Raw genomic sequence first — 60948 nt, forward strand, 5'->3', positions numbered from 1 at the left:
TGCTGGTACCCCACCTTTTGGACGCTAAGGTTCAGAGTGGGGGTTTATACCATGACACCATCCCTGACAGGCGTTTGTCTAACTTGCTTTAAAAATCTCCAATAATAGAGATTCTACAACCTTCCTAGGCAATTTATTCCAGTGCTTATCTATCCTGACAGCTAAGAAGTTTTTCCTAATGTCCAATCTAACCTCCAGCTCATTGATTCCCCAAGGTTAAAGAGATTTTTTTTTCCTCCTACCTCCTTGTAACAACCTTTTGTGTACTTAAAAACTGTTATGTCCTCCTTCTGTCTTCTCTTCTCCAGACTAAACAAACCCAATTTTTAAAATGTTCCCTCCTAGGTCATGTTTTCTAAACCTTTAATCATTTTTGTTGCTCTTTTCTGGACTTTCTCCAATTTGTTCACATCTTTCCTAAAATGTGGCGTCCAGAACTTCACACAATACTCCAGCTGAGACCTAATCAGCACAGAGTAGAGTGGAAGAATTACGTCTTGTGTCTTGCTTACAACACTCCTGCTAATATATCCCAGAATGATGTTTGCTTTTTTGAAACAGTGTTACATGTTGACTCATATTTAGCTAGTGATCCACTATGACCCCAAATCCGTTTCTGCAGTACTCCCTCCTAGGCAGTCATTTCCCATTTTGTATGTGTGTAACTGATTGTTCCTTCTTACGTAGAGTACTTCACATTTGTCCTTATTGAATTTCATCCTGTTTATTTCAGACCATTTCTCCAGTTAGTTCAGATCATTTTGAGTTTAAATTCTATCCTCCAGAGAACCTGCAACCCCCCTGTCCCCAGCTTGGTATTGTGCGCAAACTTTATAAGTGTACTCTCTACGCCATTAGCTAAATCATTGATGAATCAGCAAATGAAAGTCCATGGAGTCCAATATTAACTCAAAGCCAATTCAGAACTATGTAAGATTTTTTTCCCCTTGTTTTCCTGATTCTTCCCCTCAGGTAGTCTCTCAGAGCTTCGGAAAATACAAAAAGGACATCTGTCTACAGTATGTGGATGTGACCGACACCTTGGCACCCCAATATTCACTACTGCCATGTAATTAGGATATGTTTTGTACAAAGTATGCTTTGTGCAGGTATCATTCTAAAAGTCTTGATCTGCTAGACATTAATATGTTGTTGGATTGTACGTGCTATCATCGTATGTGAAGTTATTAAGTTTGGCTATGTATGTGTTACTGAAACATGTGAGGTTGAAAACACCCACAAGCAGCCTTTCAGGTACAACAGTAAAAGGGAAAACAGTTATGAGTAAATGCGCAAAAGGACTATCGAGGAACTATGTACAACAGAAACCTCTCAGAGACAGCACTACACAATGGGAACTGTTTGACCCACGTCACAGCAAAAGAGCTTTCCAACAAGTGGGGAGAAGATATAAAAGGGGGGAAACGACATCATGAGGAGACCTCATTCTCCCAACAACAACAAACTTGGAAACACCTGAGGAATAAAGACTGAACAAGACGGAACAGGGGGAAGTGATGGTCATAGGCTAAAAGGAATTTCTAGCCTGTGAATGAAAACCTGGGAAACCCAAGCTGTGAAGCCAAGGCAGTTTGTGCCTTAAGAATCTGCCAGCCTGTTTATCACTCAGGATGAGAATTTGCTAATTCATATCCTATCTATCTGGTATGTTAAACTCAGTTTGCAGTTTTGTTTAATTACTAGGTAATCATTTATAATCACTTAACATCTATCAGTCTGTAGTTAATAAACTTATTTTATATTTTAATCCAAACCAGTGTGTGTTGGACTAAGGTGTCTGGGGAAAATCTCAGCTTGGTTACCACAAGTGTGCACGGTCTTCTTTACATTGAGGGAGAGGCAGACTGAGTGTTAAACTCATATACTGGTCAGATTTAACCAGGGCAGTACAGTAGTGCTCTGGGGTCCTAGGCTGGTGGTTAGAGAGCCTGCATGTGACCGCAGCTGGGTGTGTTCCTACCTGTGTGAATGCTGGTGACACTGCAAGCCTGGAGGGCTTTGCAGCTTGTCACAAGAGCACAGTGTGAGAGGGAGCCCAGGCTGCTGGGTCAGCGGTATCCCAGTTCCTGGTGGCACGCCAGGACCTTGCCGAGTCTCTCTCTGGTAATGCACTTAACGGAAAAACGAGATTATGGTCTAACATAAATAACTGTTTGTCTCAACTTTAATTTTGTTTAAACAGAAAAAAGCCAGAAACTGAAAATTATGAGTGGAGAGTTAGTTTTGTTTGGTGTCACTACCTAAATATTATTAAATACCATTTTAAAATAATAATGTATTCTGCTAGTGGCTTCATATTAAAGAAGCATAGGTAGCTTCTATTCTAGAGTTTGTGCCTGAGAAATACGGATTTATAATGGCAAATCTTAAACATCCATCAAGTTACCGTGGGTAGCTTCTGTTCCAGAAAGGACCAACTAACCAACAGCTGAATGGCTCATTTGCTGCAAATCTTCTCTTGAACAGCTGCCACTAGAAATATCTCCAATTGTCCACTTGATAAAGTACATTACATTGAAAGCACCGCTGATCCAAGATAATAATAATGCAAACTAAGAGGTAAAAATCCTTAAAATCATCAATTCCCTTCAAATATTCACACCACTTACCTTTCCTTTGAACTACACAGCAGTGCTAACTGTTTAGCCTCTTTCTTATTACTGTTGGGTTTCTCTTCCCCTACGTTCTTGCTGAAGAGCAAACTTGAGTTCTTCTGACCTTTGTGTGACAAGAAATCTATTCTTGCAGCAAGCAGTTTCCGACTTCACTCACAAAAAGACAAAACTAATCAAGCGCAGTATTGCTTCACAAAGCTCACTTTCTGTCATTATCTTGGCTATTATGCAAGGATACCAACAAAGCATCTGAATTAATTCACAACTCAACCTTGTGGATGGATTACACAGAGCTGAGACAATTTACACTCTTTAATGAACCTCTATATTTAATAGCTGGCCTTCTGCTCTCTCTCTATATATACACACACACATATATACCTGTGGGTCTAGAAGGTACTGAACAGCTGGACATGACTGCAGATTCCTTATATGAAGATTAGGTCATAAATTATGTACGTCTCAAATGTGAACTTATAAAAGGCCTTTATACCTGTCAAATATGGAAAAAAATTGACGCATCATTAAAGATGAAAGACAAGTTTTACTTATACTATTACAGCAGCATCTTCAACCTAATCGTGGAGCAGGCTGCATTTCTGATATAAAATCTGATTTTCACCGAAGAGCAACTGCAGAGGTGAGCCAGGAGCAAATTATTCCACAATTTTTAAAAAAGTTGCTGTTATCTTTTAAAGTTTGTCAGAATTTTTCATTCCGTTGTTTTCAAAACAGCTCAATGACTTACAATCATTACTAGGAATTAAAGCAAACAAAATAAAGAGAACACAGCCAACACCAGGAAAGTGTAAAAGTCGATATCGTGGTTATGGATATGTGGTTAACTGTTTTTGAGGCTTAAAAAAATTTATTAGGCACATATACGAGCAAAAGCCAATACCAAAGATGATGCTCTGCACAAGCCCCCATCAGATGCACAAGCGGCATCCTGGTGAGAAACCTAGTAAACTAAATAGCTACCTCTTGCACTATCCACACTAGGTAATTCACCACCCCACTCCACCCTGAGTTTTTGCAGAATATCAAGCATCTCCCTCCCTCATTCATCAATTGCTGAAAAGGGGGCGGAATCACTACTCCCCTATTCCTTTAATAGGGTTTGCCTAGACTTTAACTTTCAGTCATGTTTTAACACATGGTAACTGACGATTAATGTGTTAGAACAAGATTGAAACTGGACTGCACCATCATTCTTTCCTCCCACTAGTTTTCCCAATACCTCTATCATCAAACAGAAGAGTGAATGCAAATGGGAGAACAGAAGAGGGTGTCCAGCATGTAGTCAGTGAGAGCTCCCAGTGTACCTAAAGCATATTCAAAGAAAATCAAAAGGAGAGATCTTCTACTCTGACAAATACCCATTCTGTCATTAAGTGTATCACCTTCCTGCTTGGCATTTCACTCCATTTGAGCCCTGTTTTCATAAGGATCTCTAGTACACCTTTCATATTAGATTCATTACCTGTAAATGTGACCCACAATACACCTCATATGCTTTTATAAAGGAGTTAGTATATTCTCAGTGTTAAATAATGAATAGTCAAGTATTTACAGTATTTTAAAAGAGAAACATTTCCAAGCACGGGACTCATAAATGTGTGTGCTTAAGGGAGAATTGTACCGTGTCATCCCTGAAGGAGGTGCTGACTATCACCACCAGTTATGGACCCAACACCTCAGCAGCAAAGGCAGACTGGTGAAAGTAAAGGATGATTTCAGCATCCCAACTACTCTACTGGGTAAATGGCCTCAGTTTTTGCCTGGTCTGAGATACAATGACCATTTCAGGGCAAGATACTTCATAAATCATTTGAGAAAGGTAATTCTAGACACCAATGGAAATCTGAGCATGTGATTTATTTCAGTTGAGAGTCACAAGATATCAGATTTTGGAAATTACATTTGGATTACACTTTAGCTCTTCTCCAACTCAACTGCTGTCTGACTGTAGCAGCTGTTCTCTAGAGAGCTATTGGAGCTAGTACAAATCAGTGTTACCAGTGATTCACAAATGGTGATCTGAAAAACTGCTTCTTTCATAGGAATGATGCATTTGTCAGGCCTCTGGAAGAAGCATTTTCTGCTAGCCACATGTCTATCTTTGGGAGTTTCCACTTTTCAAAGATTCTGATTGACTAAATTCCAAAATCCAATAACCTCCCCATAATTTTCATGTCTGTTAGATGTTTCTTTAGTGAAAATTTGACGCTAAACAAATTTACAGAAAGTATCAAAACTGAAGTAGTAGCCAGCGCTTAATAGGATTGACCTGAACTGCAAAGCACTGGGGATATAAATCAACTAAAGCAAATTTTTTTTGTTTAAACTGGTTCTCAATAAAATTAAATATAGGTTTGTTTTTTAAAAAAATAAATCAATTTGCAATTAAATTTGAAATTGTGACAATTTATTTTAAGGCCTACCTTTACTACAATCTAAAAACATTTAAATTACATTAAAAAAATCAAGCAGTACATGTTTGCTGTCCAGTTTTAAAAGAAAGTCAAACCACTGAACTGGTGGAAGTCACTTGCTAAGCAGCTAGAACCAAAGTTTGTTGAAGTGCTAATTGAGCTTTTGACAGCAGTAGCCTCTTCTGTAGGTGCAGAGAAAGTATTTTCTTCATTTCAGTTTATTTAACGAGTTCATTTTTAAGAAAACAATTGTGAGTTAAAAAAGAAGGAAAACTTGTTTTCCTAACAATCAATGAACAACTAGTTGAGAAAGGATGATACCTACTTCTTCTAAAACCTTGAAGGACATGGTGAGCAGAAACAATCAATCAGTTTAATTAACTACAGATACTTCCTTCATTTAAAAAAAAATCAGTTTTAAACGCAAAACATTTGATATAATTTTTCCTTACATATCCAGCACAAGGTAGTTTTATTCAACCATTCAAAAATGCTGGTTTTGCACAATTTTAATTTAAATTTCAGTCCAAATAGAGAAAGATACAAGTCACAGGTAAAAAAATAACAACCACAAAGCAAATGAGAAATGCATCATTCACCATTTTCTAACACACTCTAATATTTAAAATAAGAATATGAATAATTGTAAGTTAAGTCATATAACTGTTTCAATAAATGCATACAGACATAGTGCATACTCCTGGTTACCAAAAAGAAATACTAAATTTAGTGAAAGGGTTATATTTAGTTGGGAATTAATGTTCTAAAAATTATCAACTAAAGATAACTAAGTACATATGCAGAACACTTGAAATTTAAATCAAAGTTTTGTGATTGCTAATTTAAATCATGATTAATATCAGTGATAACTTTGATTTAAATTAATGCACCTTGCTGCAAAGTGGCTTAGCACTTGATTACACTTAAAAGGGCGTGCCACTATAGCTATACCAGAGGAGCTATAATGGTAAATTCTCCTAATGGAGACAGCTTCTACCAGCAATAGTTTCTGTGTGTGTATAGTTTCAACCAGTTCCCCAAACAGAATAAGCTATACCAACAAATGAACTTTTCTGCAGGTATAACTGCATCTACACTAGGGCTTTTACTGCCACAGCTATGTTCATTAGGGATGTGATTTTATTCCCTCTCCCCCAGCACCCACACACACTAAACTGAAGTAGCTATACTGGTAAAACTTTCTAGCATAGACCAGGCCTTAGAGAAGCTAGAGCAGGGGTCAGCAACCTTTCAGAAGTAGGGTGCCGAGTCTTCATTTATTCACTCTAATTTAAGGTTTAGCGTGCCAGTAATACATTTTAATGTTTTTAGAAGGCCTCTTTCTATAAGTCTATAATATATAAGTAAACTATTGTTGTATGTAAAGCAAATAAGGTTAATATGTTTAAGAAGCTTCAATTAAATTAAAATGCAGAGCCCCCAGGACAGGCGGCCAGGACCCAGGCAGTGTGAGTGCCACTGAAAATCAGCTCACACGCCATAGGTTGCCTATCCCTGAACTAGAGCAATGTGTGCTGCAGACAACAAGGGAAGATTTGATGCTGATAAAATGTAAACTGTTACACAAAGGGAGAGGAAATAAAGCAACAAAGACACAAAATGGAAGGCCATAACTAAGTGGCAGTCACATTAAAACAACTTTATTTTAACTCTTTTTCCCCACATCACTAAGCACTACAGTAGCCACAGAAGAAATGTGGTCTTGTTTTTAGAGGCTGTAGTGATAGGTGGTCAAAGAAAACACTATCTGGTACACAGTAAGAACCCTGCTACTATCAGCCGCAATATTGTAATGCTGCATTTCAATGGAGCAGGGGTCCCCAATGCGGTGCCTGTGGGTGCCATGGCACCGTGTACTGGTCGGCGGACAAGCATCCGCTGAAATGCTGCCGAGAAGCAGCGTTATCTGGATGATGATGCTTGTCGGCGGCATTTCGGCGGCGACATCTGTTGACGTTACTGCTTGTCAGCGGCATTTCGGTTGATGCTCGTCCGCCGCCACAGTCCTCTGTGGCTCATCGTCTGGCACCCACCAGATGAAAAAGGTTGGGGACCACTCATATGGAGGATTAATCTCTGATCACAAAAATACAGGATTCTAAATTCATACTATAATTAAGCATTTTTGGGGTGAGAGATAAGCAAAAGAGTTATCAAAATGATCGAATTTTAGACTGAAGTTTCCTTTATTCTAATATGTTTTTAGCACTTATCAAATGTTAATATGAAACAACTATGTATTTCAGTTTCTCAAAAACTTTTTAAAAAGTCAATATTTATATTTCCACCACAATTCCCTTTCCCAGCAAAGTCCAAAAGGCACTGTGAATACCTGGCTCCTGTTGACATAAGAGATTCTTATTTCCACATTGAAGAGTACCTAAATTTACCCAATAAAGTTTTTTGAAATTATTAGACTTATAGGAATTAAATCAAACATTTTCTCCATTAAACTTCATCAGACAGTTGTAGCAGCTCAGAAACAAAAAACAGCTTTGTGCATGCAATCTGCAGCAGCCGAGGACTCAAATACCTCTCAGACTTTGCTGAAAGAGGAAGAAATACCTTTTTGGGAGATCAAATTAACATTCATCCAAAATACAGAAAAAGTAGTAATACTGTCCCCATTTAAGATATCAGTATTCTGCATCATGCAAGGGCAAAAACATCCATCGGGAAAGTAGTAGTAGTACTTTCAGGATGAATAAGGTTTTCTAGACACTGGTTTTGAATGAGCGATCAAAATGGACAAAAATTCTGAGTCCCAGCAATCTGAATCCAGGTATGATTTTTCTTCCAGAGGGAGGAGGAAGAGGGAAATAGGTCATCTGCATGCATTAAAACCCAGACATATCTATTGATGTGTGTGCTTGTAGCATCACATGCTAGACTGTGAGACTCAGTGTGCCAGGGTGGATAAAAATCAATGACTTTTTTTTATTTAAATCAGATTTTTTTGATAAAATGCTTTTTGAGGAGAAATCCCTATCTAAAGATAGTTTTAATTAAGATACATCATAGCTCAAAGATATCTCACCATGGAATAGAGCTTATAAATTCCAGTTCTATAGTATGAGACAATATATTCATATAAATGTTTAAGAAAAGTTTTGTGAACTATTGGAACTTTGTTTATGGATTAGGGACCCAATCTTATGGGGTTCCAGGGGCTTCTGTATAGATTATTCCAGTTAATCTTTCTATCTATCCAATGGGACTCAGCGCTCAGTCTAGAAGATACCATCAGAGATGCTTAATTTTTCAGTTCTCAAACTGTGGATTTGTGTCTCCAGAGATAACATGCTTGTTAACAGCAAAAATGTTTTAAATAAAATAAATAATAGAGGTGAGAAATAGCAAACCTCCACCCTATTGTTCCTCTGCAAATTTGTGTACACAAGGTCAATTTCTTACCTCTCTCTAAAAGTGCAAAGTTTCAAAATGTTCAATGAATAGAAGATTGTTGGGGGCGGAATAGATCTGGACAAGGAGAAGAAGTCTGGAGATAAATGTGAGACGGGAGGGACAGGCAATAGAAACAAAAGTGAAACTGTTTGAGCAGCATATTCCAGAAGTCTTGAGGTCTTTCTGAGTGTAGACTTCATTGATTTGAAATCTACCATACCATTCTCTCACTAGAAGGGAAAACCTATAATGGCAGCAGGCTGTAAAGAAAAACAAACCAACCCAGTTTGGGAATATTTTAATGAAGTTCCTTTACCTATGGGAAAGAGGCACGTGTGCAAAATGCAAACAGTGCAACAAAGAAATGCAAAGCCTGGCTGCCCGAATGAAATATCATGAGAAGTGTTCCTTCTCAGGAGTCAAGTATTAGAGGGGTAGCCATGTTTGTTGCTTTTTACAGATCCAGACTAAGTCTATAAAGGTGCCACAGGACTCTAACAGATGTCTTGGAACATAAGCTTTCATGGGTGAATACCCACTTTATCAAAGTGGGTATTCACCCATGAAAGCTTATGCTCTAACACATCTGTTAGTCCAGTGGTCCCCAACCTTTTTTTGGCCAGTAGCACATTCATGCTTTCAGAAGAGTGTGGTGGGCGCCAACAATTTTTTTAAGGCTTATTTTGTATGTGTACATTAAATAATACAAAAAACATAATATTTAATATTACATAATATATTAACCTAGAGAAGAGAGAGAAGCCGTGAGTACAGAGAACACAGGCGCCCGCATTCCCGGAGTACTCTGTCCCCAGCAGGCACGGGGCCCCGGCTTCTCTCCCCTGCGGGGCACTAGGCGGGCCTGGTGCCTGCCGGGGACCGAGACCACCGGCACCCGCAGCCTGCAGTTCTCTGTCCCCGGCAGATGCAGGGCCACGGCTTTTCTCCAGCTTAAGCCACAGCCCCATGCCTGCCAGGGACCAAGAACACCGGCGCCTGCAGCCCTGGAGTTCTCTGTCCCCGGCACGGCATGGCACTCACAGGCACCACATTGGCGACCACTGTGTTAGTCTATAAGGTGCCACAGGACTCTTTGTTGCTTCTCAGGAGGAAGCTGTGTTGAAGATGATGAAAGGAACATGTCTGAACATGCAGGATCTTCAGGTTGATAAACTTATTTCATACTACTTTCTTAAGGATTGCCTGTCTTCCTTCTAGACTATTCTTGAATTCTCATGTTTGAGCAAAAAATACAGTTGCTACTCTATGGTACCATCATTGTAGATGCAGTTGTGATAAAAGAAATAAATAGTTGAAACAGACAGATCTTCCTTTTACAATTTCACCTTTGAAGTATTACTGAGTGTCAGTGACTGCAATAAGTAATACTAAATGAGCAGTATGGTAATAATTAAATAACTGTATTGACTTTTTTGTTTAGGAGAATCCATCCTCAACATACAGGATTCTGAAGACTTTCCACCTTCAAGATCACCATCATTTTCTTTAGTTTCAGAGTTATCTGCCAATGATAGTGTTTCAGTCACATCATATGTGTCACACAGCAACAGTATATCACCGGTAGCAAAAAAGAAAAAAAACTACATCATCCAGATACAACCATAGATAAGTTTGTGATAAGAACCAGCAGATTACAAAAATTGATGAAAAAATAGATGAAAAAATTGCCCCGTTTGTTTATGCAACAAACTCTCCTTTCCGTATGATTGAACCATGTTAATCAAGTGTGGGTTCTCAGTCATTAAGACCAGGATACAGTTCACCTAACAGCACAGATGTAGCAGGCAAATTGCTGGATAAAGTGTATGAAAGTGAAATTGAGCAGTGTGCAAAAGGTCTAGAGGGTAAAATTGTTAACCTAAGTTTTGATGGGTGGAGCAATGTCCACAAGGATCCTGTTGCATGTGCTTCTGTGACAACTGAAGAAGGGAATGTCTTCCTTACAGAAACAATTGATACATCAGAAAATGAACACACAGCAGAATACTTACAAGAAGTAGCAGTAAAAGCTATAACAAACTGTGAAAAAAAAAAATCAAATGTCTAGTACGCAGGTTGATCACAGATAATGCTGCAAATGTATTCCAGATGAGAAGAAATTTAGAAGAGAGTCCCAAGCTAACAACATATAGCTACAGTGCTCATTTGATGCACCGTCTAGCCAAAGACTTAAGTGTTCCAGAAATAAAGGCTAATGTTGAAATTGCAAAATAATTCCGCAACAACCACTTCGCAGCAGCTGCTCTGAAAAAAGTGGGAGGAATCACGCTAACTCTGCCACAAGACGTGCAACGGAACTCAGCAGTGGACTGTTTTGAGCACTAGATCAAGAACTGACTTAATCTGATGACAGTTTGTGAATAAAATCATGAAAAAAAATAGATGGCACTGTAACAGCCAAAGGTCTTAAGAGAAGTGTTAAACACATGCAGAATACTCTGAAAACTATTTCTGTAGCCTTGAAAAAAATGCAGGGAAATAGCTGTTTTATTGCTGATGCTGTTGAAATTTGGAAGGAACTGAGTGAAATGTTAAAGAGAAATATGCAATGACAGAGTCAAATTACAAACATTAAAAAAACAAATGGGATAAGCACTGTCTCCAGCTCACTTTCTTGCCAATATTCTCAATACTTGGTACCAGAGTCTCAATACTTGGTACCTTAACTGCAGAAGAAGAGGAGTTGGCTATAACATCCAGCAATCATCCCTCCATAACGCCAACTACAATAAACTTCAGAGCTAAGGGTGAACCATTCAAGAAATGTGTGTTTGCTGATAGTGTTTTAAAGAAAGTCACTGTAGTGAACTGGAGGAAGTCACTTCAGCACTTGTATTCAGAGACTGTTGAAGTGATAATCTCACTTTTAACAGCAGTGGCTTCTTCTGCTGGTGTAGAAATAATATTTTCTTCCTTTCAACTAATTCATTCCAAACTGAGAAATCATTTGGGACCTGAAAAAGGAGATTATGAACAAATAGGAAAATGAAGGTGAAGACAACTGAGTTAGCTACAAAAGCCAATATTTTAAGTTTCTCATGTTGACTTGGCTAACAGTCGATTTAACTTTTTTTTAAAAAATATTTCATTTAACTATTTTAGTTAAAAAATTTTTTAACAGAAACAAACCTGATTTTAAAAAACTTGAACGTTTAACTAAATTCAAAAATTCATGCACTTGTTGTGTTAAAGTATTATATATTTGCTGTTGAAGAAAAAAATCCAGAATATATAACATTAAATTGTTTTATTTAACTAAAACAACAAATGTGTCTGGTGACCTCCTCCTCCTCCTAATACGGCATGGCAAGAAAAATATTAATGATTAACCTGTTGAACTGGAGATAGTTCACCTGCCAATGACTTCATAAATATTTGCTTCAATTATCTTTGGTAAATGCAATAACCAATCATTCCTTTTCTTGTATAGCTACAAAACGAATCTGAAAAGTTTCCAAAATAAATCGCTTTTAAAATGAATAGTGTGTACCTTCTAAAAATGAAACCTACATCTAGTTCTGAGTTATGAAGAATACATATTAAGGTTATAACAATCAACAAGAATGCACTCTGATGTAGAAATCCATGTGTTCCTAATTTAAATAATGATTGAATCCACACTGCAATGTCCCCAGCCACCTTTAAAAGAACATTAATGAAACCAGAGGCAAGCATAGTATCCTAAACTGCTTTTAACACAACTAAAAACAAAAGCTGATAGATTTAAGTTTATGTTGTCCTTTAACCAGTAACCAAGGGCATGAATCAAAGTCACAGGTGTCACAGTCCTGAAATACCCAAACCATTTCAGACTCTGTGAACAAAACCAATGGAAACAACGTAATGAAATGTGTGTATGTGCATGTGCACGCACCTTCTGCCCCCTGCCAGGCCCCGCCCCCAAGACATGGAAAGCCAAAAAGGACACAGCTCCTATTGCTCTGAATTTAACAGGCCAAGCCATCAGTTGCCATGACAGCACCACAAGGTGACTGGAGACATCCAGAGCAGGAAATTGTCAGGACACAGCTGATTTTCGTTATTGTAAACGCACACACAGAAGCTGTAACATACACCAAAGACAGAAACTCACGGAGACATAAAATACGCAATGTGCCGTTCACCTCACCCTGCCTGAGCGTTATACTGCCTCAGCCCTCACGCACGGACCCCGCCCGGGCCCTCGCGTCTCCCAGGCCGGACACTGACCGACCCGCTCTTATAGCCCGACGGGGTGTGGGGCGAACAGACCGGGCACCGACACGGCTCCCGGCTCCGCTCGGCTCCCTCAGACCCAGCTTCGCACCCCCCCCCCCGTACCGTAAAGCCGCTGTCTTCTGTCGCTAGGCTCAAGGTCTCGCTCTCGCCACGCCTATCTACAGCGCATGCCCCACGCTCCCAGGTCCCAATGACGCAAGCGCGTCGCTCTCCCTTACGTCACCGCGCGTGCGTAGTACCACCTAGTCTAATGCCCGTTGCATCGTCACATGCAGACTAGTACTGCGCATGTACCGATGGTTAGAGACCATCATCGCGCATGCGCGATAAAGAGGGCGGAGGACACAGAACGTTTCAGATTACCCGGAAGCTGACGAGAACTCAGTCTGCGCATGCTCTGTTGCCTGAGCTGTGGGGAGGGTGGTGTTCCGTCCCCTCGTAGTTCTCGCAGCAACAAACTCCGCTCATCGCGTCCCCATTGCCCCAGGCCTGGCGAATCCCCTTTGCGAACGCCATGACCGGCCTGTTGCTATGGCAACTCCCGGCTCCCCGGAGGCTGCAGAGTTGCTCTCACAGCCGGCCCTGGCTCGCTCGCTGTCGATTGGCTCCGCGTCGGTAACGGCGGCCTCCACCTGGCCTCTCCCCTGCTCAGGCAGGCCCAGCCCCGCTCCATCCTCGAGTCAGACCCACAGGCCTGCGCCGAGGGTACACAGCGGAGCAGGACTAACCGCCTTTCCCGCCAGATTCCACCATCGCTGTGCAAACCTCCCCGAACGCTACGGCCCAATCTCTGCTGCAGATTTGCTCCCATCCTCCACTTGGAAAAGGTGATTTCATTCCCCACCACGTACCTAGTGCAAACTCCCAGCTGCATCCCCACCACACTTTTCTCCCACGTTGTAGCATGAATGCCTCTCACACAGCGCCCTCCACCATCATGACACTACCATACTCCCCCCCCCCACTTTGTTCACACCACAATATCCCCAACACATCCCTTCCAACACTGCCGTTTCTCCCACGTACGCCGTATGTCTCCCCAAAATGCCCTCTCCCTTCTGTCACACACAGCCACACTATGGCCTTCGTGTTAACCCCAAGCATTTAAAAAAATGAATCAGTTCCTCTCAATACTGGCATTAACTTAAAAATCATGTTTTTTTGTTTAAGAACATAAAGAATGGGCATACTGGGTCAGACCAAGGGGCCATCCAGCCGCTGACAAACAGGCTAGGGACACCATTCCTTACCCATCCTGGCTAATAGACATTAATGGACTTAACCTCCATGAATTTATCTTGTTCTCTTTTAAACCCTGTTATAGTCCTAGCATTCATAACCTCCTCAGGCCAGGAGTTCCACAGGCTGACTGTGTGCTGTGTGAAGAACTTCATTTGTTTTAAACCTGCTGCCCATTAATTTCATTTGGTGGCCCCTAGTTCTTATATTACGGGAACAAGTAATTAACTTTTCTTTATTCACTTTCTCCACACAACTCATGATTTTATATACCTCTATCACACCCCCCCCCCCTTAGTCTCTTTTCCAAGCTGAAAAGTCCTAGCCTCTTCACTCGCTCCTCATATGGGACCCGTTCCAAACCCCTATTTTAAATTTCTGCCTTTAATTTGCCTTTTGGGTTCTGAACGTTTACAGTGCACTTGCTTCATGTTTTCAAGCCTTTTTCCACACGTGCTAGGGCTGGATACTTGATTTCTTTTATTCCAAGACCCGCAGGGGGTGGGAAGAGAACCACCCTCCACTATCTCAAGACTCAAAATAAAATTATGAGTTGGCAACACTCACCCCAATCCCATTTTCCTACACCCCACCAGTCTCATAATCATTGTACAAACTAAACAAATATATATATTTAATACAGGGAACTGTTTCCATAAGCTTATTTTACTGTAATCAACACACATGACCCTGATTCTAACCTGCACTCAAGCTTTACACCACTGTGAATGCAAGGTGACCCATGTCCACCAGATCTAGAGCTGGTGTGATGATTTAGGGTATCTAGCTGTACAACTTATGGGTGTTACTGAGATGATGTACTATAAAGTTGCTGTATTTTTGAATGCTGTGTGAATATGAATCCCATCCTAGCTGCCATGGGTGGTGTCACATCCTCCTAGAACAGATACAACAGGGAATAGTTAGAATTCAACAACTCTATTCTGGTGCAGATCCCTTGGAATAGTAGGTGAGCTAAAGCTTAAGAAAAAGCAGTTTTACCCTACCTCCTTTGCAGAGAAGGAGAAAAGTAGGAGTAGAAGAAATTTACCAGGAGTACAGGTGACCAGTTGGGGTAAAATAAGGAACCACACAGGGGGAACTTAGAACTGGAGAGGGGAAGGGGATGGACTGGCCTAGGGCCAAGAAGTTGGGCTGGAGGACATGGTTTCACTTTTCAGCAGACAAATAGTGCCCTGCAACAGGACTTGGACCCCAGGCCAAAGAATGCCCTGCACTGGTGAGGAAACAGAAGCAGGGGAAATAGGCTACAGGGTTTACTATTTTGTTTGATCTGTACTCTCTTGTGATTTATATGATTAAATAAAAGAACAATTGTTTGAGACTCTGGGAAAAGAGTCAGATATGTTACATGCTAACAATTACGAGCCTTGTGAGAGAGTTAAAATGTAAACTAGCAGCTCACACCTTAGAGTGGAGTTCTGGGAGAGGGTGTTTAAGCTTCTGAGGTATCTTGGGGTTCAGCACTGGTACTGGAGGCCAAAGGGGTTCCATTTCCATGAAAGAGTAGCAGGGTGCCCCGGAAATGTGCCAGAGAATGACAAAGGGAGGAAACAGTAGTGCAGCCTGCTGAGACCCAAAAAAGCTTTTACCTGGAGACCCACAGTGAGCAAACACAAGGGGCTGCTTGGCTAGGATTTGTGACACAAAGAGACTACTGCACATGTACAAAGGTTGTTTGATGGCTCAGAGCCATGGTAGCACTTCTACACCACTCTCCCTTCAAGCTGTTGGTGTAGAGAGTATGGCCAAAACTTAACCCTTATAAAGTTTTTCCTAATATCTTACATAAATATCCTTTACTGGATATTAAGCCCAGCATTTAGCATATTTGCTAACAGCATTTAGCATACACCCCTATCCCGCTATAACGCTGTCTTCGGGAGCCAAAAAAATCTTACTGCGTTATAGGTGAAACCGCCTTATATTGAACTTGCTTTGATCTGTCGGAGTGCTGCTTTACCGTGTTATAGCCGAATTTGTGTTTTATCCGGGTAAAGATGTATTTGAAGTCTCATCAGGTCTCCTCTCTCCCAATTTTTCTTTTCTCAAGACTAAACAGGCCTAGTTTTTTAAACCTTTCCTCATTGGTCAGGGTTTCTAACCTTTTATCATTTTCGTTGCTCTCTTCTGGACTCTCTCCATCCTAACTGAAGGAAAAAGGCATACACATGCCTAAGGTAATAAACCACGTTATCATATTGTTACCCTGGCCCTTCTACAACTCCTCCAAATTGTTTGTTACTCAGACTCATATCACATCTAAGCTTAAATTGTAAACTATTTCAAGTACTGACTTTGATTTCTATGACTAACACACTTTTCAAAAGTTACAATAAATATCTCCTGTAATTTTGTCTGCTCATCAATGTTTCCCTTTCATCTGTTACCTCAATAAAGATTTCCTGTGAATTTCTGCCAAGGAATTACTTATTCTAGTATCTTTGATTGTTTAAACTTTTTTTTCCTCCAAATCAGTTTTATTTCTCTTAAACTGTCTGAGTCAGGAGTCATAATTATAGTTGCTTTAATCTACTTAAACAGCAGCAGTTATAAATCTAGAAATCCTTACATAGGCGGTGTAGTGGAATGTGGATGTGGGCTATTTAATGGAAGGAAGTCTATCACTTGGAAAATATTCCTCCAGAAATACATCACAAAGATGGAGGCCTTGGCTTACATGGAAGACATTCAGAAATTCTCTCACCTTAGATCTAGCACTGATACAGCTACACTCGGAGTAAACCAATAGCATGAGAATTGCTAAAAATTCTGTAGAAAAGGCTACACAGTCCTTGCCAGGGGGCACTGGAAAAAGGGAATGCCTTGTGCTGCTGCAATTATTGTGACAGCTCTTAGTGGGTGGGTCAGGAAGAGTGAAGTAATGCAGAAGAGCCTCTTTCTTGCCCTGCTGGCTGGAAGCTATTTCTAAAGTAGAAGATTATATGGAAGAGTGGCAGGAATGCCCAAGAGCTGGTGGTGTGTGAAAGGAGGGAAGCTAGTTAGGGCAAAATTAAACTTAAATTGTGGGTTAGAGCCAGGGAAATAAAGCATCTTAAAAAAAGCAGATTTGACCCATTTTCTTTCCCTGTTCTCACTACTGATGTTCCTAAAGGGAGCTGCGCTGCTCCAGAGGACTAATATATTTCTAAGAAGGAACAAGGATTGACCATAGGGAAACCACTTGTGAAGGGACAGACACAGCTCACTCAGGAGGAACAGTCCCCCTAAAATAAAACCACACCCATTCCGGCTATCATTTATTTGTGAGAAATGTAGTTTTGTGATACAGAAAGGATGATGGTCTAAATTATTTGGGAGTTTGAGGGGGCTACTTCCTAGGAAAACTATCACTTTATTAAAGTATAGTAAATAGCATGGCTACTATCTAGGGCAAACAAAATTTAAAAACTGCTTTTGACTATAAAACAGAGGCAAGGAGGCCTATAACACCATTTATATAACTGTGATCAAAGCCTTGTACAAACATTGACTGTTTAATATATCCTTATTACATTATTCTGAAGAGGCGTTAGGTCCATTTTAATAATCGAGAAACGGGCAAAAAGCCACAGAGAAAGTGAATGGTAGAGCAAGAATTCAAACTCAGGAATTCTCGACTCCCAGCCCCGCGCTCATGCCACCCTTTGATAGCCAAGCTGCAATGGAACTCAGAAGAAATTATGTCCTACATCAACTGCGTTAATGGCATAATATGCAGATCATATTTATTAACTTGGGAGTGTTGACAGGAAACGTACAATGGATAAAAACATTAGGTACTTTATTCTTTTTCTAACTTTAAAACATTAGTATAGAGTAGCTTAAGGCATACATGCAGGCTTTCCACTACCAATCTGTCCTGGGTGATGTTTCAACATGACAACTGAATGGCAAAGTTCTGAGAGAGAAGATGACTTTTCTGTTTGGGGAGATTGGAGGCATGTCAAATTCTGCATATATCAGCTGGAGATCTATAATCCAGTTCCAATTGTTTCAAGTTAAGGCAATGTGATACAGATGACAGTAAAGATACCAATCACATTTTGTGAAGATAAATATTCTGTGATTTTACTACTAGTACCCCCCGCCCCCAACTTGAGTCAGGATCAAAGCAGATACATATCCTAGTTTTCTGAATGAACACTAGCTTCAAACAGTTTTATTCCACTACAGGAAGCAAGAAAGCTTTCCCAAACACATCTGACTTGAGCAGAGATTATTTTGGCAGCTGCCTTGAACTAAGTGATAATTGTGACTGGATGCCAGAGCTAACCAGACAGTTTTTTCTATATTCCCAACATACCAGGGATAAATGTTTAGTAATTGGCAGACTGGCCCACATGAATCACTCACTCTTTCTTGGAGCACAATTAGCTGTGAAAACAGATCTTGGAAAAAAACATTTTGCAAAGGGATTAAGGAGGGTAGGAAATTCAGGTGATTAGCAATGTCTGCCTTTGATACAAACATCCTGCTCTTCTGCTGTCCCTTTGAACTAACTTTGATATACAATAATTAGGAGTGGCTCAGCCCCTGAGGAGAGGTAGCTGCTGCCGCCCTACCTCCTTGCTCATTTTAGTGAATCCTTGTTTTGAACTATTGATCAAACAGATTTGAAGAGATTTGTTGAAGTCTGTGTGGGCTGAAGAGAAAGGAAATGAGGAGAGGAGGGGATGGAAAGGACAGCAAACTTGGCTATAAATACCCCAGGAAGGACAGAGCTCCTCTCCACAGATTTTTCTCTTAGGTTAGAGATGTAAAATATAAGAAAAGGACTTTTATTCAAGATTTTTTCTTTTAAAAAGATTCACAAATATCCCATATTTGCTGAATCTGTGTTGTTTTCAAGCTTTGCACATCTTAGATAACGGGTAAGCGCTGTAGAACTCACAGGGGGAAACACAGATCAACCTGCCTGAAGAATGGTGGCAGTCTTGCTGCTGGGGCTCAGCTGCGTCTGTTCCCCATTGGTAGCCCTGGTCCTAGACTACAACAGCATCAAGAGTTCAGCTGAAGTGCAGGGCACCAGAAAGGTGAGAGCACTGGGGGTCAGTTGGGGACCTGAATTGAATTTTCAAGGGTTAAACAATCTCAGAATATTAGTAATATTTTGCTAAAATCTTATGACTGATATCAGTTTTTAAATAGAAGGGTTACAACTACTTGGAGTAGTGCTTGGCCCAGAAAGTATTAGAATTGTTAAGAGGAAACAAAAAATACTTATGTTCCTGACCCCAACAGACCCAGCTATGTGATAACTGGAGTTGGATCAACCATCCTAGCAGATAGAATTTTAATACTGTCATAGCTGTTGTGCATTTCTAAATTGGAAACATTTAAAAAATGTAATGACATCAAGAAATCACTCTATTAAAATATAAATGAAGTCAGAGCAAGTGGCCTGTCAGCACTAATCAGCTCTTCAGCAGAGTACTATGCTCTAACGCACTGAGTGCAAGACGGGGTGAGCAAAGGGTGCTAGAGTTCTAATCTTGATTTGAGAAGTGATTTGCTGTGTAACATTAGGCTAGTTTAACTACTGGCATGTATAACAAACAAATGTGCACAAGCTGCTGCTTTAAAAACATGTCAGTTTTGTTAACGAGCTGTTACTTGCTGAAGATCACAACTGTGCTGGGCCCAATACAGGATAGAGAGGTGTAGACCTTGTCCTCCAGAGCTCCCAATCAAATGGAAGATCACAGACCAGACCCAAGAAAGATTATTCCAAAAACAACATGTTGGACTGATCAATGAAGGGGACAGCAGTTTTTTGTTTGTTTGTTTTTTTGGTGTGTGAGCAATGTGTATTCTATTCTAAATATTGCTGATTTACAGCATTTTCCCTCTCTGAGGAAAATTATTTTTTCTTTGTAGAGTTCACAGTGCACAACAGACCAGGACTGTAATGCTAGCAAATTTTGCCTCAAGCCTGAAGATGAAGTACCCTTCTGTGCTACCTGTCGTGGGTTACGAAGAAGATGCAAGCGTAATGCTATGTGCTGCCCAGGGACTATTTGTCTAAATGGTAAGCTATAATCATCTGGTGTCTGTGATATTTAAAGGTTGGTAGAAATTAGAACTATATGTTTATAATCTATATAGTCTAAACACAAAAGTGGTTGGTGCCTGTTTTAAATTTTCTTCTGGTTTTCCCTTACCTCCTGCTAATGTTGAGATCATCGAGCTCTCCAGCATTTCTTTAAAACAAGCAACTATCTTTACCATGAGGCATCTGTAAAATAAAGTAATAAAAGTCCTATACATGCATCTGAACACATTTAGAATAGGGCAATTGATAGTAATGAGTTACAACTGGTAGTTAGGAACTGCATACAACTCATAAAAGAAGCTAAAGGTATCAATGGGGGGGAAAAAAATATCTGTGGCCAGTAGGGCTAAGGACAATCAGAAGGAGTTATTTAAATATATCAGGAACAAATTAAATCTGAACAATTTCATAGGTCTGAAATTAGATAAGGATTGTAAAGATATAAATTACGATACGGAAAAAGGCAAAAGTATTCAATAATAATTCTGTGTTTGGAAAGTACGACAGAATTTCAGTTAAACGCCTCAGGAATGGAGGTTGTTCATAACTCTGAACAAAACATTATGGTTGTTCTTTCAAACGTTTACAACTGAACATTGACTTCATACAGTTTTGAAACTTTACTACACATAAGAAAAATGCTTCTTTTAACCATCTTAATTAAAATTAAACAAGCACAGAAACAGTTTCCTTACCTTGTCAAATCTTGTTTAAACTCTCCCTTTATTTTTCTAATAGTTTATATTTAACACAGTACTGTATCTGTGTGTTTTGGGTTTTTTATGGTCTCTGCTACTGCCTGATTGTGTAATTCCAGTTCCAAATTAGGTGTGTGGTTGACCAGGAAGTTTGTAACACTGGGGTTTGTACCTCTGAAGTTCTACTGTAGTACAAGGATGTTTTAATGTATTACAATGATAAGATGACGTGTTAACATTCTTGCTATTCCACCAATAAGTAGGAACAGCAACTATTATATATTTTTAAAATCATCAGGCCTGGATAACCTGCATCCAAGATTAGAGAATTGCCAGAGTTCTCTGAATCGTTAATATTGATTTAACAAATCTTGGAATACTGGAAAGTTCCAGAGGACTTGAAAATATGCTCATGTTGTACCAACGTTTAGAAAGGGTAACTGGGATTATCAGGAATAACTATAGGACAGTTAGTCTGACATTAATCCCAGGAAAAGTAATGGAAAGGATTGTATGGGATCCAATCAGTAAAGAATTAAAGGATGGTGGCATAATTGGTCATGATCATCAAGGTATTATGGAAAACAGATCTTAAAAAAAATAGAGTGTGTCTGAAATGACAAGTTGGGTTAATAAAATACATCATATCAACACAACTATCTTTAATTGCTGTAATGTGTTTGAGTCCCATGTGACACTGATTAAAAAGTTTAACACTGTAAAAAAAATCAATATGGGCCATATTAAATAGATTAGAAACTGGATTAGCTGACACTAACTAAAGAGGGAATCCTCCTCCTAAGGGGGGAGGGAGTTTCTAGTGGGAGTCTCACTGGGATCTGTTCTCACCAAATGCTATTCAATATCTGTATCAATGATCTGGAAAAAAATGTTAAATCAGTGCTGGTAAAGTTTGCAGATGACACGAATTGATGGAGTGATAAAGATGGGAACAGCTCAGTTATATAGATCAACATGAATCACTTGGTAGGGTGGGCTCACTTGAACAATGTGTGTTTTAACAGTGTCAAATGCAAGGTCACAAACATGTAGGAACAAAGAACGTAGGGTCACACTTATAAGATGGGAGACAGTATTCTGAAAGGCAGTGATACCAAAAAGGAGTTGGGAGGAACGGAAAATGCCTTGATCATGGCCTACAACTCCTACAAAGAGACTTCTGACAGTGGACAGCTGACTCTTTAATCTAGCAGAAAAAGGCATGACAAAATTCAATGGTTGGAAACTGAAGCTAGGTAAATTCAGAGTAAAAATAAGGTGCACATTTTTAAAATTAGGCTCATTAACCATTAGAATAACTGACTTAGGGACATGGTGGATTCTCCATCACTTAAAGTCTTTAAATCAAGACAGGATGCCTTTCTAAAAGATCTGCTATAGCTCAGTGGCTTTCAATCTTTCAAGATAACTGTGCCCCTTTCGGGAATCAGATTTGTCTTGCGTACCCCCAAGATGCACTTAAAAACTACTTGCTTACAAAATCAGACACAAAAAATACAAAAAAGTCTCACAGCATGCTATTACTGAAAAACTGCTTACTTTCTTATTTATACCATATTATAAAATAAATCAACTGGAATATAAATATTGTACTTACATTTCAATGTATAATATAGAGAGCAGTATAATCAAGTCACTGTTTATATGAAATTTTAGTTTGTACTGACTTTGCTAGTGCTTTTTATGTAACCTGTTATAAAACTAGTCAAATATCTAGATGAGTTTATGTACCCCTAGAAAACCTCTGTGTACCCTCAGAGGTATGCTTACCCCTGGTTGAGAACCACTGCTATATCTCAAACAGAGTTTATAGGTTTAATGCAGAAGTTACTGGGTAAGAATCTATGGTCTGTTATGCAAAAGCTCAGACTAAGGTGATCATAATGATCCCTTTTATCCTTAAAATCTACGCAGGTATGAACCTATAAAAGTATGATGTATGAGGGAGGGAGACAAGGCAATTGGATCCATTTTCACATCTGGAATAAAAGATCATTTGTTGTCTCAAAGCAGTTATGTCGGCATTCTTCCCCCTGCGCGCTTCTGTCCAAAATTACAACCTTCCACCTTTATACCAGATGTTTGCAGCCAGACTGAAGTAGTTACCCCAACAGAAGGAAGGAGGACTGATGAACAGGACGGTTCTGATTCAAAAGGGACAACTCAACACCAGATCCAAGAAAAGAACTCTAAAAAAGGACTTGTCAAATCTCCAAGCAATAAAGGTAAAATGGGCCTAAAAGCAGAGAAATACCAGTAATTATATTTAATCTTGGAGGAGAAATATATTCCAGATTGGAAAAGTAAAATTATATGGAGGCATGTGTATGTAACCTTCCATTAGGAAAAGGAGGAGACCCCTAGCATTCTATTACATAAAGAAAATAAACAGATTGGGACCAATGTGCTTTAAAATTATGCACTGAGGAGAACCGCATTATTTCCTACATGGAAGTTATAATAATGCCAATCACAGAATTACGTGTTTTGAATATTAAATTGTCAGGAATTATGTTAAGACAAATGCAGAGAACAATAATCCCCATAAAATCTTTTCTGTAAAAATATAAACTGTTACTTACCAGGTTTGAATACAGTATTGTAGCCTCATCAGTCCCAGGATATTTGAGACACAAGGTGGGTGAGGTAACCTCTTTTATATTCAAGCTCTGTGGAAGCTCAAAAGCTTGTCTCCCTCACCAACAGAGGTTGGTCCAATAAAAGATATTACCTCACCCACCTCGTCTCTTTACTCACTAGGAATATTTTGATTAGATTCTGGACCCTGCTCTGGTGATGCAAAACTTGATTAAGCCAGCCTTTTGGCTGTTATCAGGAAAAGCAGCTCTCTGCCACCGTGCCCTCGGCATAGGGAGCACAGCTTGAGTGTCTTTATTCCAAGGCTATTCCCGGCTTCCAAGCACCTTTTGAGCTAGGGACAGCCAGGTTTAAATTATTGCAGCCTTTGGCCTCCCAAACAGTTCTAGAATCCAGGCGTCACAAAACTGAAGTACAACTATCTTGGTGTCCCTCCCCATCCCTGGCTGCACTAAGTGCAGCGTGGAATCTGGATCTACTTAGCAATTTACACTGTGCTCGTCAGAAATCACTTTTCATAAAAGTCACAAACCAATTTTGCTAGTTAATGGCTAGCAAACTAGCAAAGGAGTGGGAAGAGGTCAGGCTTTGTTAAAAACATTCAGCAATGTGCTGTTCTCCATTTATTTAAATTGTGAGTGCTAGTGCTTGCTCAGAAATAAATATTGTTAGATTAGTTTCTTATTTGTCAATTTTCTAACACAGATTACTTGCAGGATGAAAGTTCATGTTAGGATACCACTATTTGGGGTTGTCTTCACATTGTATCTAGTGCAAACAAAATGCAAACAACTGTAAGAGAGCACATTGTTTGCATTTAATAATAGATAATTCCTAGCTCTTATGTAGTGCTTTTCATCAGATTTCAAAGCGCTTAATAAAGGTCAGTATCAGTATCCCAATTTTACAGGTAACATAATATGAAACTCTCTAAATGGAAGGAACTAAATATGTAACAAGTCAGGGAATACAAAAATTAAGATTCATAAAACAACATTAACCTAGGGAAACTGACATGATTAGAAAAAGGACCAAACAGAACCAAAGCAGCAGAGGGCAATAAGGTCTCAAGAGCTCAGTAATTCAAAAAGCTCAAAAGAACTATTACTATTATTATTTGTAATATATTAGCATATGCTAGGTCTGAAATTGTAAACACTTATGCATGTACTTAAATGATTGTAGGAATGGGGTCACAGAGAGGAAATAATCTCTTTCTCAAGGAACTTACAATTTAAGAGAAAATCACAAGCAGGCATATGCAAAGAGAGGACTTAGGAAAGGGAGGATGAGGTGACTCAAATACATTCTTGCCGTTGTAAGTGAGACATGAGAATTAATTCTTCCACTCTAATTAGGTATCAACTGGAGTATTATGTCCAGTTCTGGGCACCACATTTCAAAAAAGATGTGCACAAATTGGAGACACTCCAGAGAAAAGCAGCAAAAACGGTTAAAGGTCTAGAAAACATCACTATAAGGGAAGTCTAAAAAACTGGGTTTGCTTAGTTTGGAGAAGAGAAGACAGAGGGGGGACAGGATAACAGTTTTCAAGTACATAAAAAGGTTGTTACAAGGAAGATGGAGAAAAATTATTCTCCTTAACCTCTGAGGCTAGGACAAGAAGCAATGGGCTTAAATTGCAGCAAGGGAAGTTTAGATTGGACATGAGGAAAAACTTCCTGTTGGGGTGGTTAAGCACTGGAATAAATTGTCTAGGGAGGTTGTGCAATCTCCAACATTAGAGATTTTTAAGAGCAGGTTAGACAAACACCTGTCAGGGATGGTCTAGATAATACTTAGTCCTGCTATGAGTGCAGGGGACTGGACTAAATGACCTCTCAAGGTCCCTTCCAGTCCTATGATTCTATAGACAGGATATGTGTACAATCTATAGACAATGCAGCTTTTTCTTAAAACTGGCCCAACCAACCAATCTGTAGTAGTAGTGTAGCTGCCATTATCAGTTAGTAATGTTCCATAGGCACCACACTAGCTGCTAACTTCTTTGGTGAATAAAGCAGATAGATTTCAAAATGGTAAAACTGGGAGGGAGTAGGAGCCCAAAGATCTTTTTCATTTGGAAAAATAATCCTCATATGAAGGAAGATTCTTGCAAGCCTTGTCCACAGTTATGACTGATGTTTAACCATTAGCATGCCTGCTGATTTTTAAGCCAGAAGATCAGCTAGAGGTCTTTGCAGGGGAGAAGAGGGTTTTCCACAATGGGGCAGATCAGGACTGGTCTGAAGTGAGTCCCACCCCTCTGCTAGCAATCCTCAATTTTGTGGTCAGCAACTTTCCTCTGAGCTGTTGACTCAGTGCCTACCACTCAAGCCAAGAACCTCAAAGACATGGAGTATGTTATACATTTTATTCTGCTTACTGCAGGTCGAGAGGGAGAAAGCTGCCTTCGCACATCAGATTGTGCCTTTGGGCTTTGCTGCGCTCGCCATTTCTGGACCAAAATCTGTAAGCCAGTTCTCCGTGAAGGACTGGTCTGTTCCCGCCGGGGACACAAAGATATTGCTCAAGGTCCAGAAATTTTCCAACGCTGTGATTGTGGCCCTGGTTTGTCTTGCCGACCACCGCTCACTGGGCTGCCACAACGATCTCGCTTAAACATCTGCCAAAGAAGCTAAAGAGCCAATAAACACTGGATCCAGAGGGAGAACAAGGGATTTGCTGTCTACTCCAGAGTTAATTTATGTAAGATTCTATAAAACTATTCCTAACCTTCCACAGGCCAACAGAGCCCTGCACTGGAGGAAACAACCAGCTCAAAGTGAGATCTGGGCACTGGGCAACCTTAGATACACATTTCGTTCATATGGGCTCTGTTGTATCCTTGTGGGCTGCACTAAGTAGCCATCAGATGCTTACAAAAATCATTTATAGACTCAGACTCCAGGACTGGAAGGGACCTCGAGAGGTCATCGAGTCCAGTCCCCTGCCCTCATGGCAGGACCAAATATTGTCTAGACCATCCCTAATAGATATTTATCTAACCTACTCTTAAATATCTCCAGAGATGGAGATTCCACAACTTCCCTAGGCAATCTATTCCAGTGTTTAACTACCCTGACAGTTAGGAACTTTTTCCTAATGTCCAACCTAAATCTCCCTTGCTGCAGTTTAAGCCCATTGCTTCTTGTTCTATCATTGGAGGCTAAGGTGAACAAGTTTTCTCCCTCCTCCTGATGACACCCTTTTAGATACCTGAAAACTGCTATCATGTCCCCTCTCAGTCTTCTCTTTTCCAAACTAAACAATCCCAATTCCTTCAGCCTTCCTTCATAGGTCATGTTCTCAAGACCTTTAATCATTCTTGTTGCTCTTCTCTGGACCCTCTCCAATTTCTCCACATCTTTCTTGAAATGCGGTGTCCAGAACTGGACACAATACTCCAGCTGAGGCCTGACCAGTGCAGAGTAAAGCGGAAGAATGACTTCTCGTGTCTTGTTTACAATACACCTGTTAATGCATCCCAGAATCACGTTTGCTTTTTTTGCAACAGTATCACACTGTTGACGCATATTAAGCTTGTGGTCTACTATGACCCCTAGATCTCTTTCTGCCATACTCCTTCCTAGACAGTCTCCTCCCATTCTGTGTGTGTGAAACTGATTGTTCCTTCCTAAGTGGAGCACTTTGCATTTATCTTTATTGAACTTCATCCTGTTTACCTCAGACCATTTCTCCAATTTGTCCAGATCACTTTGAATTTTGACCCTGTCCTCCAAAGCAGTTGCAATCCCTCCCAGTTTGGTATCGTCCGCAAACTTAATAAGCGTACTTTCTATGCCAACATCTAAATCGTTGATGAAGATATTGAACAGAACCGGTCCCAAAACAGACCCCTACGGAACCCCACTTGTTATACCTTTCAGATAGCATGAAGTACAAAAGGACTTGATTTTTTGTCTGCTTTTACAATCTATCTAGGCTTCTTTTTTATAGTTATCATAGCTGTAGCATGTATAAAAATTCGAAGGTTCTCCAGCTGGTTTCCAACTATTTAGTTATTTACTAAAATAAAAAAATTACTAAAGGAACTAGTAGATTCTTTCACAGGAATTGCAATTTACTTGTCAGTAGGCTCAAATTATTTCTCAAGTGTTTCCAGAATGTTCAGAGCCACAGAAGAAAGCTGTTTCCACTTCCGGCTCCATCTCAGACTCAGTGACAGAATCACATGTAAATGTCAGACACCATCAAAAAGTGCTTCATAAACTATTTACATAGAGCAGCACAGAGATGAGAGCAAGCTTTATCTAGGCAAAAGGCAGTAGACACCTAAGATACTGCAAGCTGCACATAAGGAAAAAATCATTAAGACCATCAGTGGGAATTTGTGAAAGTGGTGAATAAGTAAAAACTGGGGGTTATAATGAAAGTTATATTGCAACTTAAACTGCACCTAGCCTGCACTATGTGAATATTTTTTTCATTCTCTCTATAGTATTTAGATACCACAGTGATAGACACCTTCTAATTGCTATCAATGCAAAACCTGTAACAAAACCTCTCATCTGAAGACATCAAAAATGCTCTGTCTGCCAACATATTTACTGGCTGTATAATTAAAAATATAAAATTTCACCTGCCACTTGAACAGTCACGATTGAGATGGAACGTGCAGCCAATTTACAGTGCACAATTATAGTTCAGGGCAGGAGGTGAAGACCTATAGGAATGGACTTGATTATCTGCTAATTCCTTTCCCTAAGTGCTATGATCCTAACATACAGTAAATAGCTATTAAACCAAACTGTTTCCTTATGCAATTGCTCGTCTGTTATATTTAATAATAAATAGCTGAGTTTTGTGCTGAGCATCTCCAACATGTTTTAACAGAAATCTGATATGGTTTCCAGCTTTTTAAAGTTTATTATGATTGTGAAGTCTGCAGATTTGACCTCTGGCTTGCAGCACTTCAGGGAAATGTATCAAAATTAAAATGCAGTTTTCTTTACGCGGAGAGAGTGATCCCATGGACTAAAGCTGTTACTGTCAGAGACAAGAGGGGATATTGTGACTTTAATTCATTATTTTGCACCTACTAACTTGGCCACCCATAAATCTATTCACATGGTGAATATTTTAAATATTATTTATGACAAGTACATTGACTTTTATGAAAAACAAATACAATATCTTCATTTAGAAGCCACCATTGAATATTCTAATAGTAACTGTCCTTGTTGAGCAGCCACATTTTTCCATGGAAATTGTAGGGGAAAGTAATAAAACAAAAGCTGTGCTTTCTAAACACAGATATCTAGTGTCCCAGGGAGAAAAAGGAAGACTATAATTTATTATTAGAAGACAAAATCTGGACCAATTCCCAATTTAATCTATGAGAAATTTTATTGTGAGGGAGCTGCTTGGTTGCTCATTTTCCCTGCAGACTTATCTTAGCACCTTAGCAAAGGGACTAATTCAAATTCAGATAAAAACCATGTGTGTATTAAAGGTATTTTTGAATAAAAGGAAAGTAATCAAGTTGCTATGTTAGGTGATTTAATTTTTACAACACATTTTACTCTAGTGCCATGGAACTATTGTTTAAAAACAGTGTCAGTAATACACACCTTCTGAAGTAATGTTCAAGCAATAAATATGCACCTAGTTTTGACTCCGCTGATTATTCATAAAAGCTACAAAATAAGTGAGCACTAGCTAGCGAAACTTTGAATGCAAGTTATTCACTCCGTTCTTTTGGCTCTCGATACTTCCACTGTATGTAATCAAAGATATCCTTTTCACTCTCTACTGGGAGGGGCTCCCCAGCAACTCCTGCAAATACAATAAAGATGACAGACAGGTGAAGGAGCAACTTCGCAAGGCATTATGAGTAGCAGGGCTATGCAGACACCATTTTATAAAGCAAGGACAAGTTTATCTAGAAAAAACAGGCTGATGTCTGAAAACCAAGAAGCTGCGTAAATGAATGAAAAGGAAAATAGGAGTCTGGTTAATAGTTAGATAAGGTCTAAAAACTAGATCTTCTGTGCAAAAAAACCTGATCAATATGTCACAAGGTGTTGAATGTATCACTGTAAATGCAGCAACTTTGTATCTCAACCTTAGAGTGCCAATCCTAGAACTCTAGCTCTTGACACAGCTTTATAAATATACACCATCAGTTAAAATTAGACAGTATGCCCATCCCAAACCAACAAAAAGCTACAGTCTTGTTATAATGCTGGAAAACAGATGCCTGCCCTGTGTGGCACAAATAGACCAGGTCTTGTACTCATTGAAACCAATGGCAAAATTCCATTGAGCTGGATCAGGCAGACCCAGAGGGGGGATCTCTTGTATGCAGGAGAGAAGAAAGCTGCCTAGCTGATACTAGGTAGGTCTCTGAAGTCAGAGAGAATAGCGTGCTACATTTAACTGTGGCATTTGGCAGTAGCCCTTGAAACATCCTGAAATACTATTGTGTGTGTATGGGTCTGTTTGGAGAAGAAAGATTCACACTTTCCTGAGAACCTAACAACTCCTCAATGCCAACTGGCAAAGGATTCACTGTTCTGTAACAACTCCTAGCAGCCCTGACAAACTCACTAGACCCATGACATTGCTTTCGTAGACCATCTCCAAAGAGAGTCAAGTGAGGTATCTAATAAAAGCGTGTCATACAGATCCTCAGAAGTGTTGCAAAAATCTATGTATGGATAATATTCCAGGAGTTGTGTATGTGTACTGAAAATATGTTTTAAGAAGACTGTCTCCTAAGCTGGAGTTGACAAACAGGTTTTGAGTCACACAAAGGAAACTTATTCATGTGTCACATTGTTGGCTATGTAAATTAATCACTGTAAGCCAATATAATGGAAGCCAAATCTGCACATGGAGTAAATGGGGATAGGTAGATATGAGAGACTAAATTACATCCTAAGAAGTGGGCTGTAGCTCACGAAAGCTCATGCTGAAATAAATTTGTTAGTCTCTAAGGTGCCACAAGTACTCCTGTTCTTTTTGCGGATATAGACTAACACGGCTGCTACTCTGAAACCTAAATTACAGGGGACTCTGACTCTGGGGACAAAACAATTAATTTGGGGGGCTATAAGGAGAAGGACACCTCTTTATCCTCCACTGAGGAACCAAAAAGGACAGGGCTTTTTGCATTCATGAAAGAACCTCTCAGCCATGTTGGTTGGAGATGCTGGGAGACTGCTTTAGGTGAGATAAACTAACAGACTAAAACCCCTAACTCTAGGAAGCGTGTTTTATATATAACCATTTCTGCTTCCATTGTTATCCTTCCTATCTCTTAAATCTTAGCTTCTAATAATAAACTTATGATTGTTTTCATTATAAATATATCTCAGTGCTATAATGTTATATAGGAGCTGAATCAAACAAATGTGTGTACACTGTTCCCTGGAGGAGAGCCAATCTACTAATTTCTGTGAGCATTCGGTGACAGGAGTGGGTCACTGCAAGGTGCGGGCCAAGGACTCTGAGGGTTGGTGTGTACTTATTAGCCTGCACAAAGAGAGGTATCTGTGGAGGCCTCGAAAGCAGTCTTTGTGTAGCCAGAGGGGTTTGGTTTCAGGGAGCTGAGCTACAGCAAGCACAGACAAGACCCTTGCACACAAAGGGCAGGCAGTGATGTGCCTCACAACCCTGAGTATCCCTGGGGAGCATCACAACAAGAGAGACCGGAAAGAGCACTTTGGGTAGAGACCAAACTCACCAGTAACTCCCAAGGGCCGGATTGTGTACTCGTTGATTGTGAAGCCCATTTCCAGGGCACGAGTTCTCATGTTCTTATTGAATATGTCACTGCCTGTGAAGTATAGTACCCCACAATAATACTGATCCTTGGGGATCAGCCTAAAGTAAAAGAAACAAAACAAAATCTCAGTTCCAAGTCAGCTGGAATTCACTTGAGGCACAGTTTCTCTAGTCTTATTACCATTTACATCAAAACCCCATGCTCTACTAGCACATTACAGTACTCTGTATAACTATTCCTAAAACATCACCAAAGAGATTGCAATATTCCTGAAAATCCATCATCCTACAGGAACATACAAAAGGAAAGGGTGGTGCAACAACTCTTGCCATTAAACTATTACTGAGCGGTTAAGGCACAGTACCCTGACAAACCTCCCCATTCAGTAATTGCTGGAGGGGAAGGATAGCAATGAAGATCCTTGTTTTGGAATCACGAGAAGGGAGGCTTGCTTTGCAGTCAGGGATTGGGACACAGCACTTTCATAAATGCCCCATCATGAAGCTGAGTGGGCTGTGCAGTCCTGTTCTGTATGATACACACAAGGAGGTGGAATCATGACAAATGCCCCCATTTTGGATGATGCTTTAACAAATGCCAGTTCTACCCTAAGAGTGCAGGCCTATCCCATTTAAATTTTACCTGATATCAATTCTCCTGTATAGAAAATTGGTTCCATCTTCTTTGCTTGGCAACTGACATACACCCTAAAAGGACACAAGGAAAGCAGAAATTATAAAGTTATAAGAGTTTTAAATTGTATTGGGCTTTTTTTTTCTTTTAAAAGAGAAACACACTAAAATAGTTTTAAAACGTAGACCGTGGAGTCTGTCTAGTTATGTGATCATGCACAGGCATACGGTCTCAGAGGTGAATAAAAGGTTTGCTTATTAAACTTGCTTGTTTGGGCTTATGATTTCCCCCCGTTAATAACCACGATGGAAGATTGCTAATTTGTAGTAAAGCTTTTTTTTGTTTCTAGGATAACATTCATTCCAGGACTCATTACTATCACTTACCTTTAAAAAACACTTATAGGAATACAGACGACATTGTTAGAATGAAATACAAAAATACCAAGAGTGAGACCAGTAACTTTGTACAGACCCATTAGAGGGGACTAGCTGTTCCAAATAGTCTATGGTACTGTCAAGCCAACCAACTCAAGACAGTAGTGGACTGGGGGTGCATTGACCCAGGGAAACACCGGGTCTTTAGTGAACAAGAATATTGCAGCAGTGTACACACTGCTAGGCTACCATGATTAATAAAAATTACACACTCCAGAAATTGACATCCTTTAGCAAAGGCAAAACGCTATGGCTTTTGGATAGAGCTAGAGAGAAAATAAGCTCTTCTCCCTTGCCAATGACACCCACTGCAAATAGTCCAGATTTTAATCCAAATCGCAAACCAGAGAGCTTCAAACATTGGGAGAGCAATGGAATACACATGCACGGCTAGGCAGCTATTCAGTCAAGAAACTTTTCTAACTTATTTAGCTATCAAAACTAAATTTAACTGACCCATTCTGTCCTGGTACTTGTACTCTCAACTCAGGCATTAATGTTTCTAAACTTTCTAGACAACCCTTGCTATACAAAAAGAACAAAGAGTCCTTGCAGCACCTTAGCGGACTCTTCGTTGTTTTTGCTGATACAGACTAACACGGTTACCACTCTGAAACCTTTCTATACAGAAAGCTAATTACAATAGAAGTGATGGCAACCTGGAAATAAAACAAAAAATATAACTAATTTATATTAATCTTTGCAGACAGCTTTACTAACAAAATAGTGTCTATATATGACACACTGAGAAAAGGATGTTGGTAGACAAATTACCCCAGAAGAATGGGGTCTGATCTGGAAAAGAGTACCAACAACTTCAGTATGCAGCACAAAAAAATAAACCTTCAAGATACTGTTTCAGTGGTATCTCACACCAGTCAGGTTAAAAAATAGATTGAATGGGGATAAATGTTGGAGAAATTGTGGTGAAAGAGGATTATTTTTGTCTATATGGTGGACATGTCCAGTCAGAGAGTATTAGGATGCAAACAGTAACCAAATATCACAAATTGCTGGATATTATGACCACATGATCCTTTGCTAATCCTCCGAAGGCTTTCTAATGAAAATGATCACAAAAAATGGAAATGAAGACTTAATCTCATCTGCTTGTAGCTGCCTGGCTCTTTGCAGACTCTCATTGAAAAAAGAAAAATAGCCCAACCGTACAGGATTGGTTAAAATTATTATGTTTATATATAGATCGTGGTTGTTATAGAAAAATTAACACATCAGTTATGAACCCATCAAAATAGACAGAGGACAAATAGAGAGTTAGATATTTGGTTACCTTTAATACTCAGAAAATACACATTCACCTGCAAAAAAACCCAATATACTTGTCCAATTTTTTTTGAATATTTTACATCAGATTGGGTAGGTCTGTTAACTGTGTATATTGAGATATCACTCAATTTAGTAGGACCACTAGAAACATAAGGATTTTAATTATAATCACTCTATATGTTAAATATAAAGACCTGATGACAATATTCCTGTATGTCTCTTTAAACAAAAGCTAACTGTTGTAATATTTGTTGCGTTTCTGATACTCGCTTGGCAAAGATTTGTAAAATTAAAAACCTCCTAAATAAATCTAAACTCTGCAAGTATCACAACACTCAAGGCTGAAATTAGCCTGGTCTCTCAAACTTAACACAAACCAGGCCCTTTTCCCCAGATAGCATAAACTTTTTTAATACTAAACCGGAGAGCTACTAAACATAAGGAATCCCTCTTCCTTTCCTTCAGGCACACAATCAGCTAGAATATAGTTAAGTGAAGGACTCAAAAGGACATCTCAACTATCCCTCCCTGCTTCAGGGACATAGACATATCAATTCCATAACTGAGTAGCAACTGACATAATCCCCTAACACAGCAGCTAAAACAGAAAGAGCAGAATAATGTGTACCTCTATGCCACCTTTCACATAAAGAACACGAGATTTTAGGGAAAAAAAATCAAAATACAACGCAGAGTAGGTAAGTAACTGTTTTGAGGTTGGGAAGCTGAGGCACAAATAGAACTCCAGAGTCCCAACTCCCAGGCCTCTACTTTTGCAATTACAAATATGCTGAGAACGCATGGTCACGAATGGAAAATGACAGCTAAACAGAAAAGCAGGGGGAAAGCATGGATAAAAATTGCAGCCAATGCAAGTCAGAACGGAAAGGCATTTTCTGACATTTAAAAAAAGCAGAAAGAATCATTGTATAACCCATTTAATTCACCTTCAGGCTTTATTTTATGTGTAGTTGATAACTTTCTCTGGGATGACAGGGGGTGAGGGAGAAGAGTTATGATGAATGATCAGAGCTGTTTAAACAGGAAACCCGAAAAACCTTGTAGAAATGTATTCCAGCTACACTAAGTTTTTCCTTTCCTTCCCTGATTATGTTTGTTCTGAAAGCTCAACAATTCTGTATCCTTTTGGAACATGTTATGGGTTCTTTTATAAGCTCTGTTGTCTTCACTCTGGGACATTTCTAACTTCAGCTGCAGTCCTGATTCCACTTACTTTCCCAGGATTTCAACACTGCCTGTCATTTCTACTTATTCTACCCTGACACATCAATATGTCCTCTCCAGTAATGACTGTTTTACACAGAACATAGACAGTAAAATGTCACATTGTTATAGACTTGTACATTGGAAATGCTATTGGTCAAGATTTAAATTCAGAGCAAGTTGGTTCTAATACCAGAAGGGCTGGCCAAGGTGAAGTAGCAGTTACTCCTACAGAAATTGAATTTCATCTCAAATCCACTATCCCTTATTTAATAGCTTTGAAAGGGAGATGCACCAAAAATCAGTGAATTGTCTCTTTTAAAAAAAATAAAGACTAGAACATGTAGTGGAGACACAAGAAAATAAAATACTACAGTAAAAAATATTACCACTTTGTTTCCTATCACAGTGTCCTTAGCAGAAAATAGAAATATTTCTGATCAGAGGAGCTCTGTGGCTAAGAGGACAGAAGACTGAAATATCCTAGGTCAGAGTGAGACACCAGACAATTCACTGCTACCCTACATAATTCTTTTTAATTTGGCCAGACATGAATCCCAGTGTGACCAGTTTCTGGCATAGATTTGGTTCCATTACAAAGAGCTTATCCCAAGAACTGGTGTTTCGGGTGGTTTCACCTATTAGTCTAACATTGGATAAAATAACCAGCTGGTGGGTTATCAAATGGTCACCGTTTTGGGTGGGTCCCTGCAGCTTCTGCTAATTACTTAAAGGCCCTTCTAAATGTGGCTTTCACTGATCTGCTGTGACTGATGAAGTCCTATCTCTCCTCCTTTTGCTACTTGAAAATCTCACACAAGTACATAAACATATGCACCACATAGTCTGGGGCAATCAAGCAGCTATCCTGCATATATTCTTCATCAATAAGAGCCATTCTATTAAATTAGCAACTGAGAATAGCCCAGAGTATTGGGATGAAGTTCAATTTAATTTTCCTCTTTATATTTTTTTCTCATCCCAGGAGCACGGAGTGTAACAACTTCACTGATTTTATCCTTCTAAGGAACGCCAGGAAAAACAACAAGTTTAATTTCACAAGAAACTGGACACAGAGTTTAACTGAGGTGAGCACAGAAATCCATTTCTGATTCTCATCCCCTTTACTTCACGTGAAAATATATGGAACCACTTGATAATACCTTTCCCTCTGTAACAGCCTAAGTTTCAAGAATAGATATTTATATCCACTTGAAACATTAATGTGTAGGATCTGGTTTATATTTTACATTCTTTTCTATGGTTTATTTTAATTTAATGATTTAATATAAACTTAACGGTGATCATTTAGGAAAAAGTGGATTCCCACAGCATGGCCAGCAACACCAGTCCTACAAGTCTCTGGCTTATGAAGATCATCATTAAGTTACTATCAAGATTGAATGGAACTAATCAATTACTGTCTTCAGTCCAGTCATAACTGTTTCTTAGGGTTTTACTCATCTGTTGGGATTAACTTTTCATGTCTTTAAGAACAAGGTATTTGGAGCCTGTAGAGACAAAACTCCAGGTGGAAGTGAAACATCATAGCACTCGCTCAATACTCAAAACCCCCCCCACAAAACCTAAAAAAACCCAAAACAAAAACAACTTCTCTTTTGAAAAGCAAAGACTTCAGCTTGTTCTTCCAGACAGAGAGGAGTGCTTAGCTTAAGGGTCTGTCTCCCGATAAGGTACATTACAATGAAATGTAAGACTGGTCATAAACCCTCAGAGCTATTCTGGGGTCAAAGATTCCTTTTATGTTCTGTTCTACAATACCTGATGGCTGACTTCAGTTGTAATTTTTCAGAGGAATGCCCTATTTCTGAACGTCAAGCCTGGGAGAAGGTTTTTTCCTTTACTTTGATTTAGATGTGAAATTAATAGAAAGGTGTTTGAGCTTAGCCACAAATTTTCTCATATGCCATAAACTGGCATCCAGAACTAAAGAGGATGATACAGAAACTCACACCAGAGCAGTCTATGTCTTCAAGTAACAGAGGCTATTATCACAGCAGAAGATGGTTCCTCTGAATCTTGGAGAGTTTCACATCGAATATATGGCTATCTAGACCAAATTGTGAATTCAAGACAAATTTCAGGATCATCATCCAGTGTAGGCTGAAGGAGCTGAAAGTGCATTATAGGCCAGAGGCAGTGACAGCAAGGTGGGAGTGTACTTTGAGTCTGAGAATCTGGCCTAAGAAATGTGTTAGTAAAGAGGTGTGTAGTGGGGCATGAGAAGGGAAAGGGTAGCCAGTGGGGGGAAGCATTAAAAGAATTAGAAAGTGAGTATAGTAGTTGGTAGGGTGGATGGAGATATGTTGAATGTTATGACATACTGGACTCTGATAGTAAGTCGCCGAGGGATAGGATTTAGAGTTTTCACTCCTTACATACTACTTGTTTTTGTATTGTTTGTTTTTTTACAATTTAAAGAATGCAAAACTGCACATTAATCTACAAAAGGAAAGAATGCTCATTACAAACATTTCCACACATGTAGCTGAAACAGACTTTTTGATTTTTTTTTAATATAAACACAATGGGATAAAATGCTTCATAGGGAAAAAATTCTATCTCCTTTGGTTATTGCAAACAGACAGATTGTTGTAGGATGTTAATATTATAAGAAAAAGCCAACTATTACTCTGAGTTACTGCATAAACTTTCCTTTTTTAAAATCAGAGGTATGTAACAGTAAAATGTGTATTTCTTGTACATTAATCAGAGATATTGTCTTTTACATTAAATATTCAAAGAAAACTCACCATGAATTTCGTATCACCCTTTGACAATGTGTCTGTGACAAAGTGGATTTTTTTCAGTTGTTCTACAACTTGGTGCAAAAGCTTTGGCTGGAAACAATAATTAATGTCAAAAGTAAACAAAGTGAAATGAAACATTACCTAACTAAGAAAGAGGAACCTGTTTGTTTACCAGCAGTGTGACCCACATATGTACAATATATCCTTGTGAAAACCAAGGAGATCTCATTGATGGAAAATATTTTTTCAGGACCAGATACTGAGACTTTGGCAGAAACTACATACCATAAATAAATCACTACTTGAGAATCTGGTTAAGGAAAATTGTTCTCTCAAACCTCTATTGTACTGCAAGACAAAGAAGAGCACTGAAGTATTTTCATCAGACTTGACAAAACTTGTTGTACAATTTTAAATCTTATATTTCTAAATTAATGATCTTCTGTTTTTGTGGCTTGCTAGTTTCCATAGGTCCATTAGCATCTGCTTTGATTTAATCTAGAAATATTCTCTTGTAAATACTAAAGAATAGCACTGCCAACTTTCAGTGACAGTTAAAGATTTTTCTGTGGCATAATATACCGTGGGAGATTTGTTTCCTATTCTGTTGGTTCGCTCCATACAAAAAGGTACCTCATTCCTCTTTAAGACCTATTTGAAAAAAAAGTGATTAAAGTGTGTTAACGGTATAAATATATGCAATTGCCTAAAGGGAAAAAGTCTTTAAGAGAACGATGCAATTCTTTCAAGACACCTCAGAAAATGTGATCCTGGAAATTCTAAAAAGTTGGTTACACTTAAACAAAATATTTGGGAGCACAAAATTACAGGCTCACTCAACTAGTTTAAGTCTGCCCTCGTCCTCTGCTGAGTTTCCACCCTCAGTATCTGTAATAATGAGTGCAAGAGGGAGACACTGATATAAAAAAAAATAAAAGGAGACTTTGCTACTGCTGGACACTTCAAATCCATTACTTCCACTTTAATTGCATAACTCGCCAGTAGAATAAAGGAACTCTGGAACAGAGTGTAATGACACTAGTATGTAAATGAATGACATTTTTGGTGTGCCCCATAAGAGTCTCATAGCGTCAGATAGAACAGTCAAGCCTGCATTAAGCGTCTTGTGAGAATGTTTTTCCATTTTAAAAACACATGCTTTTTTTGGGAAGTGTGGGGGATTCTCCTGAAAACAGCTATTTTTGGTGACATGATAATAAAAGCCTGTTTTTTGCCAAAAGTGCATATAGTCTCAAAGAAGGCAGGGCATTTTTTTTTTTGTTGTGATATAAATCAGGATCTCTATACAATGCTACAGAAAAGTACACTCAATTTGTAAACAAGAAAAAAGATACCAAGCACATTACACTGAACAAGCAGCTGTCTGATTACCCTGTGCCCTCCATGGTCCTGGCCATTGTCCTTCCAGCTGCAAACAGCCAGCATTTTTGAGCATTTCTACAGTATTAGGCAAAAGGGATCACACCCTTTTCACCACAGGGAGTAAGTACTAATCCCCTGGTGGCCTGAGGAGCAAGAGACTGAAATAAACTTTATCTTCCTCACTGAAGTGCAAAGCATTAGCTATTGAGCCAGGCCTGCACGCACTGTATTCAATATATTAGATGTGAAATTTCTTTGGCATATATAAGAGTTATGCAAAATACTTCTACAACATGATTAAAACGTGTCACATCCAAACACGTGAAAGGTAGTTTGCCTAATTCCCCATATAATGCTTAGATCATATATTCAGGATTTTATTAATAAACTATAAAAAGTTGTCAAGGAATAAATGCAAAAAGCTGCAATATGAACCTGAATGCAAAGGAATTTATGATTCTATGATCTGCTGATAAAAGTTCATAAAACTCAACTTTCAAATAGTAATAAGTTGTATAGAGAAAGACAGGCACCTGTTTGGTTGATTCAGAAGTTAAACTTGGATGGGTCAGGAGAACATCCATATCCCCACTTGATTCCGCACCTGAGAAAGTAAAGAGTAAAGAAGAAAAACTGTAAGTCTTGATATCAGTTAACAGACCACAGAGGGTTGTGTTTGAATCTTAGTGCAAAAGAAAAGAAGAAAAGCTCCTCTATCCACAGAACTAGCACAGAATAGTTATTAACATTTTTAATAATAGGCTAGACAAACACCTGTCAGGAATGGTGCAAGTATATACTTGGTCTTGCCACAGCACAAGTGGCTTGACTAAATGATTTCTCAAGATCCCTTCCAAACCTACATTTCCAAGTCTATGATTAATAAGGCAGCCTCTACACTATCTCAATCCTAATGTGCTAATACTAAGAAGTGACATAAGGGACCAAAAACCATTTTCAATCGATAGTAAAAGCATTTAAGGTCTTCCTGTTCCGCAGCCTGTTGAACATTTTCTGCTGTGTGCTTCCACCAATCATTTTTTATTGTACACAGCTTAGACAGAGTAGATTGTTTAGAGCTGTGACAGGTGGCTTTCTTAGTGAACGAAGTCTTGACAGATAACCATGCTTTATGTGCCTCACGCAATAAGTACTGTACATGCATTATCTTGTGGCAGCATTCCCATCCATAGCGAAGATGGCAGTATACTACACACAGACATGACAGACATCATCCAACGCTGGGCTGAACACTTTGTCTACTTAATTGTCCATCTGCAATTTCAAAAGCTGCTATCGATGGTGTAGCATGATTCCCAATACATGAAGGGCTCACTAGACTGCTAGTGTTACTGAGACAGAAACTGCCAACAAACAACTGTCACAAGGAAAGGTGCCTGGTTTAGAATGCTGCCAGAAATCTATAAGCATAGTGGTTATCAAACATATCGAATGCTTACATGGCTCAACATCTGGGAGCAGAAGACTATGTCTCAAGACTTCAAGGGTGCTTCAGTTGTCCATACATACAAATAAAGGTGATTGAGTACTCTGCAACAACCATCATGGTATCTTGATTTTTTCCATTGCTGGGAAGATTTTGCCCTGTGTCTTGCTCCCCGGATTCTTCCACATCACCAATAACGTTTCAGAGAGTCAGCACGGCTTTCGCCTGGGACACAGAACAGCTGACATGACTTCTGCAGCTTGTGAAAATGCTGGGAACAAAACTGTGATCTCTATAAGGTGATTGTAGACCTGATGAAGACCTTTGACACTGTTAGTTGGGAGGGTCTCTGGTGAATCTTGACCTAAGCTGGCCACACAAATTTGTAACAATCATGCACTCATTCATGCTGGCTAGAGTGCTGGAAAATGGTTCTTCATCAGAGCCTTTGTCACGAACACCATGAAGCAGGGCTGTGCACTCACACCTACACTATTTACCATTGTCCTTAGTGCTATGCTGCTAGATTCTTTCAAAGACTCCGCAGCATCTTCAATCTCCAGTGTCTTTGTGCTCACATTAAAGCAATTGACTTGTTCCTTAGGGAGTTCCTCTTCACTGATGATTGTGCACACACAGCACATACTGTCCAAGACATGCAGCATCCGATAGATGACTTTTCTAGATCGGCAAAGCTATTTGGACTCTATCTGCCTCAAGAAAAACAAAGTACTTTACCAGACTGCTCCCAGAAAAATGTATTCTGCCGCTGAAATAGCAATTGCTGACAAGAGTGCTTAATGCAGTAGAAAAATTTTACTATCTTGGCAACACTTCATCTGATAATGCCACGATTGACTATGAAATCACGCAGTGCATTTCTAAAGCCAGTTCTGCCTATGGTTGACTTTGCTGCCACCTGCGGAATGAGACAGACATTTGACTTCACACCAAGATTACTGTCTACCATGCAATTATGTTAAGCACTCTTCTCCACAGGAGTGAAACATGGACACACTTGATGCAACTAAAGAGTTTTCACATGTGCTGTATGCATCTCATCTGTAAAATCAAATGGTTGGACAGGACACCAAATACTGAAGTTCTGGACCAGTGCTACATAACTAGCACTGAATTCCTAATCAGACAGGTGCAATTTTGCTGGGCTGGTCACCTTGTACATATGGATGCTACACAACTCCCCAAAGTCATATTTTAAGGACCACTGAAAACAGGAGCACCTACACTGGGAGGCCAGTGAAAATGACATGACACTCAAAGCTCACTTAAAAGCTGGCTATGTCAACCTGAACACATGGGAAGTTGCTGGAGCTGAGAAATTAGGATTGCGGCAGACCTGTTGGTCTGCAATTAAAGCCATCGAGAATAGCAGAAGAGAAAAAGTTAAAGGGAAACATGAGAAAAGAAAGTAGGCTTTGGTTAAAAAAAACATGCAGTGATGTCAGTTTAACATGCGGCTGCATCTGCGGATCCCTCATCAGTTTATGTTTGTGCAAGACAATGCACTGAAACAAACTGACTCTCATATGTTGACTATGATAGGAGACTCCAACAGAGCTAAGAAGTGGATTAATTTTCATGGGACTCTGATGAAACTGTCAAGCATTTACCAATTAGTACCAATTTGGTGGCAGCTTGTGTGATGTGGATACTTTTCATTGGATACTGAGCTGAGATCACCAACTCACTCCACAGAGGCCAACCAGCCAAGTTAGTAATTTGACTACTTGATCACAAAGCAAAGTATCATCTCTGTGCCTCTTATTCTTAATGTTTACATAGTGTTATGGTGTTTAAAGACAGATCACTGTTATTTAATAAATGCAATTTTGTATAAGAACAACTTCTAAACGGCTTAACAACTATTTTGTACCAAATCTACATCTGGCATATGTGTATTTAAAATAAAACTTAACTGGGGAACATGACATATACTCAAGTATTCATTAGTCTTTCTTCATTCGAGTGCTAGACTTTTTACTACTGGCGTGAACAGTGGCTGATTATGGACAATAACATTTATAAAGTTTTTATTTTTTAAGCTGGAGGACCTCACATATAATTCACACAAAAAATTACAGTCGACCTCACACTGCTCAGCAAATAATTAATAGACTAAAGTAGTGAGGTTTCTCATGCTTCATACTACACTAGGAGAAGTAATCATAAAAGATTAAACTACAGATGCCAAAATAAGTGAACATATCACATTTTATGAAATTTGAGCATTGATTTTTTAATTGAGTTGGTTCACTTACTGAAATTTGCAAAATAGGAAGTAATTTTCAATAGGTGTTTATTATTTGTGTGAATTAGCAAGGTTCTGATATGCTATGTCTGCACATCAGTAATAAGAAAGCCTCCAGAGTAATTCTGGAGCAGATGCGAGAGTTTTGAGGAAAAGGAAAATTTAAAGGAAACTATTCTTTGGTTTTACAATTTGCAGCATCCTACTCCACTTCTTTTTATATCGCACCCATAGCCTTACATGTACAAACTGAACTAGTCAGTCTAAGCAAAAAGCAAGAAGCAAGTTTACTCCATCTGGTCAGTGTAACATTTTGCATTAAGGACTACGCACATCAGTACAAATTAAAAAAAACCCTTAAGGTTCACAGTTCAGACATTTGTCAGTAAGTTTTGACTCCCAGAACCATGATGTAAATGTGAAGGCATAGTGGAGTACCAACCTCGCCTGAAACTGCCACAGACTGTAGCAATATATTCGGGGTCCAGTTTTTTAACCTCTTTCAATACAATTTCCTGTTGAGAAAAAAAAAAAAGAGCAAGATCAAATCATTTGAGCTGCCCTCTGTAGTAAGATGAGGCCCTGAAACATAACCTCTTGTGTCAGAGGCCCAGTCTGAGACCTGAAGCCCAAAGCAAAGTACTTCCAGGCACTGCTAAGCAAAAGCTGGGCTGTGAGCCAGAGGCAGGCCACACTCACAGAAGTTGGCAAGAAGAGGGCTGCTAGAAGCAGGTGCATCTTAAAGACAAGGTCAAAAGGACAGCATGATGGATAGAAACAACATGATCAAAGGAGGAGACAGCCCACAATGAGTCAAAGGGCTGTACTTCAATACATCAGTAGGGATGAGTAATCTGTCCTGTAACTGTATAAAAGCAGGTTCCAGAGTGTGCATCTTTGTCTGGCCTAGGGTGCAGTGGAAAATCCCGCCACTGACTGAGCTGGTCCATTGCCAGGGGGCACAAATTCGTAGTACGTCTTGTACAGTCTACAGGAAACTATTACTGTGCTTCGTTTGACAATAAACCTGGCTCGGGTTCCTCCATACATTACTAGAGTCTGTGCTCACTGGGGGTTCTCTAGGGGTCTGCTTTGTCAGCTATCTGTGCAGAGCTGGGGCAGCACGCAGCCCACTGTTATCATTGAACAAGAGCAGAGCACCACATCGGTAGCTACTGACAACACCCTCTTCATTTGTTCTCATTGCCTTACTTGGTTGAGGAAGATTATATCTTACCTGCATCTGTAACATCTCTTCTCTAGGTATTCTTTGCTCGAAGTCTTCAAAATATCTGTACAAATAAAAAAGAAGTTGAATGACTATGGGTATGGCAATACATTTAAAATTTAACCAAGCAAACATTAGATACAACTCCATACATTTTACATTAAACTGATTGATTAGAAACTAATAACCTAGACAGCGATAGCAAGCCAATGATCACAGGTTCCTTTTGCTAGTCTCAGACACCTTAGAAATTCCCATCACCGCAGGTTCTCCCTTTCACCACCATTAAAACAGATTTCAGAGAGGAGAGGAAGTACTGCTATCATACAGGAATACTGTATCAAGAATTTCTTCTGCAGCCTTCCAAAGGGGACAAGAACTTCGTGGTTTTAAGAACCGACTCAGCAGCAGCAAACAGAAAGCTTTCCTTAGCCAGTGGTCAGAGAGGCAACCCAAACCATCAATTTTTCTAGAATTTAGACTCTCAGTGATCCAGACACAACATTTCAATCAGAACCTGAGAGGAAAAGCCTGTTTTTTTCACCATCTTTAATAACTCAAAAGTGGATAGGCTGAGCTGACTAAACCTTTCTAAAACAATGCATCTTTGGACTGCAACCAAGCACAGCTAATTTCATCCCCCCCAAAATTTGTTTGGGTAAGTTATGAGCAACTGAGAAAAGGGAAGAACAGGGGATAGAACTGGATCTTACGTATTAAGTGTGCTACTTATGGTTGCTATAATCTTAAAGAGTGTACTGGCCTCTGGAGGAATTTTTACAGAAGCCAAGTAACTATGTTTATGAAAATGAAACTGTCTTACTTTAGCCCAATTCGCTGATGATGATTTAGCTTGTGTTCATTTTTCTTTAGATCTGGAAGAAGCAGAATGACAGAAAAAGTACTCAGGAGAAGGAAAATAACTTTAGCAACTAGATATTTATTGTAAAGATGTGTTGTAAAGATGATTTAACTCAACAGGAACTATAAAGAGAAACACAAAGAACAAGAGTTTTTGTTGTGCTTGTAAATTATGAGGAGGCTGCCCTATGGCTCACAGAATGAATGCAGTAGCATCTACTAAACCCAAGCCCCTATACCAGGACACATCCCTTATGCCAGCGTTTGCAGCAAGGGCAATGCAGGGCAGTGTAAAATGGCTAGCAAAAAGCCTGCTCAGGGGAGAACTCTACTCTGGCTAGACTGGGGCTCTTTAATCCCTCAAAACACAAACAAAAAAACCCCACCACAAAACCCATTCCCTGCAAAATCCACATACAACCCCCAACTCCTCACAGATGAAAAGTCCCACTTAGTTGCACCTAAGAAGTCAGTTCTAGTCACGGAGCAAAACTGTCTTAGGAAATAGCAAACCTAAAAAAAATCAGTAAGGAGTAGTCATTGTAATGTTTAATACCGTGCTCAGTGCATACTTGTTGATTTCTACATTTATAAAGGGCCAAACCTTCAGCTGTATTGGAACAGCTGAAGCAGAAGGTGGTCTTTTGATTTGGACCATCCCAGACTGAAGCAGCCTCTGAGGCAAGTTACCACAGTCCAAGGGCTGCACTGATAGACAAGGTGTAATCTTACGTGAAGATAAAATATGAGGCTCAAAAAAGGAAGGAAGCACCAATCCAGGATTGTTTCCAGCTTGATATATCTCCAAAATGGCCTGGCCTAGAATCCCCACATCTGTTTTAGTCTGTTGGCAAGAATGGTAACTTGAACTGGTTTTGGAGCAGTTTGTTGGCACAGCTAGTTACCAAAATCAGTTTCCGCACACTTTATGGGCCACAATACCGTAACTCCTCATTCAACGTCCTCCCGCTTAACATTGTTTCGAAGTTACGTTGCTGCGCAGTTAGGGAATGTGCTCATTTAAAGTTGTGCAATGCTCCCTTATAACGTCGTTTGGCTGCCTGCTCTGTCCACTGCTTGTAAGATTCTGTGAAAGATCAGCGACTTTACAAATGAGCATTCCACAAGTTCCTCTCCTCCCCCTCCCAGTACTTCCCCCACCACCAAACAGCTGTTTGGCGGCACTTAGGACTTGAGGGGATGGGGGGAAGAGCAGGGATGCGGCGTGCTCCAGAGAGGAGGTGGAGTGGGAAGTGGAGGGGAGCAGGGACAGGAAGAGGCAGGCCTGGAGCATCCCCCAGCAAAGTTGGTGTCTGTTCTTCTCCGGGGAAGCTGCTGCCGCTGCTGCAAAGGGGCTTCCTAGTGTCCTTGCCTGCAGTGGGCTGTGCCTGTGTGGGGTAAGCCAGGGGCACTTTCCAACCAGAGTAAAGTACAGTACTGTACAGTATATAATGCCTTGTCTGCCCCCCAAAAAATTCCTTTGAACTTAACCCTCTGCATTTACATTAAATCTTATGGGAAAATTGCATTCATTTAACATCGTTTCACTTAAAGTTGCATTTTTCAGGAACATAACTATAATGTTAAGTGAGGAGTTACTGTATATAATTTATGACATCATAAATGCCAAGGCCAGAAGGGACTATTGTGATCATCTAGTCTGACCTCCTGTATAACAGCCCATAGAACTTCCCCAACGTAATTCCTTTTGAACCAAATCACATCTTTTAAAGAAAGATCTGATCTTGATTTTAAAATTGCCAAGGAGAAATTAAGAGGGGCAGTGGTGGTCTAACACGAGAATGAGCAGGAAGGTGAGAAAGGCTGGGCAACCTGGGAAGGAAAGGGTCTTATCTAGTAGCCTGTGTCCCAAAAAACATCTTTACTTTCCCAGGCAAAAATATTTAAGTTGCAATTAAAGTATCCATCAAAGTAGAAGACTTTAAAATAAAAGGGCAGTTTTAACAACAACAATGTCCACCAAGCATCCACAACAGGCAGCAATCCTATCTTCAAGTAATTCCCCATTCCATCACACCAGTAACATTCCAATCATGTGTAACAATCTCCAAAAAGTATGAGGTTTCAAGAGTAAATGAGTTGCCACACTGAGAGACTTAACAAATATGGTAGCTTTAACAGTGAAGACCATTAACCATATCAACTGTTTATCAAGGGTTGAGGTGGATTCTCCATCAATGGCAATTTTTAAATCATGACCAGATGTTTTCTGTGTAACATGCTCTAGTTCAAACTGGATTTCTTTCAGAAAAGTTCTATAGCCTGTGCTATGAAGGTAATCAGACGAGATGATCGCAGTGGTCTCTTTATCTTAGAATGTATGAATCTAGCGTACATACAGCTCTTGGGTGCTGAACGAAAAGAAAGGGATGGATGTAGTGTCAGTGGAATCAAACTTATGCAACATAAGCACACAGGTACTATCAAAGCCATGCACTTCAGAGTTTGCAGCACTAGAAGAAAAAATTGAAAAAGCCTGTTTCTTCAAACCAAGTCACTTTCCCTTTCCCCATATTTTGGGAGAAGCCCCATCTGAAAATTTATCTGGTGCCTTTCTTCCCTGCACTGACTCAAGTTTCGGAATGCTGAATGCCTATCCTTAATTGTATAACTGCTGTCATTTATGCAGCAAGCAGTTTTTCACAACTTGTGTCATAACCTTTTCACATTCTTCCAATCAAAGGTTCTGAAATGAGTATGGTACACTCACCTTCCAATGTCTTTATCCCTTCATCCACAAACTTCCTAGCTGCAGAAGGACTGCAAAGAATCAGGGCACTTCTTAACCAAATTGACACAGTGAAACCTCTCCAGCAGAAAGTGTTATATCAAACAGTAGCACATTACACCAGAATTTACTAACAGATTACAACAAAGTTTATAATCAGGCAATTAGTTCTCCAGTACCAAAGCCATTTCTTACATTCATTCTCACATTCTCCCTCAACTTGGCATACACTGCTTGCACGGACCAGGAAATGGAGGAAGAGGATGGGACTCAGAAGACCTGGGTTCTATTCCCAGGTTTAACGGGGGCTTTGGACAAGTCACTTAACTTTTCTGCGCCTTGGCTTCCCTACATGCATGAGAACAATGTTACCCACTTTAAAAAGTTGCCTTTGGAAAGGCTAAAGTGGGTTTTCATCAACTCAATTTCCTCCTACCTCTTCAGTAGCTCCTTCACATTCCTTTTGGAAGTCACTCCCCCTCTCCGTTCCAGCTCATCAGTATCTCTCAAGGCTCTGTCTTTTGTCTGCGCCTCTTTCCCCTCTCTCTGTTATAAGCTGGTGATCTCATCCACTTCCATGGCTTCCGCTACCATCTCTTCACTGTCATTTCCCCAATGTACATTTCCCCAGGGCTCGGTCTTGAATCTCTAACGTCTCAGTTTGGATGTCCCGCTGCCAACTCAATCTCCATATTCTTTCTTCAAACCCTCAATTTCTACACTGCTGTTAATAACTCTACAAGTAGATAGAACCATACAAAAAAATTCTTACCCTATGCCACTAACTCGGGTCAGGAAATTGATAGATGAGCTTGTATCATCCTGTCGAATCTGGAGAAAAGAGACTGTTCTCTAACTTACTTGAAAAGTCACAGGAACGTAAAGTAACTCAGTGAGTTATTGCACTTGAAAGTTGCTGTAGGTCTTTTTAGATCTGACCTACTACCTACACAGAGACTCGTGTCATGATTGTTTAGATCCACTCAGAAAGAACCTGGACAGGTGGTTTTCAGTGCCAAGCCCTTGGCTCTAGAATTTGCTTCCTTCTTTGGTTTCAGAGAAGAGAGTTTGATACTCAGAGGGATGTTATAAGGCTCTAAGTGAGGCTGGTTCCTTTTTTAGTGGAGGGATAAAAGTCCTTTTTAGTTTTTGCTGACATGTCTATTCAGATTTACAACCACATTTTTAAAGCCATTGTCTGAACCCTTCTATATACTGAAGCAAATTCTATACGTTGGGAATAAGTACATAAGAGAGACTTGGTCAGGTTTTAGATCCTCTGGCAGAAGGATGGGAGCCCAAATTTAGAACAAGAGGGGTGCTGCAGGCCAGGACTAAGGTGCACTGGGAAAAGCCGTGTGCAGGAAGGTTTCTACATGTCTGTCCAGACTAAGGTAGGTGGCCTTGGCTAAAACCAAACTTCCTTGAGAACCCACTTCATCGATTTGGTGGACAGAACAGGCAGGAAGGCAAACTGATCATATCCTGTAATATTTCCAGAGATGTACAATTTTTTTTCAGGATTTTTTGTTTTTAGATACCCATTTCCTTCTTTCTACTCCCCTGGCAGTCTACGTGCATCTCCCTCCTGCATGGCCTCAGTCTCTCCTGAAGCAGTAAAGCAGTTGCACGGAGTTAGCAGGAGGCCTGGGAAGGTACAGAAAAAAAAAATGCCCGCAGAGAAGAAGGTCAAAGAGGTTTACCTTTTCAAGCTTACGTAGTTTTCCAGTGGATAAAAACTCATCAATCTTCTCAGCGATTTTAGTCCCTACTCCTTCCTAAAAAAGAAACAGAATCAGAAAGTCAATGAAACTTTACCTTCAGGATAACTAGCATCACAGACATTATGGATAAACTACAAAACTAAACTCAGAAACTTGCAAAACAGAAACACAATCAAACTTACAAGACAATACTTTGCTAATGTTCATAATTGTAAGCAGCAGCATTATGAGCAACAGAAGCAGACTCTAATTTTCCCTGTTTTACAGTGAAATTTCAAAATGGGCTTTTAGCAAAATTTACAGTTCCTGCGCTAAATTTAAACCTCTGAAGTCTGAGAAAAGCAGGAAAAAAGCATATCTGAGTCTCCTCAATTACAACTATGATAATGTATATTATAATGCACTAAAATATTAACACAAAAATGGAATTTAATTGTGTGGATGATAGGAACTCGGCTAAAACATCTGTTTTACAGCTTACCAGCTTCTTTGCTTCAGCTCCACTTTTTATCTTGCTTGGATACTTGGATATTACAGAAGCTGCTTTTCTATATATATACATACATAAAAAAGAAATTCCATTCACTTTCCAGCCTTCAATAAACAGTATCAAATGACAAGACAAACATTTTGCATACACTCTCATTACAGTGCACTGTGTGTGCTTCCACCCTGGAGCAGTGGAATCTGTATAACTACCCCCTATTTCTCATGCACCAGAAATACGAGACCTCACAAAAAAAAAAAAAAAAAAAGCTTATCATACAGCAACCTGAATATCAATTTCCTCAAAGCAGTAAGTAACAATTATGTACTTTAACATAAGGGGCTCACATAAGGACTTTTATGAATAAGGTAAACAGCAATGCTAACTTAAATTTACAAAACAGCCTGTTATTCAGAAGTACTTTACAAAAACTACTTCTCTGGTTAGCCACCTCAGATATTTTTGGGGGTGGGATTTTTTCCATTCCCCCCTAAGGGCCAGCTTAGGAAAATTGAAAAATATGAAAAGAAACTTGTGAAATAGTTTCTCTCAGAATGAACAGTGAAAGAGAAAGGAAAGAAGGAAAAGCTTGACTGAGGCTAGCATTTCCAAGAATACATTAGTAACTATTTAAAATTATATTACACAGGTTCATAGAAGGGCTAGTTTTGTCTACGTGATGATAATACACTATTAAAGAATCTGGTGCTGTTGTTACTACTATAAAGTTCGGATATCTACCTGAATTTACTGTTGATCCTTAAATATCATGCTCTGTTACCTACATTATAAGAACAGTCATTTTCCAAGCTCTCTCTCTGGAAACACAAGTTTCTCCTGTATCTGCATAATAAAGTCAGGTCTATTTACATACTATTTCTGAGCCTAAAGGATATAAACTTTCCTTTTGGCTTACAACAATAGTGATGTCTTCTAGTTTCAAACTTTTCTTTTTTTCCTGTTTGCCAATAGACAAAAATACATATTTATTATTCAAATCAAAACTAAATAATTTACACCTATTTCATCAATATACCAAACAGCACTTTATATGCTAACTTATACAGAATGCATTTCTCATTCTTCAAAAATGAAATTTTAGTTTCAATAAGTAATTCCCATAGATATTTCAATTTTGGAGTGGGAGGTGGGGGAGGGGAGAACAGGCAGAAAAAAAACCCACCTTTTTTTTTTAAAATGCCATCTAAATTTCCAAAAAAGTTTTACATCTCTTCTTAGGTGCATAATGAAGTATCTGGCTGAATTGGAATTTTAAGACTGCAGAACACAGTTAATCAAATTAGAATCTGGCCGAGACCCTGAGCCTAGCTTAAATTTAGAACATAAGAACGGTCATACTGAGTCAGACCAAAGGTTCATCTAGACCAGTATCCTGTCTTCCGACAGTGGCCAACATCAGGTGTCCCAGAGGGAATAAGCAGAAAAGCTAATCACCAACTGATCCATCCCGTCACCCATTGCCAGCTTCTGGCAAACAAAGGCTAGGGACACATCCCTATCCATCCTGACTAATAGCCATTGATGGACCTATTCTCCATGAACTTATCTAGTTCTTTTTTGAATCCTGTATAGTCTTGGCCTTCACAATATCCTCTGTCAAGGAGTTCCACAGGTTGACTGTGCATTGTGAGAAAAAATAATTTTTGTTTGTTTTAAACCAACAGTCTACTAATTTCATTTGGTGGCCCCCTAGTTCATGTGTTATGAGAAGGAGTAAATAATACTTCCTTATGTATTTTCTCCACATCGGTCATGGTTTTATAGACTTCTATCATATACCCCCTTAGTCATCTCTTTTCCAAGCTGAAAAGTCCCAGTCTTATTAATATCCCCTTATACTGAAATCATTCCTTACCCCTAATCATTCTTGTTGCCCTTTTCTGAACCTTTTCCAAGTCTAATAGGTCTTCTTTGAGATGGGACAACCACATCTGTGTGCAGTGTTCAAAATGTGGGCATACCATGATTCCCAACAATCTGTTCACTTTTTTGACTGCACATTGAATGGATGTTTTCAGAGAACTATCCACAATTACTCCAAGATCTCATTCTTGAGTGGTAACAGCTAATTTAGACCCCATCATTTTATATGCATAGTTGGGATTATGCTTTCCAACATGCATTACTTTGCATTTATCAACGTTCAATTTAATCTGTCATTTTGTAGCCCACTCACCAAGTTTTGTGAAGTCCTTTTGTAGCTCTTCCCAGTCTGCCCGGGACTTAACTATGTTGAGTAGTTTTGTATCATCTGAAGTTTGCTACCTCACGGTTTACCCCTTTTTCCAGATAATTTATGAATATGTTGAATAGGACTGGTCCCAGGACAGACCCCTGGGGGACATCACTATTTACCTCTCTCCATACTGAAAACGGACCATTTACTCCTACCCTTTGTTTCCTATATTTTAACCAGTTACCAATCCCTGTTGAATAAGACTGGGCCTGGAGCAGTTTCCCATGGCACCCAAGAGAGGGGACACCGCGGCCCTCTCTCTGCGCTGAGAGCAGGGAGGGTTGGGAGAACATGGTGATACCCGCACCGCTCACTGGCGCACCTACCTGTACGCATTGTACTTGTGGATAGCTCGATTCACATTCTTCTCATAGTTTGCCAGTTCTGTGGCCCGGGGGCAATGAAAAGAGACATAGAGACATTTCTTACACGCACATGGGTCTGACCGCTCACTCCGAACCAGTTCTCACTCAAGCGTGGGAGGGTTAACATTACCAGGCTACCACAGGCGATGAGTTATATTCCCATGCGGTGCCCGGGCACCAGCAATATTCAGAGCCCAGCTCCACCAATATTGGAGTTGGAGGAGCACCCCCACGCATCTCCCCCTGCCTCTTCCCCATAGCTCCATGCTGCCTCCTTGCAGCAACTGCAGCCACAGGGTTCTAGTGCCCCCATCTCGACTGCCAGGGTAGACTGACTCTGAGCCTGCCCTTCCACCTCAGACCCTTCCCTTTTCCAGCAGGACCCTCCACCAGCACAGGCCCCTCCCGCCTGCAGTCACTGCTCCTGCCCCATGCTGGGCAAGGAGGCAGCCCCACATCCCTCACCCCCAGTGAGGCTACAGTCAGGATCAACAGCAGGGAAGGAAGCACACGCAGCACGCCCGACACCCACCACGGGGAAGGCGAGGGAGATTCCTGGACCTCAGAGAGGCCCTAGGAGCACATGTGGTGACAGTGGCGAGGGTAAGTGTGCTGCTGTGGGGACAGGAAAAGGGGGCTCCTCCCCCAGAGCTCGCTGCTGCCAGCAGGGAAAGGGCTGAGGGAGTCCTCCTCTCTGGCCCCTGTCCTGGAGCAGCCTGCCTGCACCGCAAACTCATCCCCAGCTCTGCCCCACCCCATAGCCAAACCTCCAGCCAGGGCTTTCCTCCCTCACTGCACCCTCAACCCGAGCCCCTCCAGCACCCCACATCCCCAGTCCCAGCCAGAGCCCTCACCCCCCCTACACCCTAACCCTCTGCCCCCGCCCTGGGCCTAACACCCCAACCCCCCCAGTCCCAGCCAGAGCCCTCACCTCCCCTACTCCTATTCTCGCCCTGAGCCCCTCCCAGACTCCAAACCCCTCATCTGCAGCCACACCCCTCTCCCCCCAGAGCCTGCACCCCAGACTTCTTCCTCCACCAAACTCCCTCCCAGAGCCTTGGCAGGTGTGTGGGGCGGTTCTGGGCACCATCAAATTCGGGCCAGTCCGGGACACCGGGTGGCCCCTTGTCGGGCGAGAGCGGCTCGGGCCCAGCGGCCTCAGCCCCGCCCCTCACACGCGCAGAACGTCAGCAGCCAACCCCCGCCCAACCCACCGCTCAGGAAGTCTGTGATCCCCGCATTGGGGCTCTCCTGCGGCGCCTTCCGCTTGCTCATGGCCGCCCCGGCCCGGCCAGCCGGCAGCTACGAGTGCAGGCGGGACGATGGGAGCGATAAGGGAACTTCCGGTTCCTGGGGACGGGGGGGCGGGGCGGTTAGCCGCGGACTCCTCCTACCCCAGGCCCACACGCTGGGGAGAAAGGACGCGCCGCAGTGCATTGTGGGTAATTTGGCAACGTCTTTTATCAGCAAGCTCGAAGCCTGCAGCACCACGGGAGGGGTAGTGTTTCGCTCGGCCTTCATCTCCCATCAGCCATTGCGGGGCGCGCGGTACGACGGGAGGGGTAGTGTTTCGCTCGGCCTTTATCTCCCATCAGGCATTGCGGGGCGCGCGGCACGACGGGAGGGGTAGTGTTTCTCTCGGCCTTCATCTCCCATCAGGCATTGCGGAGCGCGCGGCACAATGGGAGGAGTAGTGTTTCTCTTGGCCTTTATCTCCCATCAGCCATTGCGGGGCGCGCGTCATCTAGTTTGGGCTACTGATGCACCAGCATTGAGGTTCTGCTACCACCAGCTGAAGTCACAGACGCGCTGAGGTTGCTAAGAGCTGAGATCACGGAGCCGTGTTAAGTGCTGGGGGCAGAGGAAGGAGGAGCCATACCACTCCTACAGGGAGTGAGTATGTAGGGAAGGAAGGTGATAGGTTACTTTTATTGTCTTGTTTGTGAGTTCTTTTGCAACTAAGAGGGAGGATAAATTTGGGTTCTTTGTGTAACTTTAAAGTTTTGCCCAGAGGGAAACCCTCTGTGTTTTGAATCTGATTATCTGTGAAATTCTTTCACTCTAATCTCACAGAGAGATTCCTTTTACCTTTTATCTTTAATTAAAATTCTTCTTTTAAGAACCTGATTGAGTCTTCATTATTTTAAGATCCAAGGGTTTGGATCTGTGTTCACCAGGACTAAGTGGTGAGGGGGTATTCCCAAGCCTTCCCAGGGTAAGGGGTGTAAGGGCTTGGGGAGGACTATTCTCAAGCTTGCCCAGGAAAGGGGGGTTATGGACTTGGAACTCTGCCTTCCCCCAAATATCTCCCAAGTGGCTCTCCCTAAACATTTGGTTAACCCTTGGTGGTGGCAGCGTACTGTTAACCTAAACTGGTAAAAATAAGCTTAGGGGGTCTTTTATGCAGGTCCTCACATCTGCACCCTAAAGTTCAGAGTCAGGAGGGAACCTTGACATGGCTACCCTACGGTGGTTCCATCTTTCACTGTCTCCGGCAAAAGCGCACACACACCACAGACAAAAGGCTTTTTCCCCCTTCCAGATTTTTAAAGTATCTTGTCCCCTTATTGGTCCTTCTGGTCAGATATCAACGAGGTTATGTGAGCTTCTTAACCCTTTACAGGTAAAAGAGGAATTAACCCTTAACTATATGTTTATGACAATGGCACTGTTACATTATAGTGACTACCTGCAGGGCACAAAACTGGCTCAGCGAGGGGGAAGGCTAGGATAGGGCTGTAGCATCACAAACTGGGTAATGTCCCAATTTCCTACCACTAGCAGTTAAACAACTAGTGGTTTTTAGGGGGTGCTGCCCTTTCACCACTTGCTGCAGTTGTGACAGATGGGTTACTTTGTCAGAGTTTCAACCAGTGTTCCCTCTAATTTTTCCCACTTGTGTGGAAGGAATTTTGTTATGTGCACTAATATGGAGATGATGTGTGACACATCACCTCCATATTGGTGCACATAACAAAATTCATGTGGCAGGGGTAGGAGCGAGGGGTTCGGAGTGTAATATGGGGCTCAGGGCTGGGGCAGAGTGTGGGGGAGTGAGGGCTATAGCTGGGGTTGTGGGCTCTGGGGTGGGACTGGGGATAAGGGGTGAGGGCAGAGGCCTGGGGTGTGTGGAGGTGAGGGTGCCAACTGGGGTTCCAGGTTCTGGGGTGGGGCTGGGGATGCTGAGGCAGAGGGTTGGGGTGCAGGGGGTGTGGCCTCCATCTGGGGGTGTGGTCTCTGGGCTGGGCATAAGGGGTTTGGGGTCCAGGCTGCCCTGGGACTACAGGAAGGGGGCAAGAGGACTCCCTGCAGCACGCACTCCCCGCAGCAGCACCTGGGCTGGGGGAAGAGGCACCTCCCCCTAACATGGCAGCTCCAGGGCTGGGGCCACAGGATAGGTGCCTCTTCCCCAGCCGCAGCAGGTCCGGGGCTAGGGGAGAGGCCTATCTCCCTGCTGCAGCCCTGAGTGCCTGTCTGGTGCTTAGAGGGAACTTAGGTTTCAACTTGTGTGAAATCACTATTTTAAATGGTGACATTCATAAAATGAGATTTTTCTAATTTAATACATTTTTTTCTAAATTAGCAAAATCTTGTTTTACTTGTGTGTAAATTTTAAAAAGAGGTTTCACAGGAGCAATGGCTGTCTGCCCCTCCCCTGGGTCTAGAGGTAGCCATTCCGGCCAACCAGCAATTCTAGTACCAGTGAAGTCATGTGATCATAAAAATAGACTTGATAATGTTTTGTTTTTTAATAATATATTAAATATGGTAAATGAGAGTCACAATAAAACCCTGGGAAGTGTTATAAGAAGATATGAAGGTTTCTTGAAAAATAAAGAATTAAAAGGTATGAAACGCCATTTCCTGGAGGTAATGGGAAAGGGTTGACAGTTCAGGCAATCAGAACAGCAGAGCAAACCAATTTGTGAACATCTCTATGTAGATGTGTCACTTGTATGTAAACACCTGAACGAAGACTGTGAGTATTTAAAAAGTGGGGTGTATTTGTCTGTGGGTGTGGGGGTGGGGTTGGAAGCTCACTGCATCATTTCCAAGAGGCAAGAGCAGCCTTGTCTAGACCTGCCCCCTCCCCCCCCGCTGCCTTCCTTTTGCCCCTATTACAGTACATGGTCAACTCACTCCAGCACCCTCAACAGCAAAGTAAAAGATTCTGCTGGGGAGGATTTTATAACACTACAACAGCTGGGGGGCTCTTGCTATGGGCCAGATATGATGTTCCAGATATGATGTTCCAGACTGGTGCGGGGCTATGTCACCTGAGCTGCAATGGGGGCTGCCTCACCGTGCTTCGCTGTTATAGCCTCTGACTTGGGTAGCTCACAAACAGCCTGTCAGTGTGATGCTCCCCACCTCTCCCCGCAAGTGTCTGTGTATGGCTACGACTCTGATCCAAGCAGCTTGTCAGCACCCACCAGTCACAGTTTGGTTTCCATCAGACCTGGACTACCACATGCAGGGTGACCCCGAACACATTCCCTGTCATGAATTTTAACTCAAACGTGTTGTGCACTGTCCAGCCCTCTCCTGGATAGGCCAGATAGATTAGGGCTGTTGTACTTCTAGGAGGTCAATGTACAAAAATCTACCACTTTGTGGCCAATTCCACTTACAGTTCACAACACTGGATTAGTTTTGGTTCAAGAATAAAACAAGTTTATTTAACTACAAAGAGAAGTTTTAAGTGAATAAGAGTAATGAAGCATTAAAGTAAGAAAAGGTTACAAGAAAAATAAAGAAAAATACTTTCTAAACTTAGCAAACTGAAGTCCATTTCCACAAGTTCCAGTAATATTGCTGACCAAACTCTCACGGCCAGGATCTGCTTCCAGGGTCCAGCAGCTGTTTCTCTGATCATCTTAGGTGAAAGGGAGATGGGGAGGGAGAGAGAACTTGGGTGTAGCTCGGTCACCCTTTGAAAAACATTTTCCCGAATGTTCACTTTAGGTAAAGTTCTTTCCTGCTGAGAGCAAGGAGACATGGAGTTTGGTGGAAGGAGGCTTTGTGCTGTTTCTGTTCATCTGTGTATTCTGCTTCTTTCTTTCTCCCTCTTGTCCTCTGTGGAATCTGTTTACAGCTGAAATGCAAATTGAGGCAAATACACATCCTTTTCTTTAGAACAAGTGTGCTTGGCCAGTTCCGCCTAATCAGGCTACATGAATTGGAACTTGTGCTTTGAATACCCTCTAGGCGGAATTTCATAACTTTACATAGACTGTTGCTACAGCCATTTCACCAAGATAGTATTGATCACTAAGTTTCAAATGCTACTTCACAAGGCATATTTTGTCCAAAGATTGTTACGATACTGTGTAGGGTGTGAATACGGGGGGTGCATTTGGTCACAGTGGGCTGGGAATTATCCATTTGTGGAGGGATCTCTAACCTTACCCTTCCCTGGAAATTGCCAGACAATGAAGGGAAGGGGAGAATTCTTGCTGCAATCCCAAATTCCTGGAAATCCCAGGCTCACTGGAATTTATCTACTTCCCCACAGCCCCTCACTGGGTGCTCTAGGCGGCGTCTCATTGCTTCACATTAAAGCTGCTGCCCTTTGGGTCTGTATGTTCTGGGGTATTGCTGTCATGAGTGACTGCGCTGGCTTGGGCAGGTGCTTAGCAAGGTCAAGGTTGTACATTTCTGATGAAGTATGCTCTGTTAAATAAAATTACCCTGTGACAAACAGCGGCAATTGGCTCTTTTCTTAAAGTGTGAAATAGCAACCCGGGGTCACTGCCCAAATGGGAGGGAAGGGGGATGGATGGACACACAAGGCACTGTCCCACCTGCGACACCCCAACACCTTGAGTCCCCAAATCCTTCTACCTGCCTTCACTCATTAACGGTGTCTTCCTCTACTTCTTACAGCAATCCAAGCTGAAGAAAGTTGACGTGCTGGAGATCACGGTGTAGCACATGGAGAGCCTGCAACAGAGCAACACCCTGGGTAATGACTCCCTGTAGTCTCCCATGGGCTGGGGAGGATCCATTTCGGGGGTGGGTCTGTCTGCTCCAGTGCAACCCAGAAGGAGAGTCCATGTCTCCTATCAGGCTCAGTGGGATGCACTCTCTTGCCCCCATGGTCTCCTATGGATCATATAGGATCTGTCTGCCCCAGGGATGGTCCATGCCATGCTGAGGAGAATTCACGCTGCCTACCAGGCTCAAGGTGTCACTCCTCCCACATCTTCATGGGGACTTTGGAGAGATTCTTGTTGCTGTAACTGGATCTCAGAGCACGAGCGGCTGGTTGAGTATCTTCAGAGCTATGGGGTCTGGGCCCGAGAGGTGTGAACTCAGCGGCGGCCAGCATATCCCTCGGCCCGTGCCTTTTCACATAGTCCTCATTGGCCTGGAGCGGCAAACTGCAGCTAGTGGGAGCCATAATCGGATGAACCTGCAGGCACAGCAGGTAAACGGCCCGGCCCGCCATAGTGCTTACCGTGGCGAGCCACGTGCCAAAGGTTGCTGATCCCTGACCTAGCATATAGTGTCCTTACAGTCCAGGATGAGGTGTTTGCTTCAGTTTAGGATTTCTTTAATTTAGAATGACTTTTTTTCCACAAGCACCATTCCCAATATGCATCCACTGCTCCTTCTTCACTTTCCTTGTCCTGCTGTGAAATTCTTACAATCCCCCAAAATAAGATAATTACCTCTTCTCTTAATATCCTTCACTCTCATTGTTTGGTCCTGGTTGCCCATTTTTACTTCCTAAACACAGAGTCACCATTCTCTACAAAGCTGATTCTCTGGCACTCCCCTAGTTCTGTAAAATCAGCTATTGTTTATCATATACTTAAAAGCTCTTTCTTGACATTAAAACATTGTCCAGCTATACCAAAAGGACAGGAAACATGTGATATGGATTTAATCAGTCTGCAACTTTATTATTAGATGTCTTGGACTACCTGTCGGATAAAAGGGTACAATGCAGGCACTTCATTCAAATAACTAGCTGGGGCTTCCCCTAGCTCCCCTTCATTTTCCATCAAGGTCCTCCAGCCAATCCATGGTTTGGATCTTACCACTTCCCCACACCCCATACAAGGGTTAAGGTGAGCTATAAGAAAGGGGGGCTTACTGCCATACCAATCATAGGAGCCCTGACCCTCCCCGTCACCCCCCATTCCATTCCTTTAACCTGCATTTCCTTTTATGTCCTTTAGCAGGCCATTTATTTGGTCACTGGATGCTGTCCCTATGGAGTACTTGCACTGGACATCCACCCCACACTTACAAAATAAGTTGCGACATACAGCATAACCCCCTTTCCTCCTTACTGTAATAGGTCCTCTGTGGCACCTGCTCTGAGGAAGGTGAAAAACCCCCATTCTACCTAAGCCAATATGATTGCGAAGGAAAAATTCCTTCCCAGACCTCTTAAAAAAGAGAGACTAGTGCATTATCCACAACAGGTCCTAACACAACCTGATATTTGCACCTGAGGGGAGGAAGGGTGGATGCTGCCTTGCTTTCTGCCTGGAGAAAGGGCTTCTAATTCCAGGTCTTGCACCTTTTAAAACCTTCTGCCCTTACATTCCCAGGGGATGAGTCAGTCACTAGGCTGACCCCTATGCACCTTTTTGCAGCAGTTTCTGACCTTCCTTTTCCCCCCGATAAAGCACTGTTACCTTCCTCTGGCAAGCCCAGACAACGTATTCTCCCCTCCCTCCCGATTCAGGTGTGGTGCATCATTATATCTTTTCCTTTCTCATTGAAGAGGAACTACCACTAATGTGTCCAATTACTTCTCAAAAGGGTGTTCTTGATCCAGTTCAGTTTGGAATTTGCTGTGGCTACCATAGAAACTTCCCCAATGTGGTTAATGACCTCTCACTTTCTGCTAATCAAGACTCTTTGACCTCTTTCCACTGTTTGACAATGTTGTTGACTCCATCCTCCTGCACTGCCTGCATAACAATCCATTACATGATTATGTTTCCTAGTAATCTAACCTTTTACTTTCCATTTCCAGTTTTGGATCCTCCTTTTGTGCTAAGATTGCTCCTCTCTGGCACCAAGCAAAGCTTAATTCATGATCTTCCATGTTTCCGTGTCTGTCTTCCTTCTCGTCATCTTTACTCTGGTTTAATAATAACTCACATTTATATTGGTGTTACTCAATTTTATAAAACTTTCAACACCTTGAATGACTCCTTTTCCCACTCTTGGTGGGGCCCAAAGGTGTTATAATAATAACTCAGATAGTTTCAGTCATACATTTTAATGAAGAAAAACGATGTGACCACTGGTATTAAAAATGTTGTTAAAGTAAGCATACCAAAGGGTTTTAAGATCCTGGCAAGTGAACATTCAGTGGTTATAGAGTGCTTTTATTAATTTCTTAAAGGACTGTAACTGCAAAAGGTAGTTTTACTCTTAGCTATATTTAAGTAACGGTTGTAAATATCCTCCCATATGTATTTCCCTCTACATACGTTATCCACGGCTACTCTGATGCGCTGTGACAGACAATATATTTACTGGAAATACTGCCTCTAGAATAAGCTATAGCTGAGAGTAACATTGCACTGGTCCAGAATCATTATTTTCAATGGTTTAATGAACAGCTTTTGGCAGTGATACAGAAAGGATGAAAGAATTATGATTGTGCCTAAAAAGCTAACAAAGTTACTGTTCCATCCTGCAAGCCTTTTCCAACATCCAAAGGTACCAGAATCCTT

The 60948-nt window shown here is 40.9% G+C and overlaps 3 protein-coding genes and 1 long non-coding RNA gene across 12 annotated transcripts in view; 2 read left to right on the forward strand and 2 right to left on the reverse strand.

Annotated features, from left to right (window-relative positions):
- VDAC3 (voltage dependent anion channel 3) overlaps positions 1-12937 on the reverse strand; it is a 50993-nt gene extending 38056 nt beyond the window's left edge. The window contains exons 1-2 of one of the 3 annotated variants that reach the window (XM_050940252.1): positions 12839-12932; positions 3018-3129 (exon numbers count right to left, since the gene is read on the reverse strand). In XM_050940252.1, coding sequence (XP_050796209.1) covers positions 3018-3051 — 34 coding nt within the window. In that variant the 5' untranslated portion in view covers positions 3052-3129; positions 12839-12932. Of the gene's footprint in view, positions 1-3017; positions 3130-12647; positions 12806-12838 lie in introns of those variants that run through there. The other 2 variants (XM_050940253.1, XM_050940255.1) reach the window with 2 other exon arrangements.
- Positions 12938-17698: 4761 nt separating this feature from the next.
- POLB (DNA polymerase beta) lies at positions 17699-53628 on the reverse strand. Of its 7 annotated transcripts, none has more exons than XR_007772567.1 (18): positions 53458-53621; positions 52205-52262; positions 49616-49682; positions 49114-49188; positions 48183-48241; positions 47393-47442; positions 44624-44675; positions 43810-43864; positions 43015-43087; positions 39390-39460; positions 38056-38124; positions 37477-37563; positions 31764-31828; positions 31080-31219; positions 28963-29167; positions 25755-25994; positions 20161-20234; positions 17699-17918 (listed from the first exon to the last, which is right to left on the reverse strand). XR_007772567.1 is itself a non-coding variant. In XM_050940205.1 (15 exons), exons 1-15 carry the CDS (start codon positions 53516-53518, stop codon positions 29073-29075), a joined length of 1077 nt encoding a protein of 358 aa, XP_050796162.1. In that variant the 5' UTR covers positions 53519-53621; the 3' UTR covers positions 28875-29072. The 7 variants fall into 7 exon arrangements, 2 of the variants coding, with proteins under 2 accessions (XP_050796162.1, XP_050796163.1); XR_007772566.1 differs by having other exon boundaries at positions 25755-26006; XR_007772568.1 differs by having other exon boundaries at positions 17699-19060; positions 25755-26006.
- On the forward strand, positions 18922-26010 carry DKK4 (dickkopf WNT signaling pathway inhibitor 4). The gene is made up of 4 exons (XM_050940377.1): positions 18922-19032; positions 19877-20027; positions 22849-22995; positions 25760-26010. The coding sequence occupies exons 1-4, from the start codon at positions 18922-18924 to the stop codon at positions 26008-26010; spliced, it is 660 nt and encodes a 219-aa protein (XP_050796334.1).
- Positions 53629-54003: 375 nt separating the features above from the next.
- Positions 54004-60568, forward strand: LOC127045024 (uncharacterized). The gene is made up of 3 exons (XR_007772591.1): positions 54004-54136; positions 58130-58208; positions 58380-60568. It is a non-coding gene; the product is annotated as an uncharacterized LOC127045024 (long non-coding RNA).
- The last annotated feature ends 380 nt before the right edge of the window (positions 60569-60948 follow it).

This window comes from Gopherus flavomarginatus, chromosome 2 (genome assembly GCF_025201925.1).
Source record: "Gopherus flavomarginatus isolate rGopFla2 chromosome 2, rGopFla2.mat.asm, whole genome shotgun sequence".
NCBI classification, from domain to species: Eukaryota; Metazoa; Chordata; order Testudines; family Testudinidae; genus Gopherus; species Gopherus flavomarginatus.

Excerpts from the sequence above, each read along its gene's own strand:
- DKK4 (XM_050940377.1), top strand. The coding sequence starts at position 18,922 with ATGGTGGCAGTCTTGCTGCTGGGGCTCAGCTGCGTCTGTTCCCCATTG. Across the intron at positions 20,028-22,848 it reads AGGGACTATTTGTCTAAATG|ATGTTTGCAGCCAGACTGAA; the intron begins GTAAGCTATAAT and ends CCTTTATACCAG. Across the intron at positions 22,996-25,759 it reads CAAATCTCCAAGCAATAAAG|GTCGAGAGGGAGAAAGCTGC; the intron begins GTAAAATGGGCC and ends TGCTTACTGCAG.
- POLB (XM_050940205.1), bottom strand. The coding sequence starts at position 53,518 with ATGAGCAAGCGGAAGGCGCCGCAGGAGAGCCCCAATGCGGGGATCACA. Across the intron at positions 49,189-49,615 it reads GAGCTGAAGCAAAGAAGCTG|GAAGGAGTAGGGACTAAAAT; the intron begins GTAAGCTGTAAA and ends TTTCTTTTTTAG. Across the intron at positions 38,125-39,389 it reads CTTCTGAATCAACCAAACAG|GTCTTAAAGAGGAATGAGGT; the intron begins GTGCCTGTCTTT and ends TTTTTCAAATAG.